General features: G+C 45.0%; 1 protein-coding gene and 1 long non-coding RNA gene across 2 annotated transcripts in view; both read right to left on the bottom strand.

Annotated features, from left to right (window-relative positions):
* Positions 1-29,946: 29,946 nt before the first annotated feature.
* Positions 29,947-58,285, bottom strand: LOC133374783 (uncharacterized). Its single transcript, XR_009759973.1, has 4 exons — positions 57,737-58,285; positions 39,833-40,032; positions 38,362-38,512; positions 29,947-30,032 (listed from the first exon to the last, which is right to left on the bottom strand). It is a non-coding gene; the product is annotated as an uncharacterized LOC133374783 (long non-coding RNA).
* Positions 58,286-69,731: 11,446 nt separating this feature from the next.
* The window catches only part of TXNIP (thioredoxin interacting protein), a 6,327-nt gene continuing 3,969 nt past the window's right edge, over positions 69,732-72,089 (bottom strand). Inside the window, exons 7-8 of the mRNA XM_061606081.1 lie at positions 71,935-72,086; positions 69,732-71,406 (exon numbers count right to left, since the gene is read on the bottom strand). Coding sequence (XP_061462065.1) covers positions 71,371-71,406; positions 71,935-72,086 — 188 coding nt within the window. The 3' untranslated portion in view covers positions 69,732-71,370. The remainder of the gene's footprint in view (positions 71,407-71,934; positions 72,087-72,089) is intronic.

The following is a 72,089-nucleotide window of genomic DNA, read 5'->3' as shown; positions in this document are numbered from 1 at the left end:
AGTCCCAGTCAAAGCTGGCACTCTACAAAGTGGTGATGAAATCAACTAAAAGCTTTGCTAAGAGATGATGGTTTGTTTGTTTTTTGGAGTCTTGGAGTTTTTGTTCTTTGATTTTCAAGAAGAAATTCTAGTTCTCTTTACTGAGGATCAAACCTTTTGTCACCACTAGAGCCAGTGTGGTGTAACAGAGATTAGGGCACTGGGGCTGGACAGCGAAGGCCTCAAACTCAGCCATGAAGCTCAGGATGCAAACCTGGGCCATTCACTATTTCCGTCTCTCCTACCTCACAAGGTTGCTCTGAGGACAGAACAGAGCAACCCCCATGAACTATCCTAGATTCCTTGGAAGAAGGGTGGGATACAAATTAGATAGATTAGATAAATTGGATAGGTGGATAGTTGCTGTCTTATTATGTGATTGTAACTGATACTTATTTTCAAAATATTTTTATGTAAACTGTGTTAAACTTTTTGCCTGAAAAATGCTATACAAATATTTAAAATAATGTTGCAAAGTTGGCTATTTTTAAAGAAAAGAGTAACAACAAGGAACTTTTTGGCAGGGGTAGATGAACCTTTGGTCTGATTCAAGAAAGCTCTTTATTTATTTATTAAATTCCTAGTCTGTCCATTGACTGAACTCCCCTGGGTGGTTTACACAGAACCAATAAAATCCACAAATACAAATCAATAAAACAACCTCAATACAAGGTACAGCTAAAGAAAGCTTCAGAACCCCACATCAAGCAAAACTACATAGCATAAAAATAGACCGGCATCTTAGACACAGGGCAAACAGAAGCTTTAGAACCAGGAAAGGGTGTGATGTAGTGCTTTGGTCTTCAACTGGCGGGCCAGGAGGACCCACTCCCAGGCCGTGGCCCAATCCAAGATGGGCCGCAGCAGTAGCTGTACCACCACCCTACCGAGTTATGGTAAAAAAAAAACCCAAAGAAAGGGGAGCCCAGTTGCATGTTTGGGTCAGAGGTGGGGGTCTGAAAAGGTTGAAGTCTGATAGGACTGGGACCCTGGAGACCTGGGTTGAAATCCCCACTCAGCTATGAGGCTCACTGGACTATCTTGAGCCAGGCACCAGCTCTCAGCCTATCCTACCTCACAGGGTTATTGTGAGGATAAAATGGGGAGAGAACTATCTTTGCTTCTCCCTCCTCCGTTTTCTTTTCTCCCCCACCCCGTTTTTATCTTGTTTGATGTTTCCCTGGTAATCCAGATGCAAGTCTTCAGTGAGGTGGGGGAAAGAGTTTCATATTTTAAAAACTTTTTTATTGGAAGAACTTTCACAGGGAATTTGAAATGGCAAAAAGCTGTGTGGAAGCGGGCTCTGAGAGATTGGGGGAATTCAGTAAGAGTGAAAAACTGCATGTGTAATTTGTTCGGAAAGTATGTTACCAGTTGACCAGCACACATACAAAAATCAACAAAAATGTCATTTTGAAAACATAAAAATGGGCAAAAGCTCTCAAAACACACAAAACCCAACCATGCTTAGATTGCCCCATACACAGAAATATTGTTCCTCCCGTGAAGTGGGGTACAGAGGGAGCAACGTTTCCACACACATCATCTTATTCCAGGAGCAATTTACTGTGTGGTTTCCATAATGTTATGTAACCAATCTGTCCTGATGGTACTTCTCAGAATCTCCCAGCTGTTTGCCTGCACTGGGAAAAATGCCAGCCTCCCATTGATAGATCATGAGAGACAGAGAGAGAGAACACCTTTGCCATATTGGGGCTAAAGATAGACAACAATCTGTGGGATCTTCCAGACAACCTGTTTATTCCATTATTCATCCTTGCTTGTTTGAATAAAGTGTCAGCTTCATTACTATTTGAACTATTAGAAATATTAGAGGGTATAAAATTAGTGCAGAGGTTATACAACATTGTTGATTACTGAGCGTTCTTTCTTCGTTTTCTTATTAAGTTTCTCAACATTCCCATTATCCCACACTTTCTAATGAATTTTCCTGTCGCTTTTCTTACCACAACATAAATCTGTTTCGTGGGGAGGGAGGGAGTAGGTTTGTGGTGCAAAAGCACCAAATCTATTTTAATTGTGTAATCTAAATTTGCTGGTACGTGATTAAATCATACCCACAAAATAATAACAGTCTCAAAGTGGCCTATGTGTGTGTCTCTCTCTCCGGTTCCCCAAAGAGTTGAATGTCAGGTCAGTTTCCAGACGTTTCCTTTGGAAGAGAGAGAAAACCAGAGTTTTTGGCTTTGGGGAGTCTGGGGGTCAGCAAGTAGTTGCCTCCAGGCCAAATCTAGCACCTTATATAATATTATCTGACCCCCCTCTTGCCTGATAGAACATGATGCAAGACCCAAAACAGCTATGGGGACTGCACAGGAACCTGGATTAAATTGAATCCATGTTGCTCAATACTGTCTGCGCTGACTGGCAGTGCTCTGCAGGGTTTCACACAGGGGACATTCTCAGCCCTACCTAGAGATGTGGTGTAAGTGGCTAGAGTGTCAGATTTGGACCTGGGAGACCAGGGTTCAAATCCCTGCTTGGCCATGAAGCTCAGTGGGTGACCTTGGGCCAGTCATTGTGTCTCAGCCTAACCTACCTTACAGGATTGTTGTGAGGATAAAATCGGGAGGCAAAGAACCATGTTTGTACACCACCTTGAGCTTGGAGGAAAGGCACAATATAAATGTAACAAAGAAATAGTAAATAAATAAATGCCAGGAATTGAACCTTTTTTGCATGCAAAGCATCTGCTTTACCACGGAGCTATAATGACCCTTGTCGCTAAAACTAAAGTGAGATTCCAGTCCTCATGGTTCCAGACGGAGGGCTGGTGTAAATAGCAACATGAGGAGTCACACTGTTGGTCCATCTAGCTCAGTGCTGTCTGCTCTGACTGGCGACAATCCTCTTGGGTTTTCAGACAGGGGTCTTTCCCTGCCCAGCCTGAAGGTGAAGCCAGGACTTTCTGTAAGCAAAATAGTTGCTCTGCCACTGAGCCCCAGACAGAATGGTGTGTTTTTCCCCACAAGGGAAATAGCAGCTCTGGTGGCAGGGGGGATTTCATTCAGGAAGACAGCGGGGGGGGGATGTTCACTCCCACCCGTAGTATCATGGTCGCCATCCAAGTCATGGCTCCCCTTGTGGAAGATCCCATTCCCCGTTCTCCTGTATCATTTTTAGCATACTCCAGGGACACAAGATGAGCCTTGCAATAGCCCTCTGTTGCTTTTCACCTGCGATTGGTATTCACAGGTAGATTGCCTCTAGTCTTGGAAGCTCCACCTTTCTGTCTTGGCTAATATTCATTGACTGGCCTCTTCTCTTCCATCATAAATTTGTCTAATGGGGGGGTGTCAGCCTGTGGCCCTCCAGATGTTGTCAGATTCACAGTCAACTGTCAGGGATGACGGGAGTTCGAGCCCAACAACATCTGGGGGGGCACCGGCTCCCCATCCTTGGCCAAAATCCATTTTAAAACCATCTCAAAGACGGAGGCCATTGCCACGTCTTGTGACAGCAAATTCAGAGGTTATTTTGTCTGGCCTAAATTTATTGCTGGTTTGTTGTTATGAGAGAAGTATAATTAATATTATGAATGGGGGGGAAAGTCTGTCTGTTCACTCCCTGCACACCATTCATACTATCTGTAATTTTATAAACCAATACCATGTCCCCAACAGTTGTGCCCCACTAAATGTAGTGGCCCTTGATGGCTATAACCTTTCCTCATAACGTCGATGCCTGAACCCCTTGATGCCCACCTTTCCCAGCTCATTGATGTCCTTTTTGAGATGCATCAGGATCCAATGAAGCACCCCAAAGTGTAAGTAAACTTTGAGGTTTGACAGAACTCTCCTGTCAGGCTGGAAGTGCAGAGAAAAAGGTGGGTGGCGTGGAAGAGCCCCAAAGTCTGTAGTCTGAGGTAGCCTCAAGGTGAAGCATACAAGAGGTGTTGTGCAGACTTCATTGTGTTCGATGTGTTTGCTTGGTGCAAAGCAAGGCATGCTAAGATGAAGCAGCCCTTTCCACTCTCCTGTTGTGAAAATATATCTATGTAAGCCATCATTTAGGTGGATCTGCCTCTAGCACGCATCAGAAAATGCAAGCTTCTTGCAAGACAGAGAGCAGAGGCAAAGAAAAATGCTGGCAATTATTTTTTAAGTCACACATTGAGTAAAGAAGAGCAAAACAAGACAATGTCACCTAATGGTTAAAGGTGATTGATCCACCCCTACCCACCCCTTGGCCACCTGACTCTGCTCATCATAGAACTCAAGTCTTTTTCTATACTTATGAGAAGTATTGACCAGTTGGAAAAAATTAATTACACAGCATTTTAAGAAAGGGGAAGAAAGCCAAACACTACTAACTCTTGTGTTTGGCTTTCTGAGAAAACTAAGCAAATATTTTGTTCCCTTCTCGCCAGATTGCAAAACTCTTGCGGTTAAAGACAAGGCACACCACAAACACGTGATTAAGCAATTGCTGGGTTCACGGTGAGAACAGAATCAAGAAAGGGAAACGAGCTTGAGTCAAGAGGGAGTCTGCTGTACTAACAAAACAAGACCATCTTTATTTTTATGCAGGCGACTCAACAGGCTGCAAGAAACGTTTCGTTCCAAAGGTTGTACCTGGGGTCAAGGCAGAGAGATGCTGGGGCTCAGGCCAGCCTGCCAGACTTTCCGTAGGCCCAGGATCCAACTGTCCCAGTTTCCAAAGGACAGCCTCTGTTCTCTGGTCCCCATCCCTATTTTTACCTTTTAGAGAAGGGTTATTGTTGGCAGGAGTTGCTGCTGTTGCTGAGGGTTTGGATTCCGCCCCAGGAATATCTGGGTGGCAGCAGATGGAGGCATCGTGTCTTTAACATACCTACATGGGCGTGCATGAGTATATAAACATGAAGGGGCCATGTAGCCATGATTTCGCATGTGGTGGGCAGAACTGCCCACGTTCTGTTTAAAGATGATTAAATAAAATAAGGGAGAACAGATGTTGTCCTTCAACATGCATAGATCTTTCACATCCTTTTTTCCTGAATATTTTTCTGACTTTTCAGAAGATGTGATATGATGTCCCCAAAACAAACCAGAATAGAGAGAAAATGTCACTGACTGTATAAACAACAATGTAAAGCACGAGGTCAACAAACCATAAAGAATAAATCTGCTATATCGTCAACCTATTTATACACTAAAGCTGATGGCTATAATGCCAATGAATGCACTGGCAATATCCAGGACAAGCAATTCATAGGGAAAAAGTTGGATGTTTTCATGAATGTAAAAAGCTAAAAACAAGAAAACTAAAATAAAAACACCCAAAAACCAGTATAATACAGAAACTTCAGCTAGCCATATCCATGATCTCTTAAGAATATATGTTTAAATTTCTAAACTTATATCTGTACATAAATTAACCCATGCAAATTTTATGAAAAACTTTTTGATGACGCTTTCCCTCTTTTTCCGCAGCGTGTCAATGGCCACCCTAAGCTGGATGTGTCAACAAGCTTCCCACCATTTTAATTACCCATGATGCTTCTGGCGTAGTTTCACTCGAGGGCATTGTGGGAAATCTAAGTGGCAGTTCCCTACACTGTGGTCAACGGAGGCTAGCCGCTTTGCCCGGAGTGTCCTCCTGAAATCAGTTCTGTCAAAAAAAAAGCCTTTATATTTGTTAAAAGAGAACAGAGGAGACCATTACAAAGTAAATAAATACAGCAGTCAGCAGACTGAATAGGATTGTTGGCAATGCGTATTTGGCAGAGTGGTGTCTATCCTTAGAATGGGAATAGGAGATATTTCCAGCAAGCTCATACCTTTGTCTGTAAAATGTTGGACATTGTGTCCAGGGCTTGGGTAATGTGTCACCTACCAAGGTGAGCGTAACCTGCCGGCCATATATAGGTACTTGGCAAGTCCCCCCCTCCCCCGTTATTGCAGTTCCAGGCCAGATTGCCAGCTGATGTGAAAAACACAACACCCAGCCTGCACTTCTTGTGCCTTTCCAAGCAGCTTGATCTGCAGAAATCGTTAAAGGCACAGGAACTGGTAAAAGATTAGGGCAACCCCCATATGTGGTCAACGGCAGCTAGAGATGGAAGGATCTGTCCATTTCAGTTCCCTCTGTTTCTAATTTTTCTAATCTTAAATTAAATGTTAAATTCAGTTCTTCATATTTCTGCAGCTATTTGTGATTTAAAAAAAAAACTTCTTGAAAATTCTTTGGCATTTTAGTGAGAATTTATCCTGATGCACACTTTTTATGTATGTGTTTCTTTGTTTGTTTTATATCCCGCCCTTCCTCCCAAAAGGAGCCCAGGGCAGCAAACAAAAACACCAAAAACACTCCAAAATGTCTTAAAAACAAAAGACTTTAAAACATATTAAAACGAAACAGCTTTAAAAACAGCTTAAAAAAAAAAGATTAAAACATCTTAAAACTTAAGACTTAAGACAAAATCAACCCTCTTCGGATCAGTCGTTCTTACTTTCTCAACCGGCTATATTTTCAGAGCAATTATCATCTATTAAAAATTTTATTTCAGTGACCAATAATCTTTTAATTTATTTATTTTATTTATTTTTAAAACTTATATACCGCCCGACTAGCAATAGCTCTCTGGGCGGTGAACATAAATACAATAAAATACAATATAGTACAAAAACATCACAATCTAAAGTCAAATTTCACAATCTAAAAACTGCATAAGCTAAAATCAAATTACAAACATTACAATCATTAACAAAAAAAGAATTAAAATGCCTCGGAGAAGAGAAAGGTTTTAACTTGGCGCCGAAAGGATGATAGTGTTGGCGCCAAGTGGACCTCCTCGGGGAGACTATTCCATAGTTCGGGGGCCACCAATGAGAAGGCCCTTGATCTTGTCACCGCCCTCCGGGCCTCCCTATGAGTCGGGACCCGGAGGAGGGCCTTCGTAGCAGACCGTAGTGCACGAGCCGGTTCATAACGGGAGAGGCGTTCCGACAGATATCGAGGTCCCGTGCCGTATAAGGCTTTATAGGTTAATACCAACACTTTGAATTTGGCCCGGAAGCGTATTGGAAGCCAGTGCAAGCGGGCCAGTGCAGGTGTTATATGGTCAGATCGCTTCGTTCTTGTTAGCAGTCTGGCCGCTGCATTTTGCACCAGCTGTAGCTTCCAAACCGTCTTCAGAGGTAGCCCTACGTAGAGCACATTACAGTAATCCAAACGTGAGGTTACCAGAGCATGTACCACTGATGTAAGATCCTCCTTACTCAGGTAGGGACGTAGCTGGGCTACCAATCGAAGTTGGTAGAACGCATTCCATGCCACCGAGGCTACATGAGCCTCAAGTGACAGGGAAGAGTCTAGAACGACTCCCAGACTACGAACCTGTTCCTTTAGGGAGAGTGTAGCCCCATCCAGGACAGGATACGTATCCACCATCTGATTAGAGAAACCATCCACCAATAGCATCTCAGTCTTATCAGGATTGAGTCTCAGTTTGTTAGTTCTCATCCAGTCCATTGTCGCGTCCAGGCAACGGTTCAGCACATTGACCGCCTCACCTGAAGAAGATGAAAAGGAGTAGAGCTGTGTGTCATCAGCGTACTGGTGACAACGCACTCCAAAACTCCTGAGGACCGTGTGATGCGTCCTTCTCTGGCTCTCCCTGTCAGGTTCCTACCTGCACGTGGCTACTGCCTGTCACTAGGCACCACCAGGGACTCCACCAGTCCGGACAGCTCTCTCTTATGGTTTCTCTCCCCACTCTAGCACAGATCTCAACAGATCCCCCTGCTGGGCAACCACCAGTAACGTCCCAATACTAGTATTCCCAGAGACTCTGAATACTGGTATTGTTATTCTCTTCACCGCTGCCACCATTTGTTACAGTTCCCCTTCAGCCTTGGTCATTACCTTACCCTCCCTTCTGGTCTGTGAAACCCCAGCCAAGGATCAGGCCTTTGGTAAACCAAATTAAGTATTTATTAAAGATAACAAAGCTAACAAGATTAACAAGATTTCTTCTTAAGGCACATAAGCATATGGTTTTACTCAATACTAATCCGAACTCCACCTCCCTCCTTCTTCACTCTCTCCTGGCAAACAACTCTCTCAAACCCCACCAAGCAACCCACTCTTTCTCTTCTCCCCCCTATTCCACGCTCACTCTTCCTTTTATACATTCAGCCATTTTAAACATTCAGCCAATCATCTCGCATTCTACTGCCCATTCACTCCCCCTCTTTCACTCCACTTACCATGTATCTTCTAAAACAACAACACTTACCATATATACATTAATATAGGAACATCACATTTCCCCCCCCTTAAACAACAGCAGAGTATTATTCCTGTTCCAGGATTTATACGTCGCGTTAACAAATAAAAGTCTCTATGGGGAAAATGTCTTTCTTTGTTCCTCTGTCTGGTCACGTCACTGCAGTCCCAGCCACTTGCCTGGAAAGTCCATCGGCCAGTACATTGTCCTTGCCTTTGATGAACTGGAAGTCCACTTGATAGTCCTGTAGGGCCCAGGACCACCTCTGCAGCATAGTGTTATGGTTTTTCATAGTCTGCAACCATAACAAGGCCCGATGATCCGTAGTCACTGTCAATCTTCGTCCCCACACGTATGGGCGCAACTTGTTCAGTCCCCACACGACCGCTAGGCACTCCTTCTGGACCGACGAATAGTTTTTCTCCCTCGGCGTCAGCTTGCGACTCAGGTACGCCACTGGATGTCTGGTGCCTTCTCTCTCCTGCAGCAAGACGACTCCCAGCGCCAGGTCCGACGCATCTGTAGCCACGATGAATGGTTTCTCATAGTCTGGTGCTATTAATATGGGTCCTTGGCACAAGGTTTGCTTCAGTAGATCAAAAGCCTTCTGACATTCATCCGTCCATACCACACGCTCAGAACACTTCTTCTTTGTTAATTCATGCAAGGGGGCTGCTATTTCCCCAAAATTTCTCACAAACTTCCTATAAAATCCAGCCACACCCAGAAATGCCCTTACTTGTTTTTTGGTTAAGGGGATCGGCCACGCTTGTATTGCCTCCACCTTGCTCCATAAGGGGGTGATTTTCCCACTCCCCACCTTATGTCCTAAATAGATTACTTCCTTTAGTCCAAACTGGCATTTCTTAGCTTTTATTGTGAGGCCTGCTTTTCTTAAGGCCTCCAATACTGTTGTCAGGTGTTGGACACGCTCAGGCACCGACTTGCTAAAAATGCCCACATCATCGATATAGGCCACTGCAAAATCTGACATGCCTCGCAACACAGTATTGATTAGCCTCTGAAATGAACTTGGTGAGTTCCTTAGTCCCATGGGTAAGGTCACAAACTCATATAACCCATCTGGTGTACTGAAGGCAGTTTTGGCTCTGGATTGCTCGTCTAGTTCCATTTGCCAAAATCCTTTACAGAGATCTAGTGTAGAGATAATGGTTGCTGCCCCCAATAACTCTAACATAGCGTCTACCCTAGGCATAGGATACGCATCTGGGACACTAATTTTATTGATTAGCCGATAATCAATGCAAAACCTTGTCGTTCCATCTTTTTTCGGAACCAGGACAATACTTGAGGCCCAGGGACTGATGGATTTCCTGATCACTCCTAATTCCAGCATATCTTCCACCTCCTTTTTGATCTCATTCAAAACTTTCCCATTCGCACGGTATGGAACAGATCTGATTGGGGCATGATCTCCAGTATCAATGGAATGTATAACTATACTGGTTCGGCCAGGTTTGTTGCTAAAGAGATTCCTATAGGTTTTCAAAACTCTCAGAATCTTCTCTTTTACTTCCTCCTTCACCTCCTCTGACCATTCCACTTGATCTACCCCTCCTTTGTCTTTGCTTTCCTGTACCAAATCTGGAAGTTCAGGCCCACTTCCCTCAGGGAATAAGGTAACTTGCAACACCTTTGCATTCCTGGTATGGTAAGGCTTTAACATATTTACATGAACCACTTTGCTTTTGTTTAATTGGTCTGTGGTGATTACATATGTCACTGTGTCAAGCCTTTCTCTGATGGTATATGGTCCTTCCCAGTTAGCCTGTAATTTGTCATGTTTCCTGGGTATGAACGCCATAACCATATCTCCCACATCATGCACACGTTCTCTGGCTGTTCTGTCATACCAGTAACTTTGCTTCTCCTGTGCATGACTCAAATTCTCTTTCACTACTTCCATCATTGATGTTAATTTATTGCGGAATTCCAATACAAAATCTACTACAGAAGTTTTGTACTCTCCCAGAGTTCCTTCCCATGAATTTTTTAGCAGTTCCAAAGGTCCCCTCACTTTTCTAGTAAACATTAGTTCAAAGGGTGAGAAGCCTGTTGACTCCTGAGGGACTTCTCTGTATGCAAATAAGAAGCATCCCAACCGTTCATCCCAGTCTTGTGGGTGATCTTGAACATAGCTTCTTATCATGCCCTTCAAAACTCCATTGAATCTCTCAGTTAGCCCATTAGTGGCGGGATGGTAAGTAGTGGTCTTTAGATGTTTTAGACCACAACATTTCCACATACATTGCATCACTTCTCCCATGAATACACTGCCTTGATCTGTCAGCACTTCATGAGGGAAACCCAGCCTCATAAAGATTTTTAATAAAGCCTCTGCCACTACAGGGGCTTCTACAGATCTCAGTGCTTCTGCGTCTGGGTACCTGGTGGCAAAATCCACCACCACCACTAGATATTTCTTGCCATGCCTTGTGGGTTTGGAAAAAGGGCCCACCAAATCTATTCCCACTCTATAAAAGGGTTGTCCAATTATAGGAAGGGGCTTTAAGGGTGCCTTGGTCTTTACTCCACTCTTTCCCACCTTTTGGCATATTCCACAAGATAGACAATGTTGTTTTACATCCTTGGAGATATTTGACCAATAATAATGTGCAGCCAATCTCCTCTTGGTCTTTTTTATTCCCAGATGTCCTGCACATGGGACATCGTGGGCTACCTCTAGCAATCTGGTTCTGTATTTGCTAGGTACTATCAATTGCTTCACTGGTTCACATTCATCCTTTCTCTCAGCAGGCATCCACAGTCTATATAAAATCCCATTCTCACACACAACTTGATTCCTCAGTTTGTCAGTGAAAGGAATCTGTTGGGTCAGCGCTTGTTCCTTTATCTGCTTCAGACTTATATCTTTATGCAGCTCTTCCCTGAATTGCTCTGCTTCTTCCCCAGAGACCACTTGATACAGTTTGTCTTCTTCAGCAGGCCTGCTAGTGGTTGCTATGGTGACCTGAGGCTGGTTAACAGATTCCACCCTGTTTGTTTCAGCCCCCCTTAATATGGCTTCTTTTTCTCTGCCAATTTGCTGTCTGGTCACTACATATATTTTCCCCTGTGCCCCCATAACATCTCTTCCCAGTATTACTGGTTCTTGTTGCTGGGTGTTAATACCAACTTTATATTGGCCCTCTCAGCCTCTCCAAGTCATTTCCACCAGGGCCACAGGCAAACTCTCTGGTTGACCCCTCACTCCTTGGATAGTCACTGTTTCCTGAGGTAATATTTCTTCAGATTTTATTAAATCTGGCCTCAGTAACGTCTGAGCGGCACCAGTGTCAGGCAATGCCCAATAAGTTGCCCCTTGTACACTCACTTCCTCTCTCAGACTTGAATCAAGGTCTGTTACTTCTGTCCAGTTTATCTGGCAAAACTGAACCTTTTTCGCTGCTTCTAAAGCCTTGGGCTCTGTTTTCACTGCCCTTGTCTGAGCAGGATTACTAATGGGGTTGGCAACCTCACATTGAAAACGTAGGTGCCCCGGTCTACCACATTTGTAGCATAATTTCTCCTCACTTTTAGGGTACACAGATCCACTCTGGGGTGTCCTGTGCCCTTCAGATTTTAATGGAGGACTCACTCGCTGTGGTACCACATCCCTTCTGCCAGCACTATATGGTCTGGGTTTAAACTCTCTTGATGTTTTCCCCACCCAGCCAGTTCTATTGGAGGCGAAGTGATCCGCCAGCTCTGTGGCCTCCTGCACAGATGTAGGGGAACGGTCTTTGACCAGGAGCCTTATTTCTGGTGGTAACTGATGGTATAATTGATCCAGTATCATGAGGCTTTTCACCTCTTCCACTGACTGAGCTTTGGCACTACTCATCCACTTTCCAAATATATCCATCAACTTTGCTCCCAGTTCCACAAAAGACCTCCCTGTCTGTATCTGGCAGTTTCTGAAAAGCTTTCTAAAATAATCAGGCCCCAGTCTGAATCTTTTAAACACTGCTTCTTTGAATTCAGCATAGGTGACGGGCCTGGCAGAGGGGAAATATTGGTATACCTCAGCCAATTCCCCTTTAATCAGGTTTGATAAATACTGCATGTATTTATCTTCAGGTAGCCCCCACAACTGAGCTGCTTTTTCAAAGGTGCTGAGGTAAATTTGAGGATCTTGACCAGGCTCATAGACAGCAAAGTCCTTTGGAGTAATTTTTATTTTTGCTCCATCTCTGTCTTTCCTTGTCTCCTCAGAGTGAAATTTCTCTCTATCAAATTTTAACTTTTCTACTTGTAATTCAGCATCCAATGCTCATTGCTTCTCCCTCTCCTCAAACCCCAATCTCATTCTCTCAATTTCCAACTCCCTCTGTTTTTCCTTCTCTGCACCTTCCATCTTCAATCTCTCAGCTTCCAACTCCCTCTGCTTGTCTTTTTCCTCAGCCTCCCATCTTAACTTCTCTCTCAAGTACTCTATATAAGCGAGATTGCTTAAATATCCTTCTGGGGTCTCTTCCCTGACAGGTTGTTTTTGCTGGGCAGTAGCAAATCCTATAAGTGCTACCCTCAATTCATCTACCCCTTTACCCTCGTGAGGTAAATTGAATGTTATGCACTTCTCCACCAGCTCCTCTCTTTTCATTTTTATGTATTCAGCCATGGTCACTCACTCTTTGCCACACACTCTTTGCCAGTCACTCTCACAAGAAATCTTGTTTTGTTATTTCTGTTTGCCACACCACTGTTCTGGATTCTCTAGTATTCGTATCTGGATTCTCTGTTGTTCGTATCCCACCGCTACTGCCACCACATGTGATGCGTCCTTCTCTGGCTCTCCCTGTCAGGTTCCTACCTGCACGTGGCTACTGCCTGTCACTAGGCACCACCAGGGACTCCACCAGTCCGGACCGCTCTCTCTTATGGTTTCTCTCCCCGCTCTAGCACAGATCTCAACAGATCCCCCTGCTAGGCAACCACCAGTAACGTCCCAATACTAGTATTCCCAGAGACTCTGAATACTGGTATTGTTATTCTCTTCACCGCTGCCACCATTTGTTACAGTTCCCCTTCAGCCTTGGTCATTACCTTACCCTCCCTTCTGGTCTGTGAAACCCCAGCCAAGGATCAGGCCTTTGGTAAACCAAATTAAGTATTTATTACAGATAACAAAGCTAACAAGATTAACAAGATTTCTTCTTAAGGCACATAAGCATATGGTTTTACTCAATACTAATCCGAACTCCATCCCCCTCCTTCTTCACTCTCTCCTGGCAAACAACTCTCTCAAACCCCACCAAGCAATCCACTCTTTTTCTTCTCCCCCCTATTCCACTCTCACTCTTCCTTTTATACATTCAGCCATTTTAAACACTCAGCCAATCATCTCGCATTCTACTGCCCATTCACTCCCCCTCTTTCACTCCACTTACCATGTATCTTCTAAAACAACAACACTTACCATATATACATTAATATAGGAACATCACAGACCGCACCCAACGGCTTCATATAGATGTTAAAAAGCATGGGAGACAAAACCGAACCCTGCGGGACCCCACATTGGAGTACCCACGGTGTCGAGCAATGTTCCCCAAGCACTATCTTCTGGAGACGGCCTGCCAAGTCGGAGTGGAACCACTGCCACGCAGTGCCTCCAACTCCCAACTCCGCAAGCCTCTCCAGAAGGATACCATGGTCGATGGTATCAAAAGCCGCTGAGAGATCAAGGAGAATCAACAGAGTTACACTCCCTCTGTCTCTCTCCCGACATAGGTCATCAAACAGGGCGACCAAGGCCGTCTCAGTGCCAAAACCAGGCCTGAAACCCGATTGAAATGGATCTAGATAATCGGTTTCAACCAATAGCGCCTGGAGCTGGACAGCAACCACTCGTTCCAAGATCTTGCCCAGGAAAGGAACGTTCGCCACTGGTCTGTAGCTGCTGAAATCCTCTGGGTCCAGGGAAGGCTTTTTCAGGAGTGGTCTCACTGCTGCCTCCTTCAGACAGCCAGGGACCACTCCCTCTCGCAAGGAGGCATTTATCACTTCCTTGGCCCAGCCAACTGTTCCCTCCTTGCCAGTTTTTATTAGCCAAGAGGGGCAAGGATCTAGTACCGAAGTGGTTGCATGTACCTGTCCAAGCACCTTGTCCACGTCCTCGAACTGAACCGACTGAAACTCATCCAACAAAACATGATAAGACTGTGCTCCAGACACCTCACTAGGGTTAACTGCTATAAACTGAGAGTCTAGGTCCCGACGGATGCGTAAGATCTTATGCTGGAAGTGCTCAGCGAACTCATTGCAGCGGGCCACCGATGTATCTACAGTGTCCTGCAGGCCTAGATGGAGTAGCCCTTGGACGACTCTAAACAGCTCCGCTGGGCGGGAGAGAGATGCCTTAATAGTGCCGGCGAAGTGTTGTTTTTTCGCCACCCTCACCGCTCCTACATACCGCTTGGTGAAAGCACAAACCAGCGCATAATTGCATTCGTCGGGAGTTCGTCTCCATCTCCGCTCAAGCTGCCTCCTATCTTGCTTCATCGCTCTCAACTCTGGAGTATACCAAGGAGCTGAATGAGCTCTGCAAGGGAGAGGGCGCGCAGGAGCGATCGTGTCGACAGCCGGGCCATCTCCGCATTCCACAGATTAGCCAGGGCCTCGACAGGAGCGCCAGTCCTATCAGCCAGAAAATCCCCCAGAGCCCTTTGAAAATCTTCAGGATTCATTAGTCTCCGGGGGCGGACCAATTTAAGAACTCTTACTGAAGAATTTTTAATTACATTACCCTCTGTCAGACCAGTCACTCTTATTGATGATATATTGCCAGCGGTTTCACCATCTGCTCCCAAACAGAAGATAAATCAAAATCAAAGTCAGAAAAAGAAGCCTCGCAAGAATATAAAGAAAAAATAAGAAAATCTAAAAATATAAAAAACTATAAGCTATCTAGAGGCAGTAAGATGGATTTTCGGAAACTTTTCAGGCTATTAGAAAGTCTATTATCCTCTGAACAGTCTAAAAGACATTCTCAATCAACCATCCCCAACCAGCCATCTCCAAGCCAGGACCCGCATGGGACTTCTCCTGCTAAACAACTATCCTCTGTACAAAGTCTGGCCCCTGTAACGGTATCTCCTATGCCTATAAATAGGTGGATAGCTTATTCGCCCAAGGCTATCCAAAAAAGAGATAATATTGACCACTGGGCCCTACGACTTAATCGAAATACGATAGTTCTGTCCCATGTGCTATATCCTAATAATAATATACAATATTTAAATTTGAAAGCCTATATGCTGGAAGTTTTTCAGTCTCTGAATACAGGTCCAATTAAATTCAAGGACTTACTTAAAATTGAAATTTTGGCTAAAAATCTTACTGATATAACGATGTTACTGACGTTTAAATCCTATGAACTGGTGAATTTGCTCTTAGCCAGGAAATCTCTTTTATTTAGAGCAGGTATTCATATCCATAGACATTTTGTCAACTTAGCGAGCCCTCGCCCTTTATGTATGAAATGGCCCTGTGTTTACCCAAGAGATCAATATCACCCACTCACTACTGGGGAATTGTCTCGAGAAGACGATACTTCTATAGCTCCCACCCATTTCGATACCTCTAAAAGGTCAAGAGATATCCTTAACAGTAACTTCACAGTTTTAGATCATTATAGTCCCTCTGCCAGTTCCTCTGCCAAAAATACTTCATTTCAACCATCGCCAATAACATCTAATCAGTTAGAATTAGAAGATAAATCATCTATATTCTGTGGCGATGGAACTGAGGAACTTTTGGTTAATTTTCCTAGTTTTTCGGATCGCACCCAACAAGACATTATTAACAACCTGCAAAAACTCCTCGGAATCCTATTGGTTAAGAAGTCCTCTCCTTGTTCTTCGGAAGATTCTGAATTAGGCCCTCTCTGTAAAATCCATCCTACAGAGATGACATCATGTCTTCCTAGGCCAAATCGGCTAAGTTTGAACACTTCTAGATATTATTTACCCATAGAAGCTTTAATCCATCAACAAGATTCTAATTTACCTTGACCTTATATAATTAAATTAGATCTGTTGACTTCTCCTTTACTATCAATGACATGGCAATTCTGTCCTGACCCTCCGAAAACCCTAAGAAGTAAACCGATAACAACCTTATCTGACAGAGGAAGATATAATCGGAGGAAATTATTTTCCTGTCCTAAGAAAAAGGTAGCTCATCGTTGGTTATCAATCCCTTTGCGATTTCCTCAGCCAAATAGACAGGTATCCTCGAGTGACAATGCCCCTGGATACTAAATCCTGCTTCTTAATGCCAGGTCTATAAATGATAAGACTGCGATCATCCAAGATCTTATCCTGGATGAACATGCCGACTTGACATGTATTACTGAAACCTGGTTGGATGAACCCGGTGGGGTTAACCTCACAGGTCTTTGCCCACCCGGGTTCTCTGTACAACAGCAAGCTAGACCTGGGGATCGGGGAGGGGGAGTTGCAGTGGTTTACCGCGATTCTATCTCTCTGACCAGATGTCCTCTTCCGCAAACTATTGGGTCTGAATGTCTTTATTTTAAACTTGGTGGTCGAGATAAAATAGCGATACTGTTGGTATACCGTTCTCCCTGTTGCCCAACAGTCTCCCTATCTGGGCTTTCCAAGTTGATCTCAGGGCTGACATTAGAGTCTCCCAGATTATTAGTTCTTGGCGATTTTAACGTCCATGCCGAGTCCTCCTTGTGTGGAGCGGCGCGAGACTTCATGGCTGCCATGACAACAATGGGGTTGTCCCAATTAATCTCTGAGCCCACTCATGTTGCGCGAGACTTCATGGCTGCCATGACAACAATGGGGTTGTCCCAATTAATCTCTGAGCCCACTCATGTTGCGGGACATACCCTTGACCTTGTTTTTTATGCGGGATTGGTCGAGAACGATAAGGGAGTAGGAAATCTCTCAATAACTCCGCTATCATGGACTGATCACTTCCTGGTTAGATTTAGTCTATCTATGATCCATACCTTTTCCGAAAGAGAAAGATCTAGTAAAATGATCCGCCGTAAGAGATTAATGGATCCTGTTGGTTTTCTGTCAGCTCTTGGAGAATTTCCCATCTCCCGAGTAAACAATTCAGCTGAAGCCCTGGTCGATCTATGGAACAATGCTATGACTAAGGCAGTGGACTCTATCGCCCCTGAGCGCCCCCTTGTGCGTTCCTGAGCCAAATCAGCTCCATGGTTTTCCAGCGAGCTGATGGCTATGAAACGCACGCGTAGGGGCCTAGAACAACGTTGGCGTAAAACCCGGAGCGCATCTGACAGATTTTGTGTTCAGGAATTCTTGAAAAGCATCTAGATGTGCTGCGCAGAGAATTTTTTTCTCAGTTTCTATCTCTACAGCCAATAACCAACCAGCTGAACTTTATCGGGTGGTCAAAGGTCTGCTCAATCCTGACCATCATGAGTCTACCTCTGACCACTCATTTATTCGTTGTCAGGAATTTGCTTCTCATTTTGAGAACAAGGTTGCTCAGATTCGTTCCGATTTGGACACCAATATTGATGTAGTCTTAAATGACGCACCTCTGATCTCTGCTGGTTCTATTCAAGTAGATTCTTTTCAGCCTATCCACCCTGTAGACATAGATAAACTTCTTGGTGAAATGAGACCTACCACCTGCTCTCTTGATCCTTGTCCTTCTTGGATTATAAAACAAGCCAGAGGGGGACTAGCTAACTGGGTTGGGGGAGTTGTTAATGCCTCTCTCCAACAAGGCCATCTTCCTAGTTGCCTAAAAGAGGCTATTGTAAGACCACTATTAAAAAAATCCTCCTTAGATCCTCTCTGCTTAGACAATTTTCGCCCAGTGTCTAATCTTCCATTCTTAAGTAAAATTGTTGAGCGAGTGGTCGCTTCTCAACTCCAGCGTTTTTTAGAAGACATAGATTACTATGACTCATTCCAATCTGGCTTTAGACCTGGCCATGGGACTGAAACGGCTTTAGTTAGTTTGGTTGATGACCTTCGCAGAAAATTAGATAGGGGGAATGTGTCCTTGTTGGTCCTCCTTGATCTCTCAGCGGCCTTCGACACTATTGATCACGAGATCCTCCTGAGCCGTCTCTCCGGGATGGGACTTCGAGGTACTGCTTTACAGTGGCTCCGTTCCTTCCTGGAGGGTAGGACTCAGAAGGTGGTACTCGGCGACTTCCACTCGAACCCTTGGCCCCTAACATGCGGGGTCCCTCAGGGTTCAGTGTTGTCTCCGATGTTATTTAACATCTATATTAAGCCGCTGGGTGAGGTCATCCGGAAGTTTGGCGTTCGATACCATCAATATGCCGATGATACTCAGCTTTATTTCTCCTTTCCTCCAGATACTAGTGAAGCCGTCTTACCCCTGAACCAGTGCCTGGCCTCAGTGATGGGCTGGATGAAGTCGAATAGGCTGAAATTAAATCCGGATAAAACAGAAGTGCTCCTTGTTAGTCGTATGACTGATCTGGAAGCAGGGAATTTGCCAAGGTTGGATGGGGTAGTTCTCCCCCTGAAGTCTCAGGTTCGCAGCTTGGGTGTGCTTCTGGATTCGGCTTTGAACCTGGAAGCCCAGGTTTCGGCAGTCTCCAGGAGCGCTTTTGCCCAGTTACGACTGGTTCGCCAACTGCGCCCGTTCCTAGAGACATCCGACTTGATGAAGGTAACACATGCCTTAGTCACATCTCGATTAGACTATTGCAATGCGCTTTATGTAGGGCTTCTGTCGAAAACAGCTCGGAAGCTTAAATTAGTGCAAAGGGCGGCAGCTAGGATGCTAACGGGAGCTGACTCACGAGCTCATACAACGCCCCTCTTACAACAATTACACTGGCTGCCGGTCTGTTCCCGGGCTCAGTTTAAGATGTTGACCTTGACCTTTAAAGCCTTGCATGGGTTAGGTCCTCGCTACTTGTCTGATTGTATATCCCTTTATGAGCCCACTCGGCCCTTAAGGTCTTCTGTTGATCCTCTCCTTGTGATTCCTTCAATTTCCCAAGCTCATTTGATGAGACTAGAACTAAGGCTTTCCCCGTAATCGCTCCCCAACTTTGGAACTCTTTACCAGCAGAAGTACGGTTGTCTCCCTCTCTTATGATATTTCATCGTCAGGTTAAGACGTTTTTATTCCGTCAAGCATTTAATTTAAATGTTATATAGGATGTTTTTAACTTTTGATATATTTTGTTGTTGACTATGTGTATTTTAATAACGTTGTTATTATGCTAATTTTATTGTTCTTGATTGTTTTTGTTCGCCGCTCTGAGTTCTTTGAAAATAGAGCGGGTTATAAATGTTTTAAATAAATAAATAAATAAATTAAAAAGCAATTCTGGCACAAACACAGACTGGGATAAGGTCACTACTGAAAAGACTTCTTGTATGCAATTTTGCCTAATACACAAATTTTTGCAAAGCCATTTCACTGACTATAATGCATTTTCTATGTTATTTTCACTAGTATATGCATTTATAGGCACAGTTTGCTCTAGTAAATGCATTTTTGTGTACATTACTTGGCTAGAGAACTGCACTGCAAAATGTGGAGAAGTGCAGATTTCAAAAGACGGCTGTGTTTTCTCTGTTCACGTCTTTTCAGAAAGGGCAAATTAGGTAGGTCACCTTTAAATGCAAACTGAATAGAATTTCTCCTATCCTCTGGATCCTGCTGGACTCTGATCATCCGTGGCCAATGGTAACGATGGCAACTGGAGCTGATGAGCATTGAAGTCCAACAGCACCTGAAGGACACCAGGTTCTCCAGCCCTGCTTTAAGGAGAAGAAAAAGAGTTCAGACCAGGGGTGTAGTGGTCCAGGGTCTCAGAGCAGGGTCCCTATGTCTCCAGCTTCCTATATGCCTTTCAGCATGAAAGGGGATTGTGTTGGCCACTGAAAAGAGTCTTCTAGCATGCTTCCTTGTCCTTTCCTGCTGATTGTAGCCAATCAGAGTAAAAGGAGGTAAGCCAGCCACTGAGAAGACTCTTCTCAGTAGCTAACACACTCTAACACACTCCCCTTTCATGCTGATTGGTTCCTAGGGACATTTATTTATTTATTTGATTTATATGCTGCCCTTCCTCCTAGTAGGAGCCCAGGGCACCCCAGGGCAACATCTATTGTTGTGGGAGAAGTTGCATGTGGGAAGAACGGAGGAGTGTGGAGATGACAACGGAGAGCAAGCGAGTGAGCGAGGGGATGTGGCTGTGAGGGGATGTGGCTTGACTTTAATGAAGGGACCCTGCACTTCTGAATTGGTCATGACACTACTGGTTCAGACTGAAATCAGTAAGGAATCATTCCTCTTTAACTGTTGCTTGCAGGCTCCGCCCTTGACCTCTTGTCTGTATTTTATGAGGCATGAAGGTTAATAGCTATAATAAAGTGCGTGTGCGCGCACATTTCTGTGGCTGCTGCTTTTAACAGTCTTGGCTTACTGTACAACAGATATGACAGGCTGCCAACTTTGCATTCCGCCTCTGCAGACACCTGAACAGGTGGTCCCATTTCTCTCCACACCGCAGAAAGCTTGAGATGCTCATTTTGGTGGATCAGTCAGGCCAGCCTGGGTTTGACTTTGTTTTGGGGTCAGTTTGTCATGCCTGCTTGTCTGCATCCTCTCAGGTTCTATCTGCCACTGGAATCTGCAAAGGTGTTTAATGGGAATTTGATGCATCCCATTGCTGCAGTGCAAAGATCATTCTTATGGCAATGACTTACCACATATGAATATCGGCACTAACCTCAGGAAGGAAGACGCGGGACTTCTTGAATATCTTGCTGTCTCAGCACCATTGGCTGGTTAATATCATGAGTCAGTAAAACAAATCATGAGGCAATGAGCTCCAAGGCTCAACAATACTTTTAGCTAGCCCTGCAGATTCTACATCCAGAAGAACCATTCTCTTCCCTCATTTCCCTATAAACTGTCCCCATAAAGCCATAAGAAGAGCCCGGCTGCTGATCAGGTCAAAGGGGCCCCATTTAATCCAGCACTCTGTTCTCACAATGGCCAATCAGACGCCTGTGGGAAGCCCAAAACCAGGACCTGAGCAACAGCAGTTCCCAGCAACTGCTACGCAGAGGCATGCGGTCCCTTCCTCATCTTTCAATAAAAGGTGCTTACCTTCAAAGGTTTTGAGACCTCAGTAGCTGAAGGATAGGAGCTCCCAATCTGCTTGTGCATTGACTTTTTATTTATTACATTTTTATCCCACCCTTCCTTCAAGGAGCCCAAGGCCCTCTCCATCCCCTGTTCAGCGGATAAAACTGAGAAAGTGTGGCCCAAGTAAGCAGCATGGCTGAGTGGGGATTCACTCTAACCACTATACCCTTGCCAACTGAAATAAGGCAGGTAACTACCAGGTAGAGGGGCTTCTTGGTGGTGACACCCATTCATGGAATTCCCTCCATGGGGAGGAGTTTACCTAGTAATGGAATGACATTATACTGTCTGTCTATCATTTAATTCTATTCTTTTCTATCTAAATATACTTTTAAAATGTATAGTTATTTTAACATGTAATTTATTACCCTTCTCTAGGATGCACGTTGTAACGTGATGAAGGTTTTTGAGAGTGTTGAAGAAGCTGAGAGCAATGCCGTCAGGAGTCTAGACCAAAAGGCTAGACTCCTGGCAGGGTCACCCAAGGCGGAATGGTCCAAGCTGAGACACCAGACTAAGATGCATCCAAACTCAGAGGAAGGCAGTGGTAAACCACCTCTGAATACCTCTTACCACGAAAACCCTCAGCGAGCTACTGGGGAAGAACAATGGACGAGTGGCGCTGTGACTAATGACGCAGCTGGGTCAAAGCCGAAAGGAAGCCCAGAGGCTGATGCGCACAGATGCGAAAGGAGAGTCCGGAGTTGCACGACATACACAACAGGAACATGGAATGAGAGAAGCATGAACCAGGGACAGTTAGAAATTGTCAAGCAAGAAATGGAATGCATCAACATTACAATACTTGGCATGAGCGAATTAAAATGGACGGGAATGGGACATTTTCAGTCAGGCAACTACAAAATATTTTATGTAGGAAATGAGAAATTAAGAAAAAATAGGGTTGCTTTAATAGTGGGAAGTGATGTAGCAAAAGCAATTAGGAGCTATAACGCAAGGTCTGAGTGAGTGATATCAATGTGATTTAACTATCACTGGACACTAAAGTCAGGATCATTCAGACCATGGCATTCCCGATCTCTAAGTATGAATGTGAAAGTTGGACAGTGAAAAAAGTAGAAAAGAGAAAAATCAACTCATTTGAGATGTGGTGTTGGAGGAGAGCTTTGAGCACACCACGGACCGCAAAACAGACAAATAATTTGGACAAATAAACCATAAGATTAACCACAGTTAACTGAAAATGGAAGTGAAAGATTCTGATCATCTCACAGCTAGGTCTATTGGGTGTTAGAACAAATAAAACCAGAACCATCACTAGAAGCTAAAATGATGAAACTAAGGTTATCATACTTTGGACACATCATGAGAAGACAGGATTTACTAGAAAAGACAATAATGCTGGGAAAAACAGAAGGGAGTAGAAAAAGAGGAAGGCCAAACAAGAGATGGATTGATTCCATAAAGGAAGCCACAGACCTGAACTTACAAGATCTGAACCGGTGGTTTATGACAGATGCTCTTGGAGGTCACTAATGCATAGGTCACCATAAGTTGAAATCGACTTGAAGGCACATAGCAACAACAATTTATTACATTTTCTCTTGATCTGGGCATTTTATCATGTTTTTCTCAACTGCTGTGGTTGAATAAAATGAAATAAAATAGTATCTTGTCTTGCAATTCAGTTGCCCTTTCTTTGCAAATAAAATAAAATTACCGACCTACCCAAATGATCTCACCGGATGTTTGTTTAAACAGCGGCTGCAAAGCTCACAGGCGTATTATTTCTAAATTGCAGCTGAGCTGTTTCTTTGTGTTTGTGGTGCTCGGTGATTCATGGCAGGATTCAGCCCAGAGAGACTTTCCAGTGGCAACTGTATCTCAGGAAGAGGCAACTCAGCTGCATAGAAACAGCAGAGTTTGAGCTGAAGAAACATTCTACTATCCTTTCCCACTTGGTGCTGTGCCCTGTAGTTCGGGACTATAGCTCCCATCAACTCCAGTCAGCATGGCCCTGCTGGCCCTAACCAGTACTGGCTTGGGAGTTGGAATCCAAACCTATGTATTGCCTGAGGCTGGTGAGAGTCTAAATTGGCCATGGTGGCTAGGGCTGATAACAGACTCACAGAATGGTAGAGTTGGGAGGGGCCTATAAGGCCATCAAGTCCAACCCACTGCTCAGTGCAGGAATCCAACTTAAAGCAAAACCAACAGGTGGCTGTCTAGCTGCCTCTTGAACCCCTCCAGTGTTGGAGAGAAAAAGCCCCTAGGTCTTTGGTTTCATTGCTGTACCTCTCTAAAGTTAGGAAGTTTTTTCTGATGTTTGTTATGCATATGCAAAGTAACTCAGGTTTCTGAGCTGCGTGTGTGCCAGTGTGTGTATCTACCTAGGAAGCACGCTTTTACCCTGCATTTAAATCACTGAGACTTAACGCTTAGTAAAATAAGAAAGAGCTAGTTGATTTATAGAAATACATAGTAGATAGGAAAGGCATACCTAATTCTAACTATGTTGGAGGCAGCGGCTGGTATAGCCCAGTGGGGAGGAGAACCTGGCTGTGAGTCCAGAGGCTGTGAGTTCAAATCCCCGTTCGTGTCTCCTGGGTGTCAAGGGCCAGCTAGAGTTCGCCCCACAGTGAGTGGCTCAGGGGTGATGTGCCCTGCCACCCGTGCAGCCGTGGGCAAGCGGCATAGTCCCAAGGAGCCCAGTTGCCCGCCAGCTGGCAGTTGCGGACAAGGAAGGGGCTGGCTTGTGCAGCTGTGGCAACTGAGCAGGGCCTTGCCAGCTGGGGAGGACTAGCCTAAGAGGGAGGCAATGGGAAACCCGCTCTGAATACCGCTTACCATGAACACCCTATTGATGGGGTTGCCATAAGTCAGGATCGACTTGAAGGCAGGCCGTTTCCATTTTCAAGTTGGAGGCACAATGCCCAGACTTGGGTATTGCCCTCATGGTTCAGGAGCAGGGGTGTAGTCATCCAGGGTCTCAGGGGGCCTTAGACCCCTTACTTGTTGGGGAGCAGGGTCCCTATATCTCCAGCATCCCATGAGCCAATCAGCATGAAGAGGGAGTGTGTTAGCCACTGAGAACAGTCTTCTAACATGCTGCATTGTCCTTTTCTGCTCATTGGAGCCAATCAGAGTGAAAGGAGGTGAGTCAGCCACTGAGAAGACTCTTTTCAGTAGTTAACACTCTCCTCTTTCATGCTTATTTGCTCCTAGGGACATCTGTTGTTGTAGGAGAAGGCATTAACAAAGATTTAATTCTCAACCCAGCAGCAAAAAAAGAGGGAGGGGTGTGGCTTTGACTGTCATGAAGGGACCCTGCACCTCTGAATTTGCCACTACACTACTGTTCAGGAGAGAGAACAAAGGCAGAGATGTCTCCTCTCACCTCCAACAGTCGAAGAAGAACAAAGGAAGGAGGGGGCAGGTCAGCTTCCCTGAGCATATCAGTTTACAATGGAAGGAAGGAAGGTAGAGAACAGCACAGGTAAAGGTAGGCAAGCCTAACCAGCTGGAGGACCCTAACTCTGTCTTCCTTCTGGGATACAAAACAAAAGAACCCAAACAGGAGTTGCTCTTGCCCCACTTCCAAGTTCCAACAATGTCCAGTCGAAATCTACCTTCCTGCAACTTGAGCCCAGGATTCCGTGTCCTGCACTTTGGGACAATCAAGAAGAGATCCTGGCCCTCCTCTGCATGGCAACCTTTCAAGGACTTGAAGAGCGCTATCATATCTCCCCTCAGTCTTCTCTTCTCAAGGTGAACAAAGGAGGTGGAGTTCAAAACATCTGGAGGCACCAAGTTGAGGAAGGCTGCAGTCACTCTCCCACTGTTCCTCCCCAGCTGCCCCTGGTACTCAGTGGGGGCATCCGCCCGTTGACCCTGGAAGATCCACCACTACTGTGGTGTACAAAGGATTACTAGACACTGAGTTTTTCCTCCAGCACAACTCGGCCTCCGCTTTCTCCCCCTCCCTCTTTGGTTCAGTGAAACTCTGCTGCGGAGCCTCAGCAAGCAACTGCACATAGACCCTGCTTAGTAAAGATGCGTCTTCGTCGGCACTTGCGGGGGGGGGGGAGCCTGCGAGAGAGCATGGGAGGTAGCTCAGCTTGGCTCAGCGTTGCAGCTTGGCTCAGGGTGTGAAGGGAAGCACAAGGGCTCGGCTTGCCTGTGTCAAGGGTGCAAGCACTGCCTGTAGGCTGCGTGTAGTCTGTGCTCCTGTGGCTGAATGTTCCTTCATGCAAGGTTTTGGGGGGGGGACCTCGACATTTTCTGATATGCATTATATGTTAAAAAAATTGGATTCAGTTTCCGATTCTTGATAAATGCTATCTGGTCATCGCTAGTGCGTTTACTTATTTTTGCATTCATCCTTTTTTGTCATTACTGTGGTCCAGATTTTAAATGTAAGTAAATACCAGGAAATTTCTAGCAGGGCAGAGCCAGGGTGGTGTAGTGGCGAGAGCGTTGGACTAGGTTTGAATCCCCACTCGGCCATGAAGCTCACGGGGCGGCCTTGGCGAGTCACTGCCTCTCAGCCTAACCTACCTCACAGGGTTGTTGTGGGGATTAAATGAGGAGTGGAAGAACCACGTATGCCACCTTGAGCTCCTGGGAGAAAAGGTGGGATATAAGTGAAAATAAATAAATAAATTTTTATAAACAGAGATATCAGGCAAAATGTACAGTTCCTACTCTTCTCATTTTTTTGGTGAGAATTTAGCCTGCCCTTCCCCCTTTCACTGTTTTACTTCTCCCCCAAACCCCCCTCCCCCCCATCTGGAAGAATTCCTGCGGAGACCCACGTGTGGAAGACAGGGAGGGATGTGCGTGTTTTGTGGGAGGGGGGTATGACGGATGGAGAGAGATGGATGAATATTTGGAGTATGTGTGAGAGAGGGAGAGATGCGCTTGGGCAGAGAGAAGGGAAAGTGTATATGTGAAGTGTGGGTGTATATGAGAGAGAGACTTGCGTGCCTGTGGTCTGTGTGTGTGCAGAGTGTGTGAGAGACTGAGTGAACCATCTTGTACCTTTCCACTGTGAAAACCCACACAAGATAATTGAATAGGAACTTAGGAAGCTGCTGTATACTGAGTCAGGCCATTGGTCCATATAGCCCAGTATTACCAACACTGATTGGCAGCAGCTCTCCAGGAATCCACAAAACCGTTAAATATACAAAAGAAAAAGTAACTGCAAACACAGATAAATCAGTAGAACATTAAAAAAAATAGAAAAACTAAATTATGAGTCTGGATAGGCTTGCTGAATTTTTTTTTAAAAAGAAAGGTTTCGGCAGGCATTTACAGCAATATAGCGAGGATGCCTGCTTAATGTTAGTCATTATGTCAGACATATCATGATGCTCTGCAATTTGCAGGTCAAGCACAGGCCAGTTAGCTTAACATCTATACGATTAGCTTACAGGGCGGTTAGCTTAGCAGCTGTTCTGGGAAAATAGGTGGAAAGGATTGTCACAGATAAAATAACCAACCATACAGAAGAACAAAGGAGTTCCCCCAAGTCTGCTGAGGAGGGACGGAAGGATTTGTCCGGTTTGCTCCTTTCGGTTTCACATTTTTTCTACTCTTAAATTCAGTTCTCCACATTTCTGTAGCAATTTGCGATTAAAAAAAAACCCTAGTGAAAATTCATTTTCGTGCAAATGTCTCCTAATGAACACATTTTTATATGCAGTTATGACTAATACATTTTGAAGTGAATATATTCATTTTTACACACACTTTCCCCTAATATCTACATTTTTTAAAACATTCTGTGGTTGGAGAACTGCATCATAAAATGCAGATACGTGCAAATTTTGAAGGATGGCTGTGTTTTGGTTGTCATGTTGTTTTGCAAAATACAAATTTGATAGATTCGGCTTTACATGCAGGCCGAAATTGCTTGCATCCCTACTTCTGAGTCATGGAACAAGAGGAGAGGTCCTCTTGAGGATCAGGAATTGGTGAAACAGTAGGAACCAGAGTTGTTGTTGTTATGTGCCTTCAAGTCGATTTTGACTTATGGTGACCTATGAATCAGTGACCTCCAAGAGCATCTGTCATGAACCACCCTGTTCAGATCTTGTAACTTCAGGTCTGGGGCTTCCTTTTTGGAGTCAATCCATCTCTTGTTTGGCCTTCCTCTTTTTCTATTCCCTGCTGTTTTTCCAAGCATTATTGTCTTTTCTAGTAAATCATATCTTCTCATTATGTGTCCAAAGTATGATAACCTTAGTTTCATCATTTTAGCTTCCAGTGACAGTTCTGGTTTAATTTGTTCTAACACCCAATTATTTGTCTTTCTCACAGTTCATGGTACCCACAAAGCTCTCCTCCAACACCACATTTCAAACGAGTTCTCTTAGCCGCTTTTTTCACTGTCCAACTGTATTTGTGGACAAGGAAGGGGCTGGCTTGCGCAGCTGTGGCAAGCTGAGCAGGCCTTGGCCAGCTGGGGAGGACGGGCCTCAGAGGGAGGCAATGGGAAACCCCCTCTGAATACCGCTTACCACGAAAACCCTATTCATAGGGTAGCCATAAGTTGGGATCGACTTGAAGGCAGTCCATTTCCATTTTTTACATAGAGATCGGGAATACCATGGTCTGCATGATCCTGACTTTGGTGTTCAGTGATACATCTTTGCATTTGAGGACCTTTTCTAGTTCTCTCAGAGCTGCCCTCCCCAGTCCTAGCCTTCTTCTGATTTCTTGACTATTGTCTCCAATTTGGTTAATGACTGTGCCGAGGTATTGATAATCCTTGACAAGTTCAATGTCCTCATTGTCAACTTTAAGCAGGAAGGAGAGAGCAGGAATAAATGGACAGTTCTCCCAGTGGAGGGATGTAGAAAGTGAAGTCCCCCAAAGATCGGTACTGGGACCTGTGCTTTTTAACTTGTTCATAAACGATCTAGAGTTCAGGGTGAGCAGTGAGGTGGCCAGGTTTGCTGATGATACTAAATTGTTCAGAGGTGTAAAACAAAAAGGGATTGTGAAGACCTGCAAAAGGATCTCTCCAAACTGAGTGGTCGGTAAAATGGCAAATGCAATTCAATGTAAACAAGTGTAAAGTTATGCATATTGGAGCAAAACATATTTTAATTTCATATATACACTCATGGGGTCTGAACCAGTGGTGACTGACCAGGGACGAGACCTTGGGGTCGTAGGGGATAGCTCAATGAAGATGTCGACCCAATGTGCGGCAGCTGTGAAAAAGGCAAATTCCATGCTAGGGATCATTAGGAAAGGTATTGAAAATAAAACTGCCGGTATCATCATGCCATTACACAAATCTATGGTGCGGCCATATTTGGATTACTGTGTATAGTTCTGGTCACCTCACCTCAAAAGGATATTGTAGAGTTGGAAAAGGTTCAGAAAAGGGGACCAAAAAGAAGAGCATGCTTTGCTATGATAGTTTGCATACTGTAGGATTAATTCAGAGGTATGGAAGGTCCAAGGCCAGAATGTGGCCCTTCAGTCCTCTTTATCTGGCCCTCAATATTGTCCCCAGGCCACACCCCTCACTGGGCCTGGTTGAGTGTTCTTGCCTGGCTAGACTATGTCCTTGAACTCTGATCATGCCTCTTGCTTACCTCGATGGAGGATGTGTGTGTGTGTAGAAACTGGCCTACTGTACCAATTTGCAGACATTGCTCCATCCGCTTTTACCTCTGGGCCCGCCCACCTCTGGCAAGTGGCCTCTGAAAGGTTGCCTGGAAGCAAAGATGGCCCATGGGCTGGAGAAGGTTCTCCTACTCTGGATAGTACGGTTTAATGTTTTATTTTCCTTTTGATAGCTCCTACACACTGTTTCTCTCACTTTCCCCTTTCCTTAAATATTCCACTTAAATAAACTGCTTAATTGGATTTCTGGGCTGTACTAGTTTCTGGACACACTCAAGGGCTGCTTGTCCCCCCACATTGCTTAGGCTGTCTGGGGTGACAGATGGAAGGTGAGAGGCAGGAGACTTGGAATTCAGCTGGAAGACGCCTTGCTTCTGAGTAGAAGGAGAATGGGGACCCACGCGTGGGGATTTCAGAGGTAACAGCCTCTTGGAGCTCACACACACACACATCACTGGGAGAATTTAAGTCATTTGTTTGAGTTGCTAGTGATCAAACTTGCTGGCTTGGCCTCGAGTGGGGTGTTGTCAGCTTTCACAAGGCTGAGATATAGGGCTTACCTACACGGGAGCATTACTTCGTACTAAAGACGCTGTTGATTCCTCTGTTTGCACCATCCTCAGTAAGGGCTCAATGCCAGCTGCAAAGATTGTGGTTTCTATTCACACTGAGGGAAAGGATCAATCATGCAGTTTCCTAATGACCACACCCTCTAATTTAACATTTTCACTCCCTCTGGTTGCTTAGCAACCAAACATGCTCAGCTGCAGTAGGTTCCATTGAAAAACAACAACCCAGGAGTGCAATTATTTTTATTTTCACTGGTACGATACAGCTGAAATACAAATCTTTATTTGAGCAGTGTTACACTTTTGCACACAAGTTAGGGGAAAAGAAAAATAATGGTACCATTTGCAGCAACATAAAAAAGGCCAGCAGAACAGAGGAGAGCAGTTGGAAGTTGCTTGTCAGCCTACAGGAAACAAAATGAACAAAGGGAAGAGGGAGTGGGGGTGGAGAGGGGAACGATTTATACACCCACCTAAAAGCATCAGAAGAAAGTGTCTGAAGCATGATGCAGAGTGAAGTTCCCCCCCTTTTCATATTATCAATGGACTGCATGATAACTTCTGTTTGCCAGTAACCATGCAAATTTAAAGGACAGTAGCACCAAACACACAGTAAACCAGTGTGTAGATGAGCCCATAGTGACCAGCCCAAGATCACCTAGTGAGTTTCATGGCTGAGTGGAGGGACTTAAACCATTTTATTCTTACGATGACTCAGTGAGGTAGGCTACCACAAGATAGAGGGGGTGCATATTTATTTGTTACATTTATATCCTGCCTTTCCTCCAAGGTGCCCAAGGTGGCATACATGGTTCTGCCCCCTCCCAATTTTATCCTCAAAACAACCCTGCAAGGTACACTAGGCTGAGAGGTCACCCAGTGAGCTTTATGGCTGAGTGCAGACAGGGGCATCACTACCGGGGTGCGGAGGGTACAGCCTGCACCCAGGTGTCACCATGAGGGGGGTGACACCCAGAGCTGCCCCGCCCCACGCCGTTGCCCGGCAAGGCTGCTCCAACTCCTCCTCGAAGGCGGGTGGGTGGGCGAGACCGGGAACAGCGTCGGCGGGGCAAGGGAGGCGCGCCGGCGTTCCCAGGCCTTCTCTGGCTGGGTGCCCCTCCGGCATGCGCCCTCCCAGGGGCATGGACAGGGTGGTTGGCCTCGAGTGCGCGTGCACGCACGCAAGCCTAGCCACCTCGTCCATGCCCCTGGGAGGGCGTGCACCGGAGGTCCGCATCCCCCCGCACTCCCGCTAGTGACGCCGCTGAGTGCAGATATGAACCCTTGTCTCCCAAGTCCCAGTCCAACCACTACACCACACTGGCTCTTATAATTATGTTATTATATAACAACAAAGAATCTCTGAATATTCTGTCCATTTAAAAAAGAAGGCAACCTTACAGAGGCAGGGGGGAGATTGAAAATGGAAATGGACTGCCTTCAAGTCGATTCCAAGTTATGGCGACCCTATGAATAGGGTCATGGTAAGCGGTATTCAGAGGGGGTTTCCCATTGCCTCCCTCTGAGGCTGAGAGGCAGTGACTGGCCCAAGGTCACCCAGTGAGCTTCATGACTGTGTGGGGATTCGAACCCTGGTCTCCCAGGTCGTAGCCCAACACCTTAACCACCTTTAAGGGTGACTTCTGACTCCTTTACTTCTTTGGACCCTTTACTCAGCAGCTTTGGAATCGCTATTATGTGGTATCGCTGCTCCATCTTTGTCAAGAGGGACGTTTATGCCATGGCACTTTGCAAAGCTAAACAAGGAGAGGGGGAGGGTTTCTGTGCTTTACCCACATCAGGTTCCCAAGGCAACATCTCTGGGACTTATCTATGGCTGGATTTTAATTGGATTTGATGCCCGCCCTCTTGGCTCTGTGGAGAACATTTGGTTGCCAACGAGTCTGCGTTTCTGCTGGCTGTACCTAACAGCCATCTGAGTGAGTAAATAATGATGATCTCACCTGTGTATCAAAGGCAACACCATGGAGGCAGAGGGGAAAGTTTGCAAACCAGATCTGAACATTCAACGCCGGCAAACTCCCTATGCTGCCATGAGCCAAGTGAGTGACCAGTAGAAAGCCCACCTAGCTTGCCCGTTTGCCACAGAAAGGAACAGTGGTTCTGTTTCACTCTCTCTGTGCCTTGAGCTGCAGTACCTTGCGCAGAGGTGAGTGCGCAAGAACAGGAAGGAGCGGGGAATCAGCTGCCTTTCCCAGGCCTTGCTCCAGGGGGCTTTTCTCCTAAATCCCACATGACCTCCACTTGTAACCTGCCTGGCTCTACCTCCAGCTACTGGGACTGCTCAAGATGAGGATGCTATGCTTGAAATAAAAAGTTGGGAAGGGCCCTGCTGAGGACTAGTGCCTTTGAAAATATCCCCAAGGCCAATTTTCAATCAATTCCACACCATTTATACTTTGTGCAGTTGGTCTAGCTGTGTGGCAAAGCAGCAAGAGGTGCCTCCCATGCGGTGTGTCATACTCATGTCTGAAAATAAAATATTTAGTCCTTTTGTTGGTGTTTTTCCTCTTTGGATAAACTCAAATCCTCTGTAGATTGCAAAATTACAAAGGAAGGAGCAATAATTGGATTATGTGAGTAGCAGAGGATTTGAACCCTTGACGGTAGCTCTTGCTTTCACCAGGACTCTTGCCGGGCTCTCTTGCAAAGCTTATTTTAGGGCAAGAATAGCAGTTCTTCTACTGAACAGATGCCTCAAGGAGTTTTACAAGCAGGCCCTTATAGTAATGGCCACCAAGGGATGGGAGAAAAATTTGATTCAGTTCGCATTTAAAGCTGAACCTATCAAGCCCACTCTCCAAAACAGTGAGAACCAAAAAACAGCCATCGTTAAAAGTTCACACACATCTGAATGTTGTGATGCAGTTCTCCAACCAAAGAATGCTTACAAAAATGCATATATTAGGGGAAAGTGTGAATAAAAAATAATATATTAGTGAAAAAACATACAAAAATGCATTATATTAGGAGAATTGTTTTTAAAAATGTGTACATTAGTTACAACTACATACAAAAATGTGTGTGTTTGGGAAATTCTCACTAAAAAGCTGAACATTTTCTATGAGTGTTTTTTTTTTTAAGGAAATTGCTGCAGAACTGAATTTAAGACTGGAAAAATCAGAAATGAGAGAACGGAAATGGACAGATATTTCCATCCTTAATGGTCGCCCACTCATCAGTTTGTTAATGTTAGTATCCATTGCAACATCCCATGCTGAATTCCTTATGTTCATTCTTAAGTTGTTTATATATTGTATTAATGTATTTTATCGCATTGTGTTTTAACTGTTTACATGTACGTCGCCTAGAGTGGCCATCGGTCAGATAGGCGACACATAAATTAAATTTTATTATTTTATTATTATTATTAAGTTTCACAGAGCTACAATTTTCAGAGTAGTCCCTCTATAATTGTAATAATTGTAGCTCTGTGAGGGGAATAAGGCCCTCCTAACAACTGTTGGCACCCATAACAAACTACAGCTCCCAGGGTTCTTTGGAGGAAACCATGACTACTGGGGGGGCAATATTCCAGGTGGCAATAATATGGTCACATTGGGGAAGCACTGGTGATCCATGAATAAAGCAGAATGATGATCCAGTATAAATCCACCACTAAAGGTAAAGGTGTCCCCGCTCTTATAGTGCGAGTCTTTTCCGACTCTTAGGGTGCCATCTTGCGACGTTTACTAGGCAGACCGTATATATGGGGTGGGATTGCCAGTTCCTTCCCCGGCCTTTCTTTACCCCCCAGCGTATGCCGGGTACTCATTTTACCGACCACGGATGGATGGAAGGCTGAGTGGACCTCGACCCCTTTTACCAGAGATTCGACTTCCTCCTTCTGTTGGAATTGAACTCCGGCCGTGAGCAGAGCTTCGGCTGCGTTACCATTATTGTATCAATGACACATGTTGCAAACACACACAGAGGGACCTCCATTTAAGGAGAGTTTCCTGTTTGGTGGTCCTTTCCGCTGCTAAACTACTGCACTTGCTTTTGTCCCTCTTGTACGGGAGAATGCCTTGTTAACATTTTGCTTGAGGGAGCTGCTGGATTTCTCATTTGGCAGGTTTTAGTATCCCAGGTCTACGGAACCTAAATCTCAAATCGACTGGGAGTTTGTATCCTGTTATCACTTTAGTTTCATCCATAACTGTTTTCCAAAATAACTATTTTAGCGCATGACCAAAAAAATGACGCATATCATTGTTGTTATGTGCCTTCAAGTCGATTACGACTTATGGCAACCCTGTGAATCAGTGACCACCAATAGTATTAGAGCCATACGACAATGGAACCAATGACCTAGAGAGGTAGTGGGCTCTCCGACACTGGAGGTGTTCAAGAGGCAGCTGGACAGCCATCTATTGGGAATGCTTTTATTTGGATTCCTGCATTGCGCAGGGGGTTGGACTGGATGGCCTTGTAGGCCCCTTCCAACTCTACTATTCTATCATTCTATGGTTCTTCTATGATTCTATCTGTTATAAACCACCCTGTTCAGATCTTGTAAGTTCAGGTCAGGCTTCCTTTATGGAATCAGTCCATCTCTTGTTTGGTCTTCCTCTTTTTCTACTCCCTTCTGTTTTTATGCACACTTTCCCCAATATATGCATTTTTGCAAATGTTGTTTAGCTGGCGAACTGCATCCCAAAATTAGAATAAATGTGAATTTTGAATGATGGCTGCATTTCAGTTCTCATATGTTTTGGAAATTGCGAATTTGTTAAATTCTGCTTGAAAGATCACCGACTGGTCCGCTGCGACAACCCTCAGCAGTTGCCAAGGGAAAAAAGTTTGGAAGCCCCTGGTCTACAGTGACAGGCAGCAGTGCTCCCGGGATTCAGGCAGGAGTCTGTCCCAGCCTGACCTGGAAACGCAGCCACAGACTGAACCTGGGGCCTTCTGAAGGTGCATGCAAAGTAGATGTTCTGCCACTGCCCTTCCCTAAACATTTGTAAAGATTTTTTGTTTCTTCATTTCCAGTTTCTGCCTTTGATGGGTGTGTGGAGGGGGGGGCTTTCAAAAACCCTGTGAAGTAAAAGTGCCGCTTTTCTGCCTGCCTCTGAAGTCAGGCTCACTTCCAGGCTGCTGGCCTTGAACTCCCATCTCAAACAGGGAAGCCCACAGAAAGGGTGGAGATCGGCCAGAACAGACACGCCTGTCAACAGCCCAAGGAGATCACGCACCCTCTGAGTGGCTGTGCATGTGAACAAGCCTTGCCAGCCAATCAGGGTCCCCCAAGGGTGCTCTGCAGCCAATGGCAGGCCTGGGACACGGAGTGAATATTTGGGAGGCAGGTGGGTGGAGGGGGAGGGAGGAAGGAGCTGACGGCTGGAGGGAATCCAGGGGTTTCCAAGAAGGCGAAAGTGTTGAGGCTGCTTGGCGTATCCTAGCTGTGGGCGCTGCTCAGCCGAATGCCTCACCTTTGCTCTAAATGCACTGGAAAAGCATTAGGGCACCCTCAACTTCTCTCCACATTATTATTTCAAGAAACGAAGCACACGACTAGCTGTGTAATAGGATCGTTACAATGTGTGATGTGATATTTATAGCGCTGGTATGGTTTTCTGTGTTGCTGTTACATTTGCCATTGGTTTTTTCTCTATTATTGTTGTATTATTTCGCTTGAAATTGTTTTTGCCATTGTTTGACTTGCTGTAAGCTATTTCATATGCAATGTGTTTTCGTTTTGCTTTTTGTATGTCGCTTTGAGTCCTATTTTTGGAAAAAAGTGACTAATAAATGCTATTAATAATAATAATAATGTTACAGTCTGTGACAGTGTGGATTTCCCTCTAACCTTCAAGCAGTCTTTTAACTCCTGCCCCCTGAACTCTCTGCCCTCTTCCCACTGAGCATTGTCCATGCAAGCATCCGCCACAGTGCTGGGAACTGTAGTCTGCCGCCACAGAGCTACAATGTCCAGCCAGGCAGCTCCCTTAACAAACTATATTTCCCAGGATTCTTTCAGGGAAAGAATGTGCTTTCGGTGTATGGCGTGTATGCGATGTCTCTGAACCTTAACAAATGTATTGTGGCAGATGGTTTCATGGCCCAGAATCTGGGTAGAAACCCACTCCGTGTTCTGCCGGTTCCAGTGCGTCTCCACCTCTCTCTTCTGAAAATGGGAGCTCACGACACTAGTCAAACCCCTCTCCTTTTTATTGTAAAACTGGGTGGGAGCAGCCTGAGTGCGATTTAAAAAAAAAATCAGCATCACCAGAGATTTCGCAACTGATCAGCAGATCAACCCGTTCCCACTCCAGGTGTGGCTAATGGAAACAAAGGGCTGTTGACAACTAGTGTGCTCACAGCCTCTGTTTCTTTTGTTGCTGCTAGGAACAGACCAAGGCAGCTGTCCCTCCTACGTAGCATGCAGAAGGCCCCCAGGTCCAATTCCCAGCAGCATATCTAGGTAGGGCTGGAAAGACACCTCCCCGTTTGACACCCTGAAGAGCCTCTGCCGGTCGGTGTTGTAGTACTGAGCTAGAGAGACTCCCAGGCAGCTCCTGGAAAGGACCTTTCACCTTGGACAGCTCCTGGAAAGTTCGGACTAAAACCCAGAATGGATTCACTGTCCCACTGACATCAGAGCCACCAGCCTCCCGTGGACGTATCCCTCCCCTCTCTCCCCCCAGGCAAGCAAGAGGGCATGACCACAATTGTAGGGCATATTCCAGCCAGGCAAAGGCACTCTAAGGAGGGCATAGTGGAGGGTGCTGAGGGGTGTGGCCTGGTGAGGGCTCCAAGGGCCAGATAGAAAGGCCTGGAGGGCCACATTTGGCCACTGTGATTGAAGTCTCCCTCCTCCAGACTTGATGGCCTCCAGCGCCCCCTCCAATACTGTGATTCTACTCCAGCTTTCTTTAAGATCCAAAAAGCAGTAGTGCAGTGGCAAATTCAGAAGGGCAGGATCCCTTCATGGTAGTCACAGCCGCATCCCTCTTTTTTTGCTGCTGGGTTGAGAATGAGATCCTTGCTAATGCCTTGTCCCGCAACAACATACATCCCTAGGAGCCAATAAACATGAAAGAGGAGAGTGTTAGCTACTGAGAAGAGTCTTCTCGGTGGCTGACACACCTCCTTTCACTCTGATTGGCTCCAATCAGCAGGACAGGACAAGGAAGCATGCAAGAAGACTCTTCTCAGTGCCCAACACACTCCCTTTTCATGCTGATTGGCTTGTAGGATGCTGGAGACATACGGACCCTGCTGGGACCCTGCTCCCATAAAAGTAAGGGGTCTAAGAACCCCCTGGACAACTACACCACCGCCAGAAAGCATAGCAGGTTAAGCAAGAAGGCAGAGCTTCGACCAGCTTACCGCCACTTTGCTGCCCACTGAGTGCCCTCCCAGACAGAGAAAGAGACGGGGAAACTGGGGTCCTATGCCAAGACCACTGACATCAGTTGCCAGCTTGTTTCTGCTGCTCTGCCTTTAGCAGCAGTTTGAGCTACAGACATTAGCAAGTGATAATACTTGCTTCCATGCCTGGTTTCTAACATCTCCTGCCATCTAGGGCGGGATGGACCCACTGAAACCCAGTCTGCCCCAGTTGTCCAAGGGGGTGGGAGGGACTAGGTCCATCCTTCCTGTGTATTCCCTGGTGGGCTTTTTTGTGTTTGTGAAAGCTAGCATCCTTCCTTGAAGATACAATTCAAGGGACTGAACCTGAGGCTTCTCTTGCACACAGAGATATACGCTGAGCTCCTGTGGCCCATCCACAAAAAGAAAACCTCTGCAGCTCTCTCTGCCCCCTATAGCCAGTGTGGGCCTCAGCGCTTTGCGTTATCAGCGCCACACACTATGACCAACTAAGCTAGCCAGCGCACACGACCCATCAGACGGCAACGTTGGTAAAACAGAAAACAGTTCACACCCTGAACCCGTGAATATTACATGCAAATGTAAGACCCGCAGGGCTGCTGGAATCACCCAGTGTGTGGAGCAGTGGAGAACCGGCTTTATTTGCTGCCCTTCCACCTCTGAATCTTATCAAGCCCCTTATCTCAGGCCTGTAATCTTATCTCACGGTGTTCTTAGACTCCTGTGACCTGGCAAACAGCTCCAGAGCCTTTCTGCAGAAGGAAAGTTCCTTGAGCATGCAGCGCATCAGAGGGAAAGTGCGAAGGTGTATATGTGCAGCAGTCAGAACCAGCAGCTTAGGCTAGGATCTCAACACCTAGAGATTCCTTAAGGGACCCATAAGCTCTGCAATATAGTCACTCTGGGTTAGGATCACCACCAGGAAAATCAGGCTTTTTGTGTGCGCGCGTGCGTGCCTGTGTATGTGTGCAGCCAACACCAGAGGTTAGGATTTGGAATTTCCATGCTTAGGTGTCCAGTGTTAAGACTCACAAGCTCTGCCGATACAGTTGCTCTGAGTTCTGAGACGGCAGCCGGGGAGGAAAAGTCAGCAATAGCAGTTCCTTACCTCACAGCATCTCAGTCTGTTGGGCGCTGCTTGTGATGATAATAATGATGATTGACTGAACGGGCTAGTAAGATTTCAGTCTCATTAGTGTGTATAGAAAGAAGGGAGGAGTGTGTTGATGTGAAAAGGGGAATAAGGAGTTAGTCTTCTCACGCGAACGTTTGTACCTTCCCTTCCAGATGCTCTTTCAGATTGTCATCTTACCTACATGGGATGACTGGTGTAAAGGCCTGCATTTGGAATAAATCATAAATTTTCTTTAAACTGACCCTTGTGTCTGGTTAGAGGAAACCTGTTCCGTGAAGGGGCTGGTAATTTATAGCGTGAGTGTTTCTCCCAGTCACGTTTCCAGTTTCCAGTGATGGTAATCAATACTGACCTCCTTGCCGTGGCTGGAGTCAGGAAGTCTGGTCTCATGTTCTGTATCACACACAAACAAGAGTAAGAGTTACAGGGAAGCTGGACCCATAATCCAATGCAAGCAAGGCTAATGCAATGGTCCATCAAAATGAACCAAAGAAAAACATCTACATTCGGTAAATAAAAATAAAATAAAAAATAAAATTACTGTAATATTTCCCCTTTTCCAGTTACATTTTTAGGGGGGCTATGGACCCATTAAAATTTACTTTTTTTATTTGGGGGGGGAACTGAAAACATTTAAATGTGCATTCAAACAACTTCACATTGCTAGGTTCACAAAGGAACAGTTCCATTGTGAAAACCTTCCGGATACTTCTGTTATGGGGGGGAAGGACCACCCCCATCTATGCAGTTCTCAACTTTCAGGCTTCATTTACCCATGTATGTTTACTTTGAAAAGACAATGCACAGCTTTTATTTCACAGCACAAACTCCTAATGCTATCTTGCTTTCCCAATGTACCTTCCCTTCCATGCAGGGGCGGGGTTGTGCCTATTAAATAGTCCTTTTAAAAAGGCAGGACATTAGCAAGTTTAAATGAAGTTGAACCAGATGGAGGTAGTCTGCATACTCCCTTGAGGATAGTTAAAATGGCTACAGGAGCACAAACCAGAATTGCAGCTGTTCTCTCAGAAACCCTCTCCTTGGAGGACTGCATAAGCAGTGATGGAAATGTTATTGGGCGCACGTGTGTGCATTCAGTAACTTGAAACTGATTTGCACACTTCCGAACTGAGGGGTGAGGAGCAAGAAAGAAAAAAATGCAGTAGAAAAATGTACAAACGCACTTGAACAGATGAGATGAGATGGAGGGATGGGTGGAGAGGCAGAGCTAGACAAAAAAAGAATTAATTAAAAAATGTCCATGTCCACAGGTATGGATGGGAAAACTTTGGATTTTTAGAAACCAAATCTGAGCCCAAAACACACAGGTATGGACACAAACGTGACAAATGAAATGGTGAAAGTGTGGCTTTTGTAAGTAGGTATGGATGAGCCCTGTGTAGTTGCTGCCTAAAACATCTGGAGCAGCCTTTCCCAACCAGTGTGCCTTCAGATGTTGTTGGACCACAACTCCCATCAGCCTCAGCCAGCACTGCCAATGGCTGAGGCTGATGGGAGTTGTGGTCCAACAACATCTGGAGGCACACTGGTTGGGAAAGGCTGATCTGGAGAGTACCAAGTTAGTGAAGACTGATATCAGAAATTAGAAACAGTGTACAAAAGAAAGGAGTTGTGTGGGTGCTGATCATTCCCTGGAACTAGCTTTGAGCTTTAAAAGCTTGTGGCTGTGCAATCCTAGCATTACACGCTTACCTGAGAGAATGCCTCTAAGTCTTATTGAGTTCAATAGGGCTTACTTCCAAGGAAGTATGCAATGGATCACACACTTGAGCAGTTTTAAAATACACCTGCCCTGCTGGCTGAGGCTGATGGGAGTTGTAGTCCAAAACATCTGGAGTGCAGCACATTGGTGAAGGCTGTCTTGTGTCATTCTTGGTGCACCTTACGGTTACCTAATTTTCAATGGAAAATGAAGTGTATGCGTAGCTTTCATCTACTGATATTAGAGATGGGGAGAAATTTGAATCAGTTTGCATTTAAAGCTGAATTTATCAGATCCGCACTTCCCAAGGCAAAATGAATATATTAATTAACATAACATACAAAAATGCATTATATCAGGAGAAATTGCTTGCAAATATGTATATGTTAGTCAAATCCCCCAGGCACCTGGTTGGCCACTGTGAGAACAGGATGCTGGACTAGATGGGCCACTGGCCTGATCCAGCAGGCGCTTCTTTTTTTTTTTTAATAATTTTTTTTATTCAAATTTTCATAAAACAAACAAAACAAAATCAAAAACATAACACAATAAAAAAAAAATAAAAAAATTAACTTCCGACTTGTCACAGGCGCTTCTTATGTTCTTATCTATCTACAAAAATGTGTTTGTTAGGAAAAATTCACATTAAAATACTGAAGTATTTCCATGAGGCTTTTTTAAAAATCACAGATTGCTGCAGAGATGTGAAGAACCAAATTTAAGACTGGAAAAACGAAAACTGACAGATTCTTCCATCCCTAACTGAGATTGGAGGAGTGAAATGGAAGGGGATGACTTGGATTTGGCTTTTCATGAGTATTTTAGGTTGTCTTTATTCTTGTTTTTAATTCTATTTCTAATGATTGTAAGTCACTTTGCGTTCATTTTTTAAACAAGCGACTAATACATATGATTAATGCTGCAGAAATGAAAACCACATTACAGCCACGCTGGCAGGGAGTGATGGGAGTTGGGAGTCCAATCTGTTTGGGCCGAAGGACACATTTGAAAATGTTAGAAACTGTTGTGGGGACCACAAAAAATCCATTTCACAATTAAAACTGGCAATGTTCAGAACCCCCAACCCTCCCCCCAACAGGCAAAGCACGCACATACATACTCAAAACAAATACAATACAAACACAAAGGTAGGCAACAGTTTACGTCTCCCTTCTGCCCCCCAACAATAGATAAACTCCCATCAAAAAACCACCAGTCTTTTTTTTTTAATGGGAGGCCCTAGCAGGCAGACATTATGAGGAGTGTCTGAAGGCAGATCTACTTTGCTTTTTTACTAGAACCACAAATTCCGCCAATCAGAGGCAAATGCAAAATAGTGGGGTGAAGTGGGGGATATCATAGCCTTAGGAACAGGGTGCCTCCGAGCACACACTAAGCCCCGGAACGTGTTTTCCATACCAGAATTGAGCTCATAGTTCTGTCACACAGTCTTGTCACACTCCTGGTTTTTGCTGGCAAAAACCTGTCTTCACCTGCTTAATTTGGAAGAAAAAAATCTTTTTTGGGGGAAGCGTTGTTGCCTTTGTTAAATAACAGGGAGTCAGAAGAATGCTTGGTGAGCTCTAGTGCAAATCACTCAGTGCCTACCTTTGCTGTAGATTCCAGTTTTTACCGTAACCCTGATGGAAGTGCGTGGGATGTGCTGCAGATCCACAAAGCAGGTTCCTTTCTCAGACACCTGGATAAGTCACCCCGGCTCTTGTGCAACATTTACTCAAAGGGGGCACCAGTTCCAGCATGGAAGAGGAAGTGAGGGTGAAATTAGCTCTCTAGTCCTAGGGGGAGGATTGCTCACCCTTTGTCTGTGGGAAGAAAGGATGTCTAGGGAGAGTCCGTGACTCAAAATGAACTGGTCCCCGAAACACAGGTCTCTTTCTCACAGAAGTAATAAACCTGCACCTGGGTGGTATAGCATTTCTGATGATAGGTGGGGGCTCACAAGACTGAATGCACCTCCACATACAGCTCCTCCAGCTGTGTATTCCCTGCAGCTAAGACTCTAGCAAGTCTTGGCCTAGCCTTCTCCCTGACATGCTAGATGTCTATCTGCAGGGACTGTTTTGTATGGAGGAGCATTCAGCCCTCAAAGCTACCAATCAGACTTGCTGCAGCCCAGATGCAGCTTTATGACTTCAGTAAGGGCAAGGCCTTTGTCCGGGGCCTTTATTACCACCTCAATGAAAATGAAGCTAGAGATCCTTGAAGTGTTTCCTTCCTGTATCCTATTCCACCATCTTTCAGGATCTGGGCAAGTTTCTCCTATCAGGGACCTGCACACCAGCCCCTTCCCTGTCTCACAATCCATTGACTTTATTTCATTAGTGATCACTTGTAGCCGAGTAAGATTGTCTTCCAAGACAATTTGGTTGGAAGACGCCTGTGCATGAATTTGTTTTATGTGGGGAGATTGGTGCACGACGATCAACACACAATCTTGACAGAAAGAGGCTTTGATCCAATGGCATGGGTACCATGACGATTGGAAGTCTTATCTGCTGCAGCCTTCATCTGCCTTCACAGCCGTTGCAACATACACATTGTTATCCTCCGCCTATTCTGCCATTGAGGACATTCTTGGATCGTTCTTTGTCTGGTTCCTCTCCCTTGACCTGACCGCCATGGGTGACCCTGCTGGGAGTACATGACTCCCGATGGCATCGCTCACAGGGTTTATTGGAACACGCAAGCCCATTCACCACTGCAAGGTGACGATCCAGCGAGTGGGATTGACTTTAAAACATAACACAGGGAGGTGCCTTACACTGAGTCAGACCTTTGGTCCATCTAGCACAGTATTGTCTACACTGACTGGCAGGGGCTCTCCAGGGTCTCAGGCAGGAATCTCTCCCAACCTGGAAATGTGGATTGGCTCTGGGACCTTCTGTATGCCAAGCAGATGCTCTGCCAAACTCCGATAGGTACCAACAGGTAGCATTGGGGGAGGAGGTTTCAGACCCTTGGCCTCTCAATTGTGGTGTGCCACAGGGCTCTATCCTCTCTCCCATGCTATTTAACATTTATATGAAGCCGCTGGGGACAATCATTAGGAGATTTGGGCTGCAGTGTCACCAATATGCGGATGACACTCAGCTCTATCTCTCGTTTAAATCTTCACCAGAGTTGGCTGTGGAGACCATGTCCAAGTGCCTGGAATCTGTGAGTGGATGGATGGGAAGGAACAAGCTGAAGTTGAACCCCGATAAGACCGAGGTGCTACTCGTGGGGGACAAGAGAAGATTGGGAGATGTTGACCTGAAGTTCAATGGGGTGAGTCTACCCCTGAAGGACCAGGTCCGCAGCCTTGGGGTTGTGCTTGATTCCAGGCTATCCATGGAGGCTCAGATTTCGGCAGTGAACCGGGCAGCCTGGTATCAACTACAGCTCATACGAAGGCTGCAACCCTACCTTCCTGTTCATCAGCTCCCACTGGTAGTACACGCCCTGGTCACCTCTCGATTGGATAACTGTAATGCGCTCTACGTGGGGTTACCCTTGAAAACGGTCCGGAAACTACAACTTATACAAAACGCGGCGGCTCAACTACTTATGAATAGTCGCCGCCGGGATCACATCACACCAGTGTTGTTCGATCTACACTGGCTTCCAGTTGTCTTCCGGGCCCAATTCAAGGTGTTGGTATTAACCTTTAAATCCCTATACGGTCTCGGCCCAGTTTATCTAAAGGAGCGCCTTCAACGCCAGCAATTATACCGCCCGACAAGATCAGCCACACAGGGCCTTCTCTCAATCCCGCCGACAAAAACAGCTAGATTGGCGGGAACTAGAGAGAGGGCATTCTCAGTGGCGGCCCCCACCCTCTGGAACTCCCTCTCACAAGATCTACGGCACGCCTCTTCCCTAAATGTATTTCGTAAAGCCTTAAAGACCTGGCTCTTTCAACAGGCCTTTGGGATTTCCGGGGAGGGTTAACTTCTATGACTGAAATGCCTCTTACCCTGCACTAGTATTGTTCTCGCTGCTGTATTGTTTATATATTGTATTAATGTATTTTATCGCATTGTGTTTTAACTGTTTACATGTACGTCGCCTAGAGTGGCCATCGGCCAGATAGGCGACACATAAATTAAATTTTATTATTATTATTATTACACCCCTTCCCCAAGTCTAAACACTGACAAAAGGACCTGGTTGAAGCCTGCCCGCCATCATCTGTCAAGGACTTACTTGTATAGCCCCAGGCATGTCACTCTCTCTCTCAACGTTCCTTTAACATCTGTACAATGGGAACATGAGGACTCATTCACTAGTCAGCTTTGCTTATTTGTTCAACAAACCTTAGTCTCTCAAGCCACATGGTGCCCACCCAGTAGCACCTCCAACCATCCAAAGACACCCACATCAAGGCACCTCGCCTTTTAGACATTATGCATTGCCGCCTCTGCGCCCAGTAAATGGAATCTGCCTTACTTTGGCATGTCCTCTGACAGTATTGATGCTGTGTCCTGGCACGGGAGAAGTCTGAATGCTTTGATGATGAAAGGGGAGAGATGTTACATGATAACTTGATAATTTACTATTTCATCTTTAGAAAACAGCAATAATGACTGAGGTATTGGTTCTGAAGGGTGCAAAAAATCAGCTTGACTGTGGTGGAGAATGCCTGGTAAACCTCAGATAAAGTGATGGCAGAATAACAATGGCCCTTGGTAAAGCCCTGTCTACCTCCTTCTGCTCCTCATAACTCAGAATGAATGAATGAAGTCTTTATTGTTCAGAGCTATAGGCTACCACAATTAAACAGATATAAAAGGAAGATACAAAATACATATTAAAAAGCAGACCATATTACAATAAAACACAGTTCAACAACATAGAGTGGAAAAGCAGCGGTACATTTCAAATAAAAGTTTCTTCTCGTGAGAAGGAGATACCCTGACCCACCCCATGTTTTAGTGTATAGATACTACGGTCAGAACAGCGCAGGGGCACTCAGATAAACTGAATAAATTATGCAATGTAAGCCCTCCATTCCATCCCCAGCAAAAGTATGTGTGCATCACTGGCAGCACTCACAGAATCCACAGTTTCTGCATGCAGCGTTTGGGTCTTCTGCCCTTGGCACAGAGTGTTGAGGCTCTTCTGGACTGTCACAGTTTTGAGGTGGGATTCAGTCACATACCAGCAAATTCTAGTTGTGCAATTGAAGCTGATTTGACACTCTTCCCCAACAAACCCATTTCTCCCCCAAAATCAGACTCTTTGCAATATGGAAAGTGCTGAGACAACTAAAGTGTGGGACAACACTTGCTTGACGCAATGTTGCGTAACCTCCCCACAAACAAATCAGGATGAGTGCTCGATAAATAGTTGACTCTCTACAACCTCCCCTCAAACTCTGTGCAAACAAATCAGAATAAATGCTAAATAAATAGGTTGTCTGGAAACAACCTTAAACACATTTTTAAAGGCCCTCTTGCTGTTTGCTCTCCGTGGTGCAGAGTGGTAAGCAGCGGTAACACCGAAGCTCTGCTCACGGCCGGAGTTCGATTCCAGCGGAAGGAGGAAGTCGAATCTCTGGTAAAAGGGGTCGAGGTCCACTCAGCCTTCCATCCGTCCATGGTCGGTAAAATGAGTATCCCGCATATGCTGGGGGGTAAAGAAAGGCCAGGGAAGGAACTGACAAACCCACCCTATATATACGGTCTGCCTAGTAAATGTCGCAAGACGTCACCCTAAGAGTCGGAAACGACCCGCACTATAAGTGCTGGGAAACCTTTACCTTTTTGCTGTTTGGGGGTGAGAAGAAGAGGCGTCTATTCAATACTACTGGATGCAAAGCTGAGAGACTTGCACATCTTGTCACGTCATACATGTTTCCACCTGCCACCTTCTAAAGCGTCTAAAGCAACCTTTTCCAACCTGGTGCCCTCCAGATATTTTGGATTACAGCTCCCATCAAATCCATGCAGCCATGCAGACTTAAACTGATGGGAGTTGTAGTCCAAAACAGCTAGAGGGCACCAAGTTGGGGAAAGCTGATCTAGAAGTCTCTGCGCCTCTACAAAATGCACAGTTTGCAGCATCTGGATGAGTCACCGAAGGATTTGAATATGACTTGGTTCCAGGGAGTGAAAGGGAATGCAATGGGAGGTATTGCTGAGCCATGCCAGTTGCTCAAAAATGTCAACATATCCGGTGCATTTGATGTGTTCCCAAACCTATAACTCTTCCTTCTCTTCAAGTACATCTTGAGCCTTTGGCTATTTGTGTATGACAGATACATTATACTGCGGCCTCTTTGCATCAGCACTACCGGCTCAAATCCAAAAGAACAGCGCAGCTTAGTTTTCTGTGTCGAAAGGTTGGCAGGGGGTCTTTGATGTTCTGTTTGCAAACTGCAAATCCCACCCCCACCCCAATATGGCCTAGCAGGACACTTTTGAAACTGAGCGGACTGTGACCGTACGGCCATCTTTTGTTCTGGTAATTGGGTTTAAGCTTGGTGTGTATTTGTGTGTGAGAGATAATCAGGACTTCATTTTGCTGTGCAGGGGTTTAATATCTGTAATATGGAAAAGGAATGAGGGGGCCAAATCCTCCATGACAAAGGTATGCATGGAAAGAAGAAAATTAAAATTCTGCACCCAGGCCATCGCATTCTTCAAACAGAAACGCTACATTTGGCAACCTATGCCGATTATCTACATTTGCAGAGATCTATCTTATTGTGCATAATTTATTCTGTCATTTTTACTACTTTGCAGAATTTATTTTAGTTTTCCTAGTAACGGAGAGAGGCAAGAATAAGATTATTCCAAATGTTATTTTGAGATTTCACAAGGCATTGCCTGCATACTTCCAAGCACATCTTCACTTCCACTAGGGCTAGAAACTCGATTCTTTTAAAAATGGGAGCAAACAGAATTCCCTGCCAAACACAGAATTCTGTGTTTTTTCTGTGCACCTACAAATTTGTGTTTAGGCTAATTTTACAGAGGACAGTCTATTTGCAGGAGTCCCCTGTTTGAAGCCTGGTATATACAGGGAAGACCATCAGAATGAAAAGCATGTGGGGGGGTCAAAGTTGCCCCTCAGCACTTAGCAGCACCCAGACAGCAGCCTGAACTGGCACACAGGTCACAGTCTCCCTCACTTGGGTGAGGTGTACTGTGTTTCTGTTTAAATTTTAGTATTTTTTCCTTAATTTGTACCTCTCTCTCTCTCTCTTAACCATATGCAGATTTTATGCACATCTGTGTCCTCATCTTTTCAGAGGGGCCAGTGCATTTCCTCTTTTCTGGCAGTGTGTAAATAGCCACACTACTCCAAGATCTTATGCAGCATCCTAATCTTTCAACACCTGTTCCCTGATTCTTCTAACAGGAGATACTCTTGCAGATTGAGTTTGGGGCCTTCCGCATGCAAAGCAGCTAGGATGGCCTCTGGCAAAAGAGAACGACACCCCTGGACCTTCAACAGTTGTGTAACAGAGGGAATTTCAGCAGAAGTGTACTCTTTTACATCTGGCTTCCCTGAAAGCAGATGGGGCTCCCAAACTGTGGCCTGTGAACAAGTCGTCCACAAGATTCATCCATTCAGTCTGCAGCATGTCTGTAAAAATACAATTAAAAATCATACAGCACCTAGCATAGCGCATTAAAATGTAAATGTACTGCCTTCAAGTCGATTCTGACTTATGGCAACCGGGTTTTCATGAGGCTGAGAGGCAGTGACTGGCCCAAGGTCACCCAGTGCGCTTCATGGCTGTGTGGGGATTCAAACCCTAGTCTCCCAGGTTGTAGCTTGACGTCGAAGGCCCTTCTCCGTGTCCCAACGCATAGGGAGGCACGGAGAACGATAACTAGAGCTAGGGCCTTCTCAGTGGTGGCCCCCGAACTATGGAACGCCCTCCCTGATGAGATACGCCTGGCGCCTTCTTTGTTATCTTTTCGGCGCCAGGTAAAGACCTACCTCTTCGCCCAGGCATTTTAAAAATTTAAAAATTTGAATTTAAAATTGAAAATTTTTAATTATGTTTTATTGTGTATTGTATTTACATCCACTTGTATTTTAACCTGTTTTATTATGCTGTACACCGCCCTGGGAGCTTATTGCTATAGGGCGGTCTAAAAATGTAATAAAATAAATAAATAAATAAATAATTGTAGTCCAACACCTTAACCACTACGCCACACTGGCTCTCAGCATAGCACATTACAATTGCTATAAAAGGCATAAAAATAATTAAGTGATCCTCCAAGATCCTCAGCAACTTTCAAGTAGTCCTGGGGGGGGGTAGTTTGAGGACCCCTGTTGGACACCATCACACTGTAGACCTATATTCCTCTACCCCTTCACCTTTCACCAATCAATATCCCCCCAGATGTTTTGGGGTACATCTCCTATCATCCCTGACTATTGGCCTTGCGGTTTGGGGCTGATGGGAGTTGCAGTCCAAAACATCTGGAGGGCACCGGCTTGGCAAAGGTGGCTGTTTATCATTTTATTAATATTTGATATGGTTAAATAATTGTAACTTTTGGGGTCTACAATTATTCCTTGCCCCTTTAGCTCCCCCACAATATGTCTACAAGCTGGGTTATAGGTTTATTTTTGTTTTCATAACTGAGGCACAGCGTCAAAAACAAAGCGTATGGTTCTGGTTTGGCTTGAATTACTCTGGGATGCTGAACTGCTTCTAGTATCAGGTAGATTTTGAGAACATTTGCCTGCATTTGCTGTTGTTTCCCAAACAGCAGAGTCTACACAGCTGGGATTTCTTACAGGTATAGAAAGAAAGAAGATCTGTCTCTTCTCAGCCTTCATTTGAGGCTTGTTGTCTTGATCCAAGGCCCGTAGAATGTGCCATTTCTCACAGAGAAGAGCCTTTCCCACAGGCTGGATTTCCCGGTCTCAGCGCTTTGCCCCCACTGAGCCAGCTCAACCAGAGGATGCTGTGAAATGCAGCGGCTAATTGGCTGGGTGCAGGGATCATGCAGCACCTGATTGGCCAGAGGCCTTTTCCACATGGCAGCCACGCTTCCTGCGCCTGACACCATCTGCCAGCTCCTCCCACTTACTCAAGACAGTTCATGCGCCCGTGGGTGAGCCCCAGTCTCTAGAACAGTCCGTGCCCTGCTGCCTGCTGCTGCTTCATCTGAGTCATAACCAGAAGAATTATTGGTGGCTTATTGTTCGTTCCAGAAACACTTTGGGAAACAGCTGGAAGAACTAGTTCTGGAGCTGATTACAGGATAGTAAAATGCGCTGAACAAGGTTTCTCAAAGGATCCTTCTCATGTTTAAAATGCTATAGAGCAGCTTTTGAGTCGCACAGGACTCCTCTTCAGGCCATCATCGTTTCTTTGGAAAGTGGTGTGAAATATACTAGATTTTGTACAGAAATAAATAAGCAGGTCCCTGCACTCAGGCCCACAAACTTGAGCGCTAAAATAAAAGTGTTACGTTATTAAGGTGCCACAATAATACAAAAGGAGGAAATGATGCATGTTTCTCTATGTCTGGATTGGGCAGGGGATTGTATTGATAACAGAGCTTGGAAAAGTTACTTTTTTGAACTACAGCTCCCATCAGCCCAATCCAGTGGCCATGATGGTTGGGGCTGATGGGAGTATCAATTTGATAATGATAATGGCCAGCTCTATCAGACCTTGTCTTCCTCAAATGTCACATAGTATCAGCCATTCCGGCTGAGTGCTTCACTGGTAGAGTAGGGGAGCAGAAATCTCATTCCATCAGCTCCCCTGAAAGATGAGCTCCACCAGGCTGTGCCTCCTGCACTAAATTGTTTTCATTCAAGTGGGTTGTTATAAGAACCACCATTTAACTTTAAGAACTGGCACCTGAGTTTGCTGTTTTCCTCTTCCCTCCCTGTTCCCCTTTCCTTGTGGCTTTTAGATTGTCAGCATGCAAACAGGGAATGTCTTAAATTGTCTGTCCGTAAGACACTCTGGGAGCCTTTTTTGGTTGACCAGCTGGGTACAAATGCTCCAAATAAATAAATAATGACACCTAGCATGTTATCCTCAATATATTCCTCCTTATTTTTCATTTTTCTCTTTCTTGCTGCTGTTGAATTGTACTGGCTTTTATAAGCAGTCAACTCTCTGTTTCTAGAACACTGACACATCACAGTAGCAATGAAGGATGAAATTAGAGCTAAAAATAAATGTACAACTCACCCACTTCCATAATCCAGTCAATGACAATTTTGGGGCAGTTGATTTGTGGGAGAAAGGCATGAGTGAAGACTTTTACGAAACTTACAATTGCTATTCAAAGAAATTACACCCCACACACACACACACCTTAAACGTTATGTTTTCATTCAGATGAATTAGGCAACTGATTCACATCTGAATGAACCATGCTTAACATTAATGTTTCTGATTGGCAAAGGAGGGAGTTTCACAGAAACCTGAATATTTTCAGAGCAGCTGAGGATTGCTCAAATCTCAGGCTCTAGCCTGAAGTTTCAGGATCCACAGATTTAGCACTTTCAATGGTCATGGAGCTTTAAGAGCAAAAAAATATAGGTCCCGGCCCTGAAGATCTTGTAACTTTCCACAGGGGAGGCAACTAGGGGGTGAGGAGAGAGAAGATTAATGCATATTCTTCCAATTTACTCATGCTTCTAATTCAGCCCATTTATTTTTGGCACAGTTTCAGTAGTGGGTGACTTTTTAAAAAATTGACACATTTATGGAAGAGAATAGAACCCACCAGACTCAATGGCAATCTATCTCTATGTACCAACAGGGGAGTGTTGTCACTTTCATGCCCTGTTTGTGAATTTCCTAGAAGTAACTGGATGAAGGCAGAATGATATACTAGACTGAACATGATCTAGTCCTGGCAAGACACTTTGAACGAATGCATGGATCAATCATTTTTTAAGAAAACAAAATAACACATCCTACTTTTCCCCCCTGAATATTTAGGTGTTAGAAGCTATGGTCATGGCATAGGGTTGCCAGGTTCCTGGCTTGATACTGATGAGCCAGTATCTTTAGGAGAAGAGAAAGTCAGCCAAATGCAGGTGTTCTTGCAATCCTGTAATGGGAAAAACCACAAGGTGGAATTCTCCCTTCCCCCTCCACAACTTTTAAGGATACAAAAGACCTCTTGGAGGCTGGGCCTGGCAACCAAGAGGTCTTTTGTATCTTTAAAAGTTGTGCAGGCGGAAGGGAGAATTCCACCTTGTGGTTTTTCTTTTTACAGGGTTGCCAGAGCACCTGCACTTGGCTGACTTTTTCTTCTCCTAAAGATACAGGCTCAGGCTCAGGGATTGCACCTGGCAACTCTATCATGGCAGGAAGCACGGTCAGCTTCTTCCCAGCCAGCTCTGATGGGAAGTAACAGCTGAAGAGAGTCTCTGAGCATGTACCAAATATCTTTTCGGGTCTCTACTGAATAACCACAGCCTGCCTGCTCCCCACAGATCTAGGATCAAAGTTTGGGCTTTGGCAGGGGAGGTGCAAACCTAATGGATTAAACTGACTTTTGGATTGAGATGATTAGTCAGTGTCCTATTCAGAATTTTAAAAATAGAGGTTTTGCTGGATGGGCAAATCCCCACTCCCACGGGAACTGTGGAAGTGGGCGAGGAGGTGCTGATGAAAGATATCCACCAGCAATGCTGGGTTTCCTTCTCAGCCTTCTTAGTCAGAGGAACATGCTGCTGGGGCATGGATGTTCACATGAAAACAGGTCTCATCCAATCGCATGCTGGCTGTTATACCTTTCGGCCAATCAGGGGGACTTCCCTTTGCGGCAGGAGCCTGCATGAGATCACACTCCATCATAACCGCATGTTAAGAGCAAAAAAGGGAGTGTCAGTTTCAGGGAAACAAAAACTGCAGATTGCAGTTACTCTGCTCTCCTCCCACCACTCATCCTCTCCCCCACGACCTCTTGTTCCTGGATTGCAACTCCCCACCTCACCCCACCCTGAATACCTTTCCAGATCTGGTACAGGGCTTAACTTGGCCTGGCTGGCAGCCAGTCTTAGCCCCAGAACCTCTTTGTGATCCTAGGACACAAAGGGGGACCTGAGTGTGTGTGTTGCTTGATTTTCGCCACCCCATGAAGAAAACCTTTTTTTTTCTTTTTTTTTTGGCAGGGGCACCCATGGCCCACTGAGGGCCAAACTAGACCTGAAGTTAAACACATTCCATAGTTGCTGGGGAAAAATAATAGCAAGCATGGCAGGGAGAGCTTGTTGGGACCACAGTGCAAGAGGGGGAGGGCCAATCCTTTCCTGCTCCCACTGTGATCCCAACAAAAAATAATCACCTATGAAGCTATTAGGGTCTGGCCTGAAGTATCAAGACATGGTTTGGACTCAACGGCCTTATAGGCTCCTTCCAGCTCTGCTAATATATGATCCTATGATTCTATGAGCCACCCCGGAAGGGGAGGCGCCATTGGCACTAATAGGAATGCCCCTCTCTCCCCAGCATGAATAGCATTGGGGGTGCCAATTTTCATTAGGACCACAGCAGGAAAGGAAAGAGTTAAATCCTCACCTCCTCATAGAATCATAGAGTTGGAAGGAGCCTACAAGGCCATAAATGCAGGAATCCAACGTAAAGCATCTCTGACAGATGACTATCCAGCTGTCTCCTGAAGGCCTCCACACCCCTAGGTCATTGGTTCCACTGTTACACTGCTCTAACAGTTAGGAGGTTTTTCCTGATGTTCAGCCGAAATCTGTCTTCCTGTAACTTGAGCCCATTCTTTTGTGTCCTGCCCTCTGGGACGATCGAGAAAATATCCTGGCCCTCCTCTGTGTGGCAGCCTTTCGAGTACTTGAACAGTGCTATCATATCTCCCCACAGTCTTCTCTCCTCCTGTGCTGTGCTCCTCACAAAAATTGCCCCGCCACCCCCAGCTGATGTGGTTGCAAACCAGGGGCCCACCAGATATTTTGGACTACATTTCCCATCAGCCCTAGCTAAGGTAGTGCTAGCTGGGTCTGATGGAAACTTTGGTCCAAAACACCTGCACTGGAGAACATAGGAACCTGCCTTATTCAGTTTAGTCTACACCACTGTCCTTCAACTTTGGGACTCCAGATGTTCTCATACTACAACTCCCATCAACCCTAGCCAGCTTAGCCATCTGGGGACCCGAGGCTGAAAAACAGTGCTCTACACTGACTTGCTGGCAGCAGCTTTTAAGGATTTCAGACAGGGGACATGTCCCCCAGCCCTACCTGGAGATACCTGGGATTGAACCTGAGACCATTTGCACACTAAGCAGATACTCCACCACTAAGCTATGGCCCTCCCCTACAGGAGTTGTAGCTCAAAACGGCAGTGACTGTGACTGATAGGAGTTGTGCTGGTCCAAAACAGCTGTGCTGGCTGGGGTTCGATGGGAGTCAAAGCCTAAAACAGTTATGCTGGCTGGCTGTAGTGTAGATGTTTTGGACCTCAACTCCCGTCAGAAGCCATGCAACCCAAAATGGCCATGCTGCCTGGGGCTGATGGGAGTTGTGGTCCAAATGGGCATGCTGGGACTATGGAAGCTGTCACCCCAGATATTTGGTTACAGGGAACATTGGGGAATTCCAGTTTTGTGTCGTGCCTAGTTTGGCCCTCATAGAGTCTGCTTCTTGGATGTCTTTGGGGTGGGAGCTAAACCCTGTAGACTGGCAGCGGTAGAAGCTCACGCTGACCAAATTTCAAGAAGGCTTTCCAAAAACAGGAAGAGTGGTTTACCAGGGACAGAGAGCAAAAAAGAAGGTCTGACCCTTCCCTGGGAAGTGAGGACTGGCCCTGTAGAAATTGGACACTGCAGGGCCCTTTCAACTTTGGGACTCAGACGAGGCCCAAAAGGCCTTTCCCAATGGGCTATGCAGGGTACTCCAAAGCAAAATGGCAAAAAAATCAAATAACTGGAAAGAACGGCGAGAGCGTTCCTCTTGGCTCAGACCTTCATGCCAAGACAGCAGTTAATATTAGCTGCTTTCATGTATCTTTTTTCCTGTCACAAAGCCAATTGGGATAAAGGTTGGACGTTGTCTTTTTCCAACGACCGTTCATCTAAATTGCTGAAGATTTTCCAACAGTGTGACCATTTCCTTCCTTCCCTTTTTTGAAAAGAGAAGGCCCATTTATCCTGTCCCAAGGCACACTTCATTGCTAATACCCTCTGCGGGCAAGAGTGTGTGACTGAAGACTTTTCTCAAAGTTGCGACTCCATCTTTGCAAAAAGGGTAAAACAGCCTTGTTGCTGGGGTGGAGGGGATGGGGGCACCACCCTCCCTAGAGCAATGCTTCACCCACACACACAGATTTTTTTGAGGGGGGGGATTTGACTTCATCATCATCATCATCATTTTATTTGTACGCCGCCTTTCCACATAAAATTGTGCTCAAGGCGGCTTACAGCAAGGGGAACAAAAATACATCTCAAAAACAATTGCAAAAACAATTTCCTAATAACAAAAAATAATAAAACAGTGACATAACAAATATAATAACTTCTTTTTCATTTGACACATGACAGACAACGACAACCTCCATTTAAATAATGAGGAAGAACAATTTAAGAATAGGACCCTCTGAAAAATTCGGTTAATAAGGCAGGGTGAGCATGCAACAAACGCCTAATCTGGAAAAGGCCCCAAAAGTCTCTCTCATCCTTGACTGAGGGTGGATTTAAAAAAAGAAAGCCAGTAGAGTAACATAATCCTTGAGGAGTTAAATATTAGAACTTTGTATTATGGTAGGGTTGCCAGGTCCATGGCCTGAGACTGATCCTGTATCTTTAGGAGAAGAGAAAGTCAGCCAAGTGCAGGTGTTCTTGCAACCCTGTGATGGGAAAAACCACAAGGTGGAATTCTCCCTTCCCCCTGCACAACTTTTAAAGATACAGAAGACCTCTTGGTTGCCAGGCCTGCACTTAGCTGACACCTGCACTTGGCTGACTTTCTCTTCTCCTAAAGATACAGGCTCAGGCTGAGGCCATGAACCTGGCAACCCTAGTAGTACCTTTATTAGGGACCAAACAAAATTGACAAGCTTTTGAGTTCTCCAGGTTCCACCAGTTGGGGCGGGAGGGGAGGTGGATGAAGAAAAATAATAAGCAGAGTAAAAGTAGAATATTTAGGATGGAGTTATAGCTATGAGGGCTGCTTATTTATTGAGCCTAAGATGCAGTTTTATATACTTGTTTTTAATAAAGTTAGAGACAATGCTAATTCAGTATCAAGGGACAACATTTTATTGGAGCAATAAACTGCACTAAAAAAAAGCATGATAAACCTTTAGGGTAGTCCTACTCAGAGAAGACCCACTGAAAATAATGGACTAACTCAGCTCCATTTGTTTTGATGAGTCTCCTCTGAGCTGGATACAGCCTTCAGGTTGCCGAATGTGATTTTCCTGGAGGAAATGTTGCAAATAGACTTCATGTGATTTCCCCCCCTAGACTTGGTCCAAATTCACATTCCTTTTTCTCTTTTTGCTGTTAATATTTTTATGGGACATAAGATCAGTGAAAGGTTTTTGTAGAATACTCCCATTTGGTTTCTCTGGCACAGGAGCGGGGAGAGCCTGTGGCCTGCCAGATGTTGCAGGGCTACAAATCCCATGATCCCTGAGCATCGGCCATGCTGGCTGGGGCTGATGGAAGTTGCAGTCCAAAACATCTGGAGGGCACCAGATTGGCAAAGGCTGCTGTAAACTGCATTCATTTACTCTGCCATTGCTTGACCTGCACTGGCGTGAGAAGGCCTGCCTGTGGCAATTTAATTTAAAACAAATGTTTGACTGAATAAATGTTTGCAACTTGCATGTTTACTCAGGAGTAAGTGTGTGCAGGATCATAGCTGCCTTCGTCAACAAGAGGTGTTGTGTCTTGGTCTTGGCTCTCTTTTTGTCCCTGGATATGTAACTATGGCTGCAATTTTACACAAGCCTACTCTTGAATAAATCCCATTGGACTCCATGGAAGTGCTTCCCTCCACAATAGGAGCAGCGTTTTCCTACAAGGAATAGAAGCCAGAAAGTATGGACTTTCTTGATAAACAGAGACCTTTTGAGGGTGTGAAGTTGCTCTGATTAAATCAACGTTGGGGGACTCTCCTGTCTGGCTGTGGGCCAAATAAGGTCCATCAGGCCTCTTCTGAATTATTAAATCAATTGTGCTAGGAAATAAAATATTTCCATTCTCCAATCTAACGTCTCTCCACTGGTATCAGACATGCACTCTCTGTTACGATTGCTCCTGTTCTGCACCTTCTGATGTGGGGTCTGCCTTGATGGGTCTCAAATTCAAACCAAGCCCTTCTCTGTCCTTCAGTTGCTGCAACAACAGGCCAAGATCAAGCCAGCGACCCATGGCTACTTCCCCCTTGCTTTCGGTCCCAGTTAGGCAGTGAGATCTCCACTCTGTCTCCTTGTAGGGTGAAGATGAGTAGATGGGGTCGTGCCCTTTTCCCATCCTCCCTCCTGCCTCTAGGGTAGTAAACAACTTCCAGGAAAGATCTGGGTATGTATATAAATTAAAAATCTGCTCCCCCTCCCTGCCAACAGCTGCTATGTGTAAACAACAGTCTCTGGATTGTGAGAGGCTTCTGTGTGCTGCCTGTGAGGGATCAAGCTTCAAAAACATGCACTCTGAATCTAGCTAGGGAGGGGCCGGATTACTGGGCAATGGTTTGTAACTTTTGTGGGGTCATGGACTCCTTTGAGAATCTGATGAAAGCTATGGGCCCCCATAAATAATAAATAATAATAAATAATACATTTAATTTTTGTGTCGCCTATCTGGCCGAAACCACTCTAGGCGACGTACAACATTAAAGTTCAACAATACAATATAAATACATAATAAAATACAGGGCAGTCAACAATAATCATTTTAAAAGCAGCAGTACAAAACAGTTTAGGGCCATCAATAGACAGTTTTAAAACGATATAAAAAAATTAGCCCACCCCGGGGATCCCAAAGGCCTGTCCAAAGAGCCATGTTTTCAAGGCTCGGCGAAATGTATCTAGGGAAGGGGCATGGTGATGATCGAACGGGAGGGAGTTCCAGAGAGTGGGGGCCGCCACTGAAAATCCCCTCTCTCTAGTCCCCACCAACCTAGCTGTTTTCGTTGGTGGGACGGAGAGAAGGCCCTGTGTGGCTGATCTGGTCGGGCGGCTTAGTTGGTGGTACTGGAGGTGCTCCTTCAGGTAAACTGGGCCGAGACCGTATAGGGATTTAAAGGTTAAGACCAACACCTTGAATTGGGCCCGGAAAACAACTGGAAGCCAGTGTAGATGAATTAACACCGGCGTGATGTGATCACGGCGGTGGCTGTTTGTAAGCAGGCGTGCCGCCACATTCTGCACCAGTTGTAGTTTCCGGACCGTTTTCAAGGGTAACCCCACGTAGAGCGCATTGCAGTAGTCTAATCGAGAGGTGACCAGGGCATGTACCACCAGTGGGAGCTGATGAATAGGGAGGTAGGGTTGCAACCTCCGTATGAGGTGTAGTTGATACCAAGCTGCCCGGCTCACTGCCGAAATCTGAGCCTCCATGGACAACTTGGAATCAAGAACAACCCCGAGGCTGCGGACCTGATCCTTCAGGGGTAATCTTACCCCATTAAGACTCAGGTCAGCAACACCCAACTTTCCCCTGTCACCCACAAGTAGCACCTCGGTCTTATCAGGATTGAGCTAAATAAATACAATTAATTTTATTGCACTAGAAATTGTGTGTGTGTGTGTGTGTGTGTGGTTCATGGCCTCCCTGAAGCCATGGACCTCAGGTTAAAAAACCCTGCTTTGGAGAGAGCGCAGCTAGGTACTCCTGGATTGCCTGTTGAACAATTTTTTAATGAAATTATCAGTTAAGCTCTAAAAGGAGAGGTGCTGGCAGGACTGAGCTCACCTGGAAGCCCGAGCCTTGGTCTATATTCTCTTTGGAGTTATGTGACTGTTGGCTGTGTTCCTAGGACTTCTTCTTCTTCGCGATCACTCGTGACCGAGTAAGATTGTCTTCCAAAATAAAGTCTTTAACAAAGGATCCGTCTGAATCTGTATCCACCTCCGATGTACCAGTTCATGACTAGGGGCTTCTGGATTTCACAGTCCTGCCCCTGTCGCCGTTCGCCAATCGCCATGGGACTTTTGTTATGGAAGACGCCTGGGCGTGAATTTGTTTTATGTGGGGAGATCAACACACCAACTTGACAGAAAAAGGCTTTGATCCAATGGCATGGGTACCACGACGATTGGAAGTCCTTTATCTGCTGCAGCCTTCATCCGCCTTCACAGCCGTTGTAACATACACATTGTTATCCTCCGCCTGTTCTGCTGTTGAGGACATTCTTGGATCGTTCTTTGTCTGATTCCTCTCCCTTGACCTTACCGCCATGGGTGACCCTGCTGGGAGCACATGACTCCCGACAGCATTGCTCACAGGGTTCATTGGAACACGCAAGCCCACTCACCACTACAAGGTGACAATCCAGCAAGGGGCTTCCTAGGACTATATATATGCTGTGATTCTGCACAAGAGAGGAAAAACAAGGTGTCAGGCATAGACACCAGTTTCCCGATCATCCGAATTATGTATCTGAGTGCTTCGCACACTCCAATTTCCAAGTGGCGAGAGACTTCAGGGCTGCCAGGAGCACTTGCCTCAGTTTGGTTTCCTTGGAATGAAGGTCATGGATATTGTGCTATCTTTTTTATATATGCATTTATTTACACATACATACAACCTGAGCATCAGCTGGAAGGGCTAACAGCATTAACATTCTGACAGATCTTGCTGCCCCATTAGGTTTCCAGGGAGGCCTCCCAAAACCATAGTTTTTGATTCAGCGCAGAGAAGAAGTCAAGCCTCTGTGCCTCCCCAGCTTCAGACTAGGCTGTCCCCTGGAGTTTTGCTCTCCTACTCCTAGAGATGATGTGGCCTCCAGCCAGGTGAGGAGGGGAAGGCCTACCTCCTCCTTCTGGAGGCATCACTAGCCAGCCGCTGCTATAGCAATACACCCATACTTGACCAGCTCTTTAGACATGTGAAAAGGATGCTGAATTGGCTTGGCTAAAGGTAAAGGTGTCCCACACTTATAATGCGAGTCGTTTCCGACTCTTAGGGTGACGTCTTGCGACATTTACTAGGCAGACCGTATATATGAGGTGGGATTGCCAGTTCCGTCCCCGGCCTTTCTTTACCCCCCAGCGTATGCCGGGTACTCATTTTACCGACCACGGATGGATGGAAGGCTGAGTGGACCTCGACCCCTTTTGCCGGAGATTCGACTTCCTCCTTCCGTTGGAATCGAACTCCGGCCATGCACAGAGCTTCGGCTGCGTTACCGCCGCTTACCACTCTGCTCCACGGAGGGTCATTATCAGCTTGGCTAGGGCCATTAATTTAAAAAAGATATTGGTTTGACCACTTTAGCAATTCCTTCTACTACAGGTTCCCATCTTACAGAGATAAAATCACAATCTTCAAGCTCTCATTCAAAACAACCCCACAATCTTATAACACTGGGCTCATCTACACAGTGGTTTACTGTGTGTTTGGTGCTACTCATATCTCCTTTTAATTTGCCTGGTTCATATGACGTTACCGGCAAACAGAAACTATCACGCAGTTTTACCCTTGTAAATCCGTACTAACCCAATCCACTGATAATATGAAAATGGAAGAAAAAAGCCTTAATTCCATATCTCTAGTGCTTGCAGACACTTTGCTCTGATGCTTTAGGTGGGTGTGTCAATCATTCCCCTCTCCATGCCCATTATCTGCTCCTCCCTTCTTTAATTTTGTTTCCTGTGGGTTGACAAGCAACTTTCAGCTGCTCTCCTCTGTACTGCTGGCCTTTTTATGTTGCTACAAGCAGTGTCTTTATTTTTCTTTTCCCCCAACTTGTGTGCAAAAGTGTTACACTGCTGAAAAAAGATTTGTATTCAACTGTATTGTACCAGTGAAAATACAAATAATCGCACTTCAGGTTGTTGTTTTTAATGTAATCTAGTGTAGCTGGTAGAACAAAGTGAGCATGTTTGGTTGCCAAGTAACCAGAGGGAGTGGAAATATTAAATTAGAGGGTGTGGTCATTAATAAACTGTGTGATTGATCCTTTCCCTCAGTGTGAATAGAAAACACTGTGTTTGTAGCTGACATTGAGCCCTTACTGTGGATGGTGCAAATAGAAAACGGAGGTCAAAACAGTGTCTTTAGTACAAAGTAATGCTCCGTGGGGAAAAGCCCACTATATAAAAGACAAGTTTCTAGCCCTCATAGCTTAGAAAATATGCTTGAAAGTGTATGGTCTCAGAAGCCAGAGCAGCAGCTGATTCACATTCCCAGCATCCCAGAGCAGAACTGGCGTGCTCTATACAAAACACTTCTGAAAATGGCACAATATATTGTGCAAAATATAAAATTATTATGAAACCTGCTCATTTGTACAGATCTCATAAACAGCAGCAGGATCTGAACTTATTTATTTGTTAATTACTTTTTGTTGAAGCTCCAACTGCTATTAAGTAATGTAAGAAAGACACTTACACATGCTCAGAGGAACTCTCATTTGTCATATTGCTTTTGCATTGGTATGAGAAGCAGACTCATGGAGAGGTCTCTGAATTCCAGTTTGTTGTCATGTAGAAATCTTTGTCCTGTGTTTGCCAGCAAAGTGAGGCTGGGCAGGGAGGAGGAATATATTGTTAACGAATATATTTTGGGAATGATGTTTTCCTGGAAAATCCCACCAATTTCTTGACCCTCCTTTGTTTGCATTTGCAATATTTTTATTTCTGTCATCAAGGGTAAGAGAGTCACATGAAAGCAATAACTTGTACAGTTCTCCTGGCCCAGGAGTATCTGACCTTGAATTTTCCTGTGTATGTTTTTTCCCCAGTCACAAGGTGCAGGGTTAAACATTGCTCTGCGGAATAAACATGCAAAGAAAAGATTTGGAGTAGCTGTGATTTGCAGACAAACTGGTGCTGAATGGAAATGAGATGCAACACAAAAAAAACCCAGTCAATGCAAAGTAGGAGCCTTCTTTCCAATGAAGTCCACAGCGTCCCTACTTTACTTCACACAAATGGCTAAACCACTTTTGAGACTTATTAAGCCAAAGCCCCAAGGGTTTGGCCTGGGGAGCTGAGCCAAAATTTCTCAGCAGGCATTTTTCTTACCCCCACTAGAAAAACAGAGGAAGCTGCCTTATCCTTGGTCGGACACTGGGGCCATCAAGCTCAGTAGTGAGAGTTTCAGGCAGGGATCTCTCCCAGTCTTCTCTGGAGATGTGAGGGAGTGAACCTGAGGCCCCACCATTGAGCTATGGCTCTTTGACACCAAAATAAGGTCATTCATTGCCATGTTGGAGGCATGTGGAGGGTGCAAATGGTGGCCAGCAGTATGGTGGCAGCAACGAAAGGAAAACCTGAACAAGTTATGCACTGCTAAAAGTGAGCTTCATCCACAAGAAACTGTGGTAGATTTTTTTCTCTCTCCTGGGAGAAATTTGGTAAAATGGTCTGCGCCCTCCACTAACTTCTCTGCTCACAAATGGTGTGGAGAATTCAGGAGGCCATTTGCGCACCGCTGTCATTGGGCCTCAATGGCTCCTGCTAGTTAGGTCTCAGTAGCTCTCGGCTGCGGCCTGCTTGCCATCACAGCGCAAATCCTGTTTCCATTGCTGGATATAATCAGGCCAGATTTGTATCTGACCATTCATTTCCCCCCATTTCTGGCACTAATGAGGGTCTCGACAACAGCCTTGCCAACAGGGTGCCCTCCAGTTGTGTTGGACTACAACTGCCATCAGACCCAGTTCCGTACTATAACTCCCATTAACTGTGCTGGCCAGGGCTGATGGGAGTTGTAGTCCAAAACGTCTAGAGGGGACCAGAGTGGCAAAGGCTGTTTCCTGGCCATTCTGAAACATGCAATGAGCCACTTCCCCTCCTCCTTAATTACAGAGTTTGTAGTTACATATGTTCAGTAAGAGCAAATTTTTTTTACAAGTTTAGCAATATCCAAAAAAGATCAGTTCTTAGCATTTTCCTCAGAGTTTCATCATAAACATTTTCTCCCCAAAGATGGGCTCCTTCTGGGAGGAAGGGCAGGATAATAATAACAATAACAATAATAATAATAATAATAATAGCATCTATTGACACTTACAAAATTACAGCAAGGCCCTCAGCGTTGAATGGGATGTGCACTTCACTCTTGAGATATGTTTACTCAGAGGTAAATTCCATTTGCTCAGTGGAGCTTCTTCCCAGGTAGGTGTGCATTGGGTTGCAGCTTTCATCTGTGTGGTTTTATGGAGTCTGTTATCATTGTCCGACTCCCCTATTTTTCTACTGTCCGACTCCGACTCCTTCATAAATGGCAAATGTATATTAACTAGTAATAACACATTTACTGTAGTAAAATGGTAGCACGAGGCATTCCATCACCACCACGTGAATCCAGAGCTTGGAAAAGTTACTTTTTTGAACTATCAGCCCCAGGGATTGGGCTCGTGGGAGCTGTATTTCAAAAAAGTAACTTTTCCAAGCTCTGGATTCACGTGGTGGTGATGGAATGCCTCGTGCTACCATTTTACTACAGTAAATGTGTTATTACTAGTTAATATACATTTGCCATTTATGAAGGAGTCGGAGTCAGAATCGGAGTTGGAGTCGGTACGTTTCTACTGACTCCGACTCCACCCAAAATTGCTCCCGACTCCGACTCCACGACTCCGACTCCACAGCCCTGGTTAAAATACCATCTGTACAGAATTTTATACTGTACCCTCTTTCAAGGACAAAGAAAATGTTCATGATAGACTATTTCCAATACTAATTGTAAAATCCCCATATCATAACCCTATTTTCCATGTACACCTATATATGTTTCTTTATTATTTATTACGTATTCTCTTACATTTCTGTCCCACCTTTCTTCTGTCATTATTTATTTACTTAATTATTTATTTACATAGGGTGGTAAATCCAACATGATTCATACTGAAGTCTGTTGAGCTCAGTGGTGTATTCTGAGAATGACTAATGTTGAATCTCACTGTGCCATCTGTGCGTATGGTGCATCACAGAATTAAAGAGGACAGGTCCCTGCCCTGAGGAGCTTCCAATCGAAAATATGACCAAGTGGAAACAAGAGAGGAAAGGGAAGGTTGTTAAAGCAAGGGGTAAACAGGGGAGCAATATGTGGTTGATTGTGAAATGTGTCTATGCTTAGTTCCAGAGGAGTGACAAGACAGGCATTGATGGGAACCCAGAGTGGTGCCAATGGTCTCATGGAAAGGGTGGACTTTGGGGAGGGATGTAAAGATCCCGCCTAAAATTGGCCTTTGCTTTACTATTTGCACTCAGTGATTGCCTTCCGTTTACTAAGATTTGCTGAACTCTTCCTTGGGTTTGTTTTTCAAGGTCCTCTACAGCAGCTTTCCTGCATCAACCTGATCCCCTCTGGCTGTTTCCAACTCCCCTCAGTCCCAAATAGCATGGCCGACTATCAGAGTACAGAGTTCTGTAAATAAAAAAGGACAGGTCCCTGCCCTGAGGAGCTTACTTTGCCAATTAAGTGTGGCATTTTCATCTTTACTAACTTTTACGTTCCAAAAACTAAATGGTCAGAGCAATTTAAAAATCAAAATGTTGCCGTTAAATAAGATAGATTCTCTAACAAAAGTAAATTTTGTGGCATCATCACATGTGTCTCTCTTTTTTGTGCAAGGACGATACTGAACCTCCAGATGTGGTGCTTTAGGGCAGCCTTCCCCAATTGGGTGCCCTCTATATGTTTTGGGCCACAATTCCCATCATCCCCAGGGAAGGCTGCTCTAAAGTAGTCCTTACAGATGTTAAGTATGATTACTGGACCCCAGAGTTACTGGACACGAACATGAAACTTATGTAATTTTATCATGGCTGCTTATTTAAGACTCACACAGTGTTGCACCTCAGAGCCTAGTTGGCTCAGAGCACTGTTATTTATTTGTGACTGATAACTGATATGGCTGGCTTGGGTTGCTGGGCATGGAGTTCAGAGGAATTTAACTGCATAGTCTGGTGGGCAAAGCAGTCTGGGGTTTTTGATAGAGGTTGCCTCAGTTCTAATGCCAGGCAAAAACATTTATTTTCACCCAGGCTTTTGACCCTTGATTTGGAGGGGTTTCGGGTATATTTGTGGCCTCTTTCTTGCACATCTTGTACTGGAGTGGGTTGTGCTAGACGTATGATGTGTTTTTAGACTTTGTTTTTGTATACCGACTTTTAATATATTATTTTGTAAGTTGCTTCAGATGAAAAAAGTGACAGAAATGCAGTAAATAATAAAATAACAAAAATATCAGATGGGGTTACCTGTTGCACTGCACCCCACGCTGTTCTCTTATCTCCCTATTAGCGTCAGAGGAAGCAAGGGGAAGTCTGAATGGTGCTGGACTCTAACTCCTGTCACCCCCAGCCAGCATGACCGGTGGCCAGGGATGATGGGAGATGGAGTCTGACAACATGTGCGGGGGGGGGGACCCCAGGTTTCTCCATCTTCCTAGCAAAGGTGATTTCACCCACACCCCGATGATGTTTATCCCCTTTTCTGCGTGTTTTCCAACTCTCCAAGTATAGATCATATCCTTCCTATCTCTTAACAATGACCACCATTTGCCTACACCCACAAACACAAAAAAAGCCAGAATTGAGGTGCTCCCAGGAATGGCTCCTAAAAAGTGCTGACACCCCCCTCCCAGACCTATTTTGTTTTTATAATACTTCTGATGGGAATATTTGGATTTGCTGTTCGACTAGTAACTTCATCCATCCTTGATATACCGGCCAAGACTCAAATTGCTCTGCCCAAGCAATCCTTGCAGAGGCACCCACTGACCGGCAGCTGTGTGGCAATGTGAGGGTGACCCTTAGATTTACTTTATATTCTCCCTCCCTCCCTCTCCCCTACCACAACCCTGCTCCATCTCACCTTTACCCTGGTTGGCTTGTGGACCTGTTCCCACCTGTTGCCTAGGCTAAAGGAGGATCAACGGGTTTGGCATATTCAAGTAGTGGTATTGGATGCACCCGTTGGCAGGGTCAGAGCTTCAAAGCATGTTGTACAAAGGTCACTGTCGCATGGCCCGCAGTGTCTTCTCCTGGTGTTCCATGTGCCGGCAGCAACACTCAACAGCGGTGCTTTTGCGAGCTTGCTGCAATTTTGGCTTTAAAGGAAGAGACAGAGAGTGCTAACGCTTAACCCTACTTAGGAATCATGTCCTTTAACTGGGAAGTATTCTCTTACAATGACAGGGGCAGAACTTGGAAACGTTACTTTTTTGAACTACAACTCCCATCAGCCCAATCCAGTGGCCATGCTGGCTGGGGCTGATGGGAGTTGTAGTTCAAAAAAAGTAACTTTTCCAAGCTCTGGACAGGGGCATGGGAACAGCCTGTTGTTATCCAGTGGTGAGGGAAGGGACCCTTGCACAAGCTCAGAGGCACCTTGTTCCTCAGCAATGCAAGATGGGTTTTCAGGATTAACTTTCTGCATCAGCTGGGTTGTGTGTATTATTACTGGTGTGTTGTTGTTATTCCACCCTTCCTCCCAAAGGAGCCCAAAGCACCAAACACATCAACAAATTAAAAAAAAAAACACAGTTAAAACATTCTAAATGCAGTTACAGTTAATGAAGAAGCACTTTGCAACGTAGCAAAGCACCTTTACAAGCCACTCCATGCAATAAAGGAGCCGTGCTGTCTTGCAATTGCTGAGCGTCATGTGAGCCCATTTCCTGGACTTTTCAGAACTTGTGCTCTTTTCTGAATCCTCAGCCACTTCGCTGCTCTGTGCACAGATGGGGCAATGGGAGATAGAGCAGACAAGACTCTTGTGCGCTGCAGAGTCATCTTTATCTCCCGTGGGCATATGGATGCTTGCCCTAGTCTTGTCCTCCCTAGAATCAGCTGTCTCTGCCATTAGAACAAACACTGTTAGCCCTCTCTAGTGCTGTTTAATTGCAGGCCACTGCCCTCTCTTCTGATTGCAAGATTTCATCTGCCTTATCTGGGGGAGCTTTGTGATTGTGGTGTTTGTGCTTTCTTTACCACTGCGGCTGGCAGCTTGCCCATATAACACTGTTGCCAGACTGGGGAAACCAGAGATAATCCCTCCTTTTTATTTACTATTTCACTTTTATGGACTCGATTGAACGAATCTGTTAATAGCAGTTGCTGACGCTGCTTCCAAAGGACAAGAGATTAAAAAAAAAGAGAGAGAGAGAGACAGCATATTTCATTGTACTGGTTTAGGTTAGCATCAAAGACCTTCTCTCTGTCCCACCAGTCAAAACAGCTAGGCTGGTGAGGACCAGAGAGAGGGCTTTTTCAATTGTGGCCCCCACCCTATGGAACTCCCTTCCAAGTGATCTCCGCCAGACCCCTCTACAATGAGTTTCCACCGGGCCGTGAAGACCTGGCTCTTCAGGCAGGCCTTTTGGTGGGCTAGATTTTAACATCATTGCTTTTAGATTTTAATGTTATTGTATTGATGTGTCATTTTGTGCTATTTTGCTTATTTTGTACGCCTCCCAGAGTGACTGGTTAGCCAGCCAGATGGGCGACTAAGAAATCCAATAATTAAATTAAATTAAAGAATTGTAAGCTTTCACCTTGCCCAGACCTCTTCAAAACTCCCTGCCTGATGAAGGTTTCAAAACTTGAAACTTTATGTGAGCATCCCAAATGGGTGTGAGTAATTGTTGGTTGTGCATGAAAATGGGCTGTGTGTTTATTGTGTGTAAGTAATGTGTATAAGTGGGGGAGTAGGTGAAAGAATAAAAAATGGAATAAACACAGATACTTTATTACCCAAAAAGCAACATGTCTGGCAATGTTTGTAGGTTTCAAGGGGAAAGGGCTGTAGCGCAGTAGTCAAGCATACACTGTGCATAGTGAAGGCCCAGGGTCAATCCCTGGGATCTCTAAGCATGGCTGGCAAAGACTCCTGCCTGAGATCTTGGAGGGTCACTCCCAGACAGCGTGTAGACCTGCCTTATTCACCCTGGTGCCCTTCATATGTTTGGGGCTACAAGTCCCATGCTGGCTGGGAATTTTGTAGTCCAAAACAGCTGGAGGCCACCATGTAGACTGTAGTTTTAAACTGTTTTCAGAATTGCCTTTGACATTGTTGTGACCTGCCCTGGGACCTTCCTGGTGAAGGACGGGTTATAAATTTAATAATTAATAATAACAACAGACAATACTGATCAGGCTATTACGTCTTGTAATATTTACAGTAAGTCTAGCTCTTGGTTAAAATCCCACACTTGCAGCTGATCTGTATATGAAACAGGGACGACCATCTGAAACTTCTCACTATGACGGTGTAGTTGTACATGTCAACCACCGCTTGAGGCTGCAGCCATCAAGCAAGGACACGTCCATGCAAACTGGGCCCACAGATAGGCCTGTCTCTTTATGCACCACAGTCAGTGATGCTTAAGGATGACTTTCTGTTAACTATTAACTATTAACTTTATTTATACCCCGCCGTTTTTCCAAATTGGAACTCATGGCGGCTTCCAGATAAAAAACAGATACAATTAAAACCTACCAAAATTAAAAGCGTATAATACATAAGTAAATAAATATAGACAGATATAATTAAAAAATGAACTCTAATTTAAAATAGCATTAAACTGTTTCTGATATTAAAAACTATACTCATAAAATCAGAATAATTAAAAAATAAACAAGCAAGAGCAATATGACCTCCTTTTGGGCCTATCCTTAGCCGCCTTCGGAATCAAAGGCTTGGTGAAATAAGAAAGTTTTTACCTGTCGACGAAAGGACTGCAGGGAAGAGGCCATTCTTATCTCCTTAGGGAGGGAATTCCAAAGCCTAGGGGCAGCCACCGAGAAGGCCCTATCTCGTATTCTCACCAGTTGTACTTGTGCGGATGAAGGTATTGAAAGAAGGGCCTCTCCTGAAGATCTCAGGGCCCGGGCAGGCACATAGAGGGCGATGCGGTCTGACAAATAGCCTGGACCCAAGCCGTGTGTGTTTCTGTTGCCACTTGCAAGCTAAAGAAACTTAGATGGCAAGCTTAGATGGCAAGCTCCTCAGAGAGCTAAGAGCACAGGTATTTGAGTTTCTCATTAAGAAGACCCTGGCACCTTTGCTTGGTCTGGAAAAGTTTCTGGGAGAAGAGGCACATTTTTACTTGGCACCGAAAGGATGTTAAATGTCTGTCCCAGGCAGGTTTTGCACACAGGGGCACACAGCTGAAAAGGCCCTCGCCCATGTTGCCACCTTCCAAACCGCTATCAGAGGAGGCACCTGGAGAAGGACCTTAGATGATGATAGCAAGGTCTGGGTATATTTTATTTATAAATGTATTTATATACACTGCCCTCTCACAAAGCATGAGGGCAGTGTACAACAGAGAAAATTTTAAAAACAATATTTAAAAATTAGAGGAGGGGCTGAATGATACAGCGTGGGCAGAAGGCTCCAGCTTAACAAAAGGTGCCTAGGTAGGAAGACCATCGTCCAGGATCTTGGAAAACCAACTGCAAATCAGAATAGACAAAGCTGGTTGAAATAGATCAGTCAACGTGCACCACTCAGCTCAACAACAGGACTTACTGAAGCTGGGCTGATTTCAGTTCTGCTTTCTGAAGGATACACACACAGAGCAAGGCTGCATTGTCCATCAGCTTTTACATCTCTGCCAGTGCACGCTTTCTAAGAGCTCAAGATATATACCAATTACCTCATTTAGTGGGTGGGCAGGAGCCAAAGGCCTCAAGAAGGTAGACACCACATTCACACCATACATTTATTCCACTATTACTCCACTTTAAGCAGTCATGGCTTCCCCCAAGGAATCCTGGGAAGTGTAGTTTGTGAAGAGTGCTGAGAGTCATTACAACTGCTATCTTCCTCACAGAGCTACAATTCCCAAAGTGGTGTAACAGTCAGTCAGTCCCTCTTCCCAGAGAACTCTGGGGACTGTAGCTCTGTGAAGAGGAAATGGGGTCTCCTAACAACTCTCAGTGCCCTTCACAAACTACACATCCCCAGATTCTTTGGGGGAAGCCATGACTGTTCAAAATGGAATAAAAGTATGGTGTGAATGTGGCCAGAGAAGGCTTCACTCCATGGTTAACAGTTACTAGGGATGGTGTGGAGATTATTGCACATGTTCCGCATGCCATCCCCATTATTTGCTGCTACACTAATTGGGCAATGAGAAGTGCTGATTTGCAACACCCCACCACTACCAAAGAAGCCGAGGCCAGAAATGCACTGGCAACTTTTTTGCAAGTTTGTGAGATTTAATGCAGCTATTGGGTAGGTAGAGAGGCACTGACCCACCAGGGCTCTCTGGGTTGGGTGCCTGGCGACTTAAGTGGGGCACATTAAGAAAACTCCCATAAGGCAAGTTCTATGGGTCACACCTCTCTCTAGGGAGGCGAGGGCTGCTCATATGAATCCTCCCCTTTTATTGCCATGCTCACCCTAACCAACTTAGACTGTGTGCATGTTGCAACATCACTTCCTCAGCTTTATGACCAGATGGGAAATTGAATCCAGGTCTTCCTAGCTATACTTCAATAGTTATTACCACAACGGATCTCATGAACAGTAGAAAACCCATTTCTTTATATGCCATCAGGAAGGGTTTTAACAAATCCTTAGACTTAATTTCCCTTCTACAGCCCTGTTCTCTCCAGAACCCTGTATGCATTCTCCAAGTCAGGTTTTAATGCAAGCCCACTTATGCTTTAACTTAGTTATGTGTGGAATATGAGGGTGATAATTCATCCCCCTGCCCCTCACTCACCCCAGTTACCCTCACCACAGCAATGCCTTGGCATAAGCAGATGAAACGAGACCGGCATTTAAACCTTTGAACGTTTATTAGAAATATTGTTCCCAAAAACGGGATTCTTCAGAATTGCAGCAGTACAAAATATAATTAAGTTTTCAAACAAATACAAAAAAGCAAAACAGAGAAACAAAAAACACAATAAAAAAATTCAGTACACCCAAATTTATGTCCGACTGTCACTTATATAGTATCTTGCGACCAAGTAAATATTTGTGGTGACAAAACCTGGGATCAATTAACACTTTGGATATGCTGTTTTCCAAAAATTGTTTTAAGAAAGTGCATTTCTGTCAATGGGGAATAAACCAAGTTATTTGCTGGAAAATACACGACAGGGTGGCAGAAAAGCAGCCCAGAAATAGGGAAGCAGTTCCACTTGGTTTAAGGCACGCCTAAAGCCATGTCTGATTTTATTCAGCAAGTATCAGCTTCGTGAGGAGGTATTTGGCACCATCTGACAACAAAAAATTGGTCTTTAGATATTGCTGGGCTTTTGATACCCACGGAAGCAAAGGAATGCATGAGAAACGTCTCAGAAGAGTGGTGAGGGAAGTGCTGCCCTGCACCAAGGCCTCAAGTCCTGCCCCTGCATCATTCAAGGCTGCCAACAACTTGCTTCAGACCCCAAATTATCAACATTGATTTATATTCATATAACACTAAAGATTCAAGAAAAGCAAATAGGCATAGTGACTTTTCTCCCTTACAAAATGTTTGCTTGTTTACATACAAAGGAGAATGTTGAGAACCACAGAAATTAAGTGCTACAAAAGTCCATTACATTTTTTTAAACAGACTGTTTTAGAAAGCTACCCTTCTAAGCAGTGTCCCAGTTGCTTGTTAGGTGAAAACAGAAGAACAAATCTATTGCTTATTATGAAATTAAAGTTATTCTCCTTTCTTGGGGCCTATTTTGTCCCTTTTACTATCACCTCACACTTATACCACCTGCTACACTTCTCTATTCTCACCTCTTTACTTAATGATATTGAGTAAAGAAACTCAGTCCCACCCAACACCTCCAGTAATACCTACGACTGTCCTTCTAGCAACTCTCCCCACACATTTTTCTAAGTGTCCCCAAGATTATGGTGTTAGGTTTTAAAGCCTGAGAAAACCACAAAACACACACTACAATAAGCTTGCTTTTCCTATTGAAAATCTTCAGACATACAACCTCATGTATGTAAATCACAACATTCAAAACACTTTTTGATCATAGATACAAATGGTCATATTTCGTTATTCAGTAGTATTTCTTCCAAACTGTTTATCGTTTTTCACCTCTCCTTGTTCAGAAACGCCTGTTCCTGCCCCACAGTCTCATCTTTAAAGTTTCACTTCAGCACCTGTTGGTTTGTGGGGAGAACAGTTCTGAAAGGCTTTGGGGGAGAGCCAAGGCCCAGATCCACCACTGACCCACACGGCTTCTCTTAGCCTGTGGCAAGTACAAAGATGGAGGCATTAAGACAGCCATTCAATTCTGCTCCTTGCCAACAGTTTTCCGCAAGATGCCCTGACACCTTGAGGTCTTCCTTCCCTTTTCATCAGGGAATTTCTGCCTGGTGTATAATCTCTGCGACTGCAACTGTTAAATGTCCAGGAAAAGCTGGAGAAAAGACAACTGCATAAAGATGTCCTTTGATGCTCACTGGACATTATTGTTGACAGTGCAGGGATCCACCTGGAAAAAGAGAGAGAATACAGGATATGTGTGAGGTAAAGATCTAAGTCAGCTTGGGAATATTATGCAACATTTGTTTGTGTTGCTATTTTTAATTGTAAAACCACCTTGGGTTCCTGAGTAGAATGGTTGCACATAAGTGAAATAAATGTGAAGGTTTTGAAATTGGATCCATTCCCCTTCAAACAGTGCAAAAGCTGAAATTGGGGGTAGAACCTAGTCATGCGGCAATGATACATACCGAGTTGCACAGCTTGTCTTTCAAGATTTATTTGGTTTATATCCCACCCTTCCTCCCAATAGGGGAGCCACAATCTCGTCACCCTGGTTTTATACCTATCTCTTGCAAGCAGTGGAATAAATTGTTTCACCAACTTCTTTTGTTAGGAAGGCAGGCAAGGGCTTCTCAGTATAGTCAGATTTCAGTTTACCAATGAAAGCCTGAAATAGCCTTGCTTCCTTTGGACTGCCTATCAGTCCTAGTGTGCTGCAGTTTGCATTTGAATGTGTAACAGTCAGAAATCTCACCTCTGTGTATGTAGGTGGTGGCATGAACTTGAACTCTGGAGCATACATGAATATGGGGCTGTCAAACGAGTTGTCCAGCTCGTCTAAAAGAGGAGTGGTGGGACTCTCCAGGCGGTGGTCTTCAGGGATGATGTCCAGGTAGCATGGAGGCGCTA

This window comes from Rhineura floridana, chromosome 22, assembly GCF_030035675.1.
Source record: "Rhineura floridana isolate rRhiFlo1 chromosome 22, rRhiFlo1.hap2, whole genome shotgun sequence".
Lineage (NCBI taxonomy): Eukaryota > Metazoa > Chordata > Lepidosauria > Squamata > Rhineuridae > Rhineura > Rhineura floridana.
This window is presented reverse-complemented; position numbering and strand designations above follow the sequence as displayed.